Genomic DNA, 72089 nt, shown 5'->3' on the forward strand with positions numbered 1-72089 from the left:
GAAAATGAAAAATCAGTCTAGCAGTAATTAAGTTTTGACCAACATTTTATAACATATGCTACAAAAAGCTCAAAATGGATATTCAATCAGAGCATAAAGGTCACATAGATTGAACCAAATCATATATATAGCTACACAGTTATAGCTAGGAGGAAAATTCTTAATCAAACAAGGGACAAAAGTGATTCCAAAAATTAAAGTAGTTTATTTTGATCATATTTAATTTAAAGGTTTTTGAGACAAGACAATTAGGATAAGAAAGGAAGTCAATTGCATAATGAGATTTGGGAGTGAAATATTCCCAATTACAATCAGATATCTAAAATATCATAGCCCACTACAATCCTTAGATTAGCAGAGGATTGAAGGAAGTCCTGGAAGAGGCTGCTCTCCAGACTTAGCATACTCAAGGACTACCAAGCCCCCAGAACTCCTTGAACTATGAGTGGAATGTTTGGGTCTAGCATCACTTCACACAGTAGTTTAGGAATATGGGTGAATGGCATAGTTTTCATGGAGAAGGATGGGTTTGTACTTAGGAAAAATTGACTGGTTACTCATCTCTGATGTCACAATCAGGGAGGTGCTAAGATAGGCAGAAAACTCTTTTCCAGATTCCTTTTCCATCTCTCCCATTCCTTGATATGGTATGGATCCATGGAACATTCAAGATATGTATATTCTAGAAAAGAGACAGGTCAGGAAGTGGGAGCTGTTTAGAGCAGTGACTGCCTATCTACCACATCTATGTCTTATGGCTCTCAAATGAATATAAAAATGATCACAACATCTTTTATTACCCTGAAAAGGGACAGTGGCAAATAATAATAAAAACTGACACTTATATGACCAAATGCTACAATTATACTAATAAATGACAAAATAATAACTAGCATATATGTAGCATTTCTATAGTAAAATGCTATAATAACTGACATTATAAGTGCTATAATAACTGACATTCATTTTTATAGCATTTATAGTGGAGCAAAGTGTTATAATAATAATAACTGAAATAAGTGCTATTATAATAACTGACATTGCCAAGAGCTCTAAAACAAAAATGACAAATGTCATTTATATAAAGTGCTTTGTAAGCATTATTTTATTTGATCCTCAGAACAGTTCTATGAGGTATTAACCCCATTTTACAGATGGGAAAAATAAAGCCACAGGATATTGAGAGGTTTGTCCAAAACTATACAAATAGTTAAGCGATGAGGGCAAATCCAAGCATCCTTTCCAATATACTATACTGTATCACACAATATCTCCTATTAAGATATATTGGAACTCAGTTGCAAAGGATTTTGAATATCAATATAGCAGTTATTTCTGCAATATGCTTCACTATTAAGGCAAGCCATGATACACTCACTATAGCAGATTGAGGACTCTGAACCACTGTATACTTCATATATATCTCTGGATAGAAAATACCTTCAGGGTCTAGCTGTATAAAGGAAATGTTTTCTCTTTCTATTTATTCAGTTGTACACATATGTCTATATGTCAGGATTTAATTTTTCATAATAGATCTCATAATCCCTTCCCTATTTCCCCATCTTAAAGTTTCCATGCCTGCCAAAGGGGACTTATAGCACTAATCTGTTTTTTTTGTTTGTTTGTTTGTTTGTTTTTTGTTTTTTTTTTTAAGAGGAGCTGATTGAAGGCATAGCCAAACATCCATTTCCTAGAAGTTTTTCCACAGTCTTTTGGGAAAGGCAGAACAACTTGTTATCTGGTATCCTTCCAGGTGCCTGTGGTGAAGAATAAATTTCCCTCATGGTGAGACAACTTGGTCAGCAAGGACAGTCCTTGATTTCCTTCAGCTCTTCTCTGCAGAAAGAAGATTGGATAAGAACATCATTATACAACACTAGACACAATGAATATTCTATGGTGACACTGTTGAAGAATTCTTCCTTCCCTGTCCCATTACCAACTCTCTCCTAGCTTTTTATCCATTGCTGTCCCCTCCCAAATCTGCTTTTGGAGATTTTCTAAGGTATATTCTCCTGGCTATCTTCTCTGGCTATAGCATTCTGGAAAGTATATCAATATTGATCAGAGGAGATGAGTTTAAATCTTAACTATGCTATTAACTGGTTGTGTGACTTTAAGCAAGTACCTAAACATTTAAGAGGCATCAGTTTCCCCATCTATAAAATAAGAGAGTTAGTCAAGCTGACCATGAAAATCCCTTTCAGATATAAATTATTTCAATTCAAGCTCATCATCTCTCTCCATCCCAGAAACTTGCCTCTTTTCCTTATACACAATCCACGGGTGAAAAAAGATGGAGCCACCAATTGAGATATCAAATGGGTCAATCTTGGAGTGATTGCTCCAGGCACTGGCAAAGTGCTAAGTGTTAGGAATGCAAAGAAAAAAAGCCAAAATATGGGATGTGGAGATAGGACTAGGAAGTGCTCCCCAAGTCTTTTACAGGGCAACTCATCCACCTTTGGTGTCACCATTACCCAGCTCTCACCTCTGACTCCAAGAAGCTGTAGTATTCTCAGAGAGCTGTACACCTTTTTGATAGATGGGCTAAACCAGATTGAGGGTAACTAAGAGGATTTAAACCCATTGGTGAGTTAGGTATATGTCTACCTCAATCATGTGGAGTCTTTCACCAGAATAATGAATGGATGAGAACAATTTGTTCCAATATGAAAGGAGATGAGGTGGATGAAGGTGGATGAGGCAGGTTCTATGGAGAGCTTAGAACGTGGACAGACATCAAAGATGTCAAAGTTGTACACTAGATCCCAAGCCGTTTCCAGTTGTTCTGACTTTTCTTTGCCAGTGGACTCCAATGAAATGGGATGAAAGAGTGAGAGTGATGACTTATGAAACTTTTGTCCTCACTTAAATCCAATTTATACGTAAGTCAAGACCATCTATTATATCATTGGTCAGCTTTGAAAATGAAGAATGAATAATGGGTACATACAAGATAGACAATATAAATAGGAAGTATCCCAGAGAGAAAATCACTAGCAACTGAAAAGGAATCTTACAGAAGGTAGGATTTAAGCTGAATTTTGAAGGAATTCAGGGAAACCAAGAGAGAGAGATGAAGAGAAAGATGGCACATTCTATCTTATATCATTTGCCAGCACATGTTTTATCTGCTAACTCCCTTTAGGCTATAAACTCCTAACTTATTAATCATGACTATTACCTAGAATAAAACCCTACCTATAACTGCTGTTCAATAAGTGAAGAGAAAGAGGTAAAATGACAGTGGATTTAATTCTGGATCTGAAGTCACAAAAATTAGTGTTCAAATCCTATCTGAGAAACATTCTTATTTAGTGACCCTGGATAAAGCATACAACTTCTCTGAGCCTCAATTTCCCCAACTGTAAAATGGGGATTATAACAACCACCTCATAGTGTTGCCACAAAGACAAAAATGTTATTTTTGTTCAGTTATGTTTGGCTCTCATGATCCTATTTGTAGTTTTCTTGGCAAAGACACTGAAGTGGTTCACCATTTCCTTCTCCAGCTCATTTTACAGATGAAAAAACAAGAAGCAAACAAGGTTAAATATCTTTCACAGGATCATGCACCTTGTAAGTATATGACACCAAATTTGAATTCATGTTTTCCTGATTCCAAGTCTTACGCTATCTAAAGATGAAAAGGAAATAATAAATATTAAAAATTTAGTAAATATCACAACAGTATATGTTATTCATTACTTTTTGCTCCAGATTATGGTTCCATAGTTTTCAATGGGCATTCTTGTATGTGTGTTTGTATGCATACAAATAAACACATGTACACAAGCTCATGCTTTGCAAATAGACTCATATCTTTCTTTCTTTCCCCAATAGCGACAGTTTCCTGAGGCCCTGGGGGAAATCATTTTAAACATAACGATTTCTTTTTACATATGTCTATTGACTTTTCTCCAAGTTCTATTGGCATTTTCTGATTCTTAACCAACAAATAGCCCAGTGACACACTCTCAAAACAGGCAATGATAAGCATATTTATCACTGCTCGTGGCACCTGAGCAGGGACTCAGGGTGATGCTGTATTCCAGGATACATTTAGGCTGAGTTAGTCAGGCATTGGTCAGCTCACGAGAAGAGCATTTGGTCTATTTCTTCCTCTTCTTCTTCAACCTTACTATATATTTCTGCCTTATACACATTCTTCTTATTTCTAATATACAGAAATATCTTGTCTCCATGACTTATTGCTGGTTTTCCCTCATATCCACAAAGCACTCCTTTCTTTCTTCCATCTCATAGTTTCCTGTAAATTGAGCTCAAGAACTATGTTCTACATGAGAACTTTCCTGATACATAAAACTACAAGTGCCTTCCTCTCAAAATTACTTTGTATTTATTTTGTATCTATTTTGTATATTCTTATATACACATATTATCTTGTGTGTGTGTGTGAGTGTGTGTGTGTATTATAAACATGCAGGGAGATCAAATATATATATATATATATATGTATATATATATCCTTAATCACTTCCCTGAAACAAATCTTGCTGGACATCTCCTCCTGAAATGTCCCACTGATACCTCAAATTCTCTACATATAAAACTGAACTCCTCTCATTCTCCATAAAACTTTCTGTGTCTACAACTTCCCCATTTCTAATCATAGTATCTCTATTACTCTGAAAAGTCAAGGATATCTTTGAGTCTTATTTTTCTCTCTCCTCCTTTAGTTGTTGAGTCCTGTAGATTTTTCTTCCAATATATCTTTCATGAAATAGAGAGCATGTATAATAGATAGAAGTCTGGCCTTGAAGCAGGAAAACCTTGGTTAAACTCTTTTCTCTACTACATATGAGTTGTGTGAATCTAACTAAGTCACAGTCTCTCAGTGCCCCAGGCAACTAAGGTTATAGGTTAAAATAAATTGCTGCTCTGCATCAGAGAAAGACATCTTTACCTCAGGAGTTCTCCATGCTGTTGAAATCTCAGGTGTGGTTCCTCCTTTGAAAGAAAAAGGTAGAAAAAAGAAAGGAAGGAATGGGGAATAAAGGAAGGAAGGAAAGAGGAGAAAAAAGAAAGAAGGAAAGAGAGAAAGATAGAAAGAGAAAGAATGGAGAGAGAGAGAAGGAGAAAGAAGAAAAGGAAAGAAGGAAAGATGGAAGAAAGGGAGCAAGGAAAGAAAAATAAATTCTTTCTCACACCCCAATCATTTAATAATTATTTCCCAATCTATTTTAATGCCTTCCTAATTAATATGAATTAAATTTCTTGTTTCTATCATCTCTAATCTATCATTCATATAGTTGCTAAAATAATTCTTATACACATACACACTCTTTCCCAAAGAGTTTTTGTGGCTCCCTATTGAAACTAGCACAAAATAAAAAGGTTTTAGCATGACATTTAAAAAAAAAAGTATTCTACAATCTGTTTCTAGCCTATATTTACATTGTTTCTCTTGGTATTATTTAAATTCTGGATTTCAGTTCTCAAATCATCTTCTTCTTCCTCACATTTAAGCATTCAGCTATATATAACTGGAACAGAATTGCTTGGCTTCCAATCTCCATATCTTTTCTATTCCTTCTTCCATACCTGCCCTGATCCTCCTCCCCTTAAATGCTGCTCCAGCTATAAGAAAACCTTCCTTCTTCAAATCTTTAAGGTACTCACTTTGACTTCTATGAATTTAATTTCTAATTTTCTATTATAGTTATTTGTGTAGTTGTTTTATGGCTTTGTGCTTGACCTTATCAAGTAGTAAGAAATAGCTATTCATGCATATTCATGTGTACCAATCAATGTCATAGCATACTCCCTCTGTCTCTCAAAGAGCTGGTTACCTCTTCCCATAACTTTTTCCTTGGGTTAGAAGGTTTATGGTGACTTACTGTGAGTCACAAAGCTAACAGTGTCTAAGGCAGAATTCAAACCCAGGTTTTAGTGAATCCAAGTCCCATCCATGCACTATCCACTGCGCCATCTAGTTTCCTCTTTTAAGAAGTCACTGAACTTGCTGAAAAAGCCCTATCGTTTCCCACAGCTCAGTGAATTTAATGAAATATCATCCATAAACAAGAATATTTGAAAATTATCACTATTCTTGGGGAAATTTTCTTCCATTTGGAATTCATGTAATACACTGAACATGAAATTGGTAAAGATGCAGCTCACCTTTGGAATAAATAGATGGATGGATGGATGAGGAAGTTGTCAGAGGGGAGGAAAAGAAATGGATGCTAGTATGTATGAATGGAAAGGTAGCAGCAGCAGATGGTCCCAGTTCCCAAGTTCCCTTAGTGTAGAGAGACAGAACTCAAAAGAAGTATACTTGAAACAAGGTGTTAACTCAGGGAAATTGATGAGATAATGATTCTCTAGTTCACATATATACTTAGTACTTGCTAGAGTGATGTACTGGTTCTCTAGTTCACACATACTCAGTATACTGTAATGATGTAATTGTAATAGGCTATTTAAATTGGGAACAAAATCAGACTCAGAGACAGACTGGTTGAGATTGGCAAAGTGTCAGATTGCTAGAGGAGACTGGGCCAGACTATGACAGACATAGACTTTGAAGGAGACAATAAAACTTTGGACTTGATTCTTGTCCATTCTCATGGTGAGACCAAGGCCCTTCTGGAGGACTCCAGAAAGCTAGCCTGGACATTACACCTCAGTCTGACTAGATCTTGACTCTTCAGGAAGTCTAGAAAGGGAAATTGTGTGGAGGTGGGGCATTGTTCATTTCCACATTGGGAACTGAAATGGGTACACTTGCCAACATCAATTTTGGGGATATTTTCCTGATTCCTATGGGAATGTCTGAGGCTAATTACTTGTACAACGTCTATAAATTCCTAAATTGAGGAAGGATTGAAGTTACCCTGTAAAAGGATATTTAGGTCTTGGAGGAGCCATGAACATGAAGCATACATAATAATTCCTTTAATGTATTTTTATTTTATTCCATTAGATTATGTCTTTATGAATCAATTTTCATATTATCTTAAAAGACTTTAAAGCTATATTCCACCCAGCACAGATTTCTCCTAGATTGTAGTCAATGAATAAGCTTTTACTAAAAGCCTGCTATCTACTAAGCACTGCACTAAATGCTAGCAAAAAAAAAGAAGCAAAAGACAGATTGTGTTTTCAAGGAGCTCAGAGATTAATGGGACAGAAAAGATGCAAACACCTACATACAAATGAGCTCTAGAAAGGATAATTTGGAATTAATAGAATGGAGACACTAGCCTTAAAATGGATTAAGAAAGGTTTATTGTAGAGCAGTGATGTTAAATTCAAATAGGAACAAGTTTTATTTTTTTAATAATAAAAAATAAATATAAATAAATAAAAAATAAAAAGGATCCCTAAAGACTACATATTAACTTTGAAAACCACATATTTACATTCTCTATATTCTATTGTATTTTTATTTATTTTGCTAAATATTTCCCAAATACATTGTAATCTGATTCAGACTGCATTTGAAAGTACTGGGTTGCATGTGATTCACTGGATGCCCATTTGACACCATTAGGAAAGAAACTGGAAACTGTGATATGGGATGGTGAGACCAGGAAGTCTAGAAGATAGAGATGAAGAAGTAGTGCATTTCAAGCATAGAGAAAAGCCAGATAATGTTATGTAGAAGGAATAGTATTACTTGATCATGGAGTATGATTGGAAGAATAAGAAAGGAAGACCAGGAAGGTTGGAAGGGATCAGGCTGTTATGGGTTTTGAATTCCAAACTAATCAATTGTGCATTTTACTTTAGAGGTGATAAGGAGTCACTGGAGTTTGGAGAATTGGAGAGAGTACAGTTTGAAATGGTCAGATCTCCTTCAAGCATAAAGGACTGTTTTGAGAGGATGAACTGGATTGAGGAGTCACTTGAGACAAGAAAACTAATCAGCTGGGTAATGCAATAATTCAGGCATGAGTTGATTGAAGGGTCTATTTCATGATTGGTACAGTGTTAAAGGAGAAACAAGATAAATATTTAGTCAAATCTAGTTTTCCCAAACCCCATCACTTTATATGCCATCTCCACTTCCTCATATAGCACTTGGTTGGTCAATAAAATGCTAGCATATTGTGTACTGGTGATAGCAGAAACCTAGATGATAATTGATTATGGCCAAAAGACTGAAAATTTTCACTTATCATTACTCTTATAATAATATGACTTATTTGAATCTCATTCCAAGCTTTCTACTAGTCCCCCATCCTGCTGCTTTTGGCTGTTTTATTAGAGAATACTTAGTCTGTCATCTTTCTCCACCCTGTTTTACAAATGCCTTTGTGTTCTAAACCACATCACTTTTGGATGACGTGTTTCTCTGGCAAGAAAATGGATTGTTTACGAGCTGAAGCAGTTACAAGACTCTTGTTCTCTGCATTTTGTGACTATTTTCAATCAGTTCATTTTTTAGAAGGAATTTCGTGTTAGAATCAATGCCTTTGACTTTATTCGTTCTTCATTTCCCTCCTCCTTTGCTATTAAACCATTTGGTTATGTAGTCAGTGTTGGGATCATTATTATTACATACAGTGCCTTCTGATCTTCATATTTTTTTTCAGTGTGGTTTGATATTCATCCTTGCTCTAACCAGTTAATGATTTATTTTCCCAAAGACAGCAGATTCTACTATTATTTTCATAATCATATTGGGATTCATTTCTTTCTATGCTGAGAGGCAGCAGGAAGTAATAGATAAAGATTTGGCTGCTGAATAAGTAATTTGACCAACATTTATTATATGTTACATATTTTGCACCATTATATTTAGTGCAAAAACTACAAGTTTTTAAAAAGAAGAAACTACTTGCCCTCAAGGAGCTTACATTATTACAGAAATAGAAAACATATAAAAATATCAGAGGAAAGGTTGAAAGAAGGGGGGTCATGAGGACCATGAGGAGTCTAAAAAAAAAAAAAAAAAGGTGAAGAGAGTCAAAGAACGATCCTTACAGGGTATGGAAGTTCTGGGCAAAACTATCTAATTGAAGAAAGAGCCTGGGAGAGTGCATTGTACTTCTAGGATGAGAAAGCCAGGAGTCAATTTCAGGAGGAAAGAAATTTTACACCTATCAGCTTGGTTAATATGACAGAAAAGGAAAATGATACATGTTGAAGAACATGTGGGGGAAATAGGATACTAATGTATTGTTGTTGGAATTGTGAACTGATCCAACCATTCTGGAAAACAATCTGGAACTATGCCCACAGGATATTCAAACTGTAAATACCATTTGATGTAGCAATATCATTACTAGGTCTGTTTCCTAAAGAGATCATTAAAAAGGAAAAGTACTTAACACGTACAAAAATATTTATAATAACTTTTTTTGTGGTAACAAAAAATGGAAATTGAGGGCTTGTCTACCAATTGGGGAATATCTGAACAAGCTGTGCTATATGAATGCAATTAAATTGTACTATAAGAAATGATGAACATGTTGATTTCAGAAAAAAAAAAAAAAAAAACTTGGAAAGACTTATATGGACTGATGTTGAGTGAAATAAGCATAACCAAGAGAACATTGTACATAGTAAGAGCAATATTGTATAGTAAATCAACAATGATTGACTTAGTTCTTCTCAGCAAAACAATGATACAAGCCAATTTATTTTATTTTTAATAGTATTTTATTTTTCCAAATACATGTAAAGGTAGTTTTCAACATTCATCTTTGCAAAATTTTGTTACAAATTTTTCTCCCTCTCCTTTTTCCCCTCCCCAAAACAGTCTGATATAAATCAAACATGATACAAAATAATTTCAAAAGACTCATGATGGAAAATTCAACCCACATCCAGAGAAAGAAGTGATGGTGTCTGAATGCAGATAAAAGCATATTATTTTTACTTTTCTTGTTTTTTAATGTTTTTTTCTTTATTCTGTTTCTTCTTTCACAACATAACTAATGGGGAAATATGTTTTACATGATTGCACATATATAACCTAGATCAGGTTGCTTGTTATCTTGAGAAGGGGAGAGGGAGAAAAAAAATTGGAACTCAAAATCTTGTAAAAATAAATGTCAAAAGTGTCTTTATATGTAATTATAACAATTGAAATACTATTTGTGTACATACATACATATAGATATAGATATAGATTTTAAAGAGTAAAGATACTGCTAAGAAAGACCTTGCAATCTTGAGAGGATTCTGAAAGGAACTAATATGACATTGGTCTAGGCTCCTTTCTTAAAAAGAAAGAAGGAAGTCCTATCTTTTAATACATACTAGCTGAATTTTCCTAAATAAGTCACTGGATCTTTCTGTGTAGTTAAGAAATCCTGTAAGATACTGAATTATCGAACAATCACCACTTTGCATTGGTAGAAAGGGGTGCTTCACCAAACCTTTTCTATATCAATCAGTCAGCAATCAGTCTACCATGTACCAGCCCTGTGCTAAGTACTGGGGATACAAAAAATATAAAATAAATAAATCAACAGTCCCTGACCTCAAGGAGCTCACAATCTAAAGGGAGTATGTATAGGGTAAACATGAAACTACTATATAAATAAGATACATACAGGGTATACTGGAGATGATCTCAGAGGAAAGGATTAGAATTATAGGGACTAAGAAATTCTTCTTGCAGAAAGTGGGACATTAATTGAGATTTAAAGGAAGTCAGGGAAACCAGGATTCAGAAGTAGAATGAGATATGACAAGCATGGAGGACAGCCAGTGAAAATTCTCAGTCAGGAGGTAGAGTGTTTTGTTCAAAGAACAACAAGGAAGCCAGTGTCATGGGATCATAGAATATGTGTAGGGTAGTATATTATAAAGGTAGGAAGGACTAAGGGATAAACAGCTTTAAAAGCCCAAAAGAGGATTTTATTTTTGATCCTGAAGATAGTAGGGGAGCAAATAAAGTTTATTGAGAAAGACGGGTTTTAGTGATATCATTAGATTTGAAAATTAGGAAGATCATTGTGATGACTGAGTGGAGGATGGAGTAGAGTGGGAAGAGACTCACATCAAGGAGAACAATCAGCAGGTTATTTGAATAGTCCAAATGTGAACTGATGAGATCCTGTACTTTGGTAGTTGCAATATCAAAAGAAAGAAAAGAGTATATTTGAAAAATGTTACAAAGGTAGAATCAGTAGGAACAGATTGGATTTGAGAGGGAATGGGGAGAGAGTTGAATGAAATTACAGATCTAGGCCAAATAGAAAAAAACAACAAGCTATAAAATCTATTTCACTTGTTTGATGTTTGGTATTCAGCATATCTAATGCCTTCTACCTCATTTATATGTATATGTACATATTTGCTTATAATATACACATGTACATATATGCATAACATGCATATTTGTACATACCTATTCATATTTTTATATGTGAAGTCTCTGTGTAATATAAGATTTTTGTCCTTTTTATGTCTTAATACTAAATATTTTTCCAACCCTGCATTCACCTACACACTGAAATCCCCAAGGCAAGAAGGAAATGAGCAAATATTTACAAGTTTTAAGGTATACATGCATTCATTGTTCTATTATTTCAGCCCTATCTGACTTTTCCTAACCCCATTTGGGATTTTCTTGGCAAAGATATTTGATAAGTTTGGCATTTCCTTCTCTGGCTCATTTTACAGATAAGGAAACTGAGGCAGACAGGGTTAAAAGATTTGCCCAAGAATCACACAGCTAGTAAGCATCTGAGGCCAGATTTCAATTTAGGATAATGAGTCTTCCTAACTCCAGCTCTCAAATTCAATTCACTGTGTACCAGCTAATTGCTCTTTTGTATGCATATGTATTGTCAAATTCTTCAAGTACTTCTCCACTTTATTTTCTCCAGCAGATGTTGGCAATAACCTGCACTTATCTTTATGGTGGTCTTTTTTATTACTAATTAGGAGCACTACAAAGCAAGATGACAAATTATCCCATGAAATAATGTTTATTGCTGTTGGTTTTACAATGAAATCACCTCTATCAAATCTATTATTTGACTGTGCAAGGAAAACTTACAAGCCATGCTTTCATTTATAGGGAGAATATAAATTTGGATCTGATTTGATTCCTACCAGAATGATATCGCCTCAACCCAATAAGTATAAGGAGTATGGTTTCAGTCCCTGAGCATAAAAGGAAAATTTCTGCCCTCAAGGATTTTTAGTCATTAAACCAGAAGGGAACTTAGAGGGGAACTTAATCCAACCTCCTTATTTTTTAATTGAAGAAACTGTAATGCCAGAGAAAATGAGGCAGGATAGAGATTAGAAAGTTTTTAACATTTTATTTGAATGGGAGAGATTTACTGGGACCAAATGGATCCATGGTTTGGTCCCAGGGCTGAATGAGACTATTGTCTCCAAGAATCCAGCATCCAGCATCCAATTAGCATCCAGCCAGCATCCAGCAGCCAATTTGAGCTCTCAATAATATATTTATAAATAGTAGCTAAACAAAGGCAGGAGAGAGGAGTCCAAACTCTGGTGAGCAGGAATCTCCAGGCAGGAACCATCAATTCAGCTCTGACAAGTTGGGGGTTAGATCATAAATTCTTACTAACTGGGAGTTAAAAAAGTGTCTGGCTACAGACAGAATCTCTGGAGTCCCCTTTTCTGAGTTTACACATTGACAATATATAACCTTAGATCAAATAGCCCTGAGTTATATCAGTCTTCATGAACTGGAGGGGGGTTGCAACTAAGGGAATTGAGGCAGAACAATTAAGGAAACTGAGTCAGAACAATAAAAGACAACTGTGGCACAATAAAACCAGGGCCCTAAAAAGTTATTTGCCTAAGCTAATATAGTTAGCAAAGGACAGGAGTAAGTTTGACTTCAGATCTTTTGACTCAGAACAAGTACCCTCTCCCTAGCTCTACCATCCTTTGGCATTTTTGTCTGCTGTGTTCATTTTCGTTGAAGGTATCTGATAACATTGCTGAGAACATCATAATAAAAAGAATAAAAGCAGACATACAGCCCTGCTTCACTCTATTGATCACCATAGTTAAAGAATCACAGAGATACACAGCTAGAAGGGAGCGCCACAACCATCTAGTCTATACCAAAGGAATCTACTATTAGATAGCCAAATTAATGATGATCTAGACTGAAGATCTGCAAGGAGAACTCACTACCTTCTACTTTGGGACAGTCCAGTTGTTAAATTCTGTCTGATTTTTCCACTTCCACTCCAGTATCTCTGCTAAGAAAATCCCAAATGTGGTAGTTAATAAAGAGTTAGCCATGCCTGAAATGACTACGCAAGAAAAATTAAGTTTTAATTTGCATCTTCACAATTTCCACTCATTTTCTATCCTATTCCACCCATTCTCTCTATCATATCCATCCTTGGATTGTCTCCTCTCAGACTAAACATTTCTAGTTCCTTTAATCAAGTTTCACATGACATGGAAATAAGACTCTTTACCATCTATACTGGTGGACCTTCCTCTAGTTTGGATATTTTTCTTAAACTTAGATGCCCAGAACTGAACACAGTATATTTATCTTATCAGGACAAAGTAAAGATAGGCACAAATTTCCATAAACCTGAAAATCATACTTCTCTCAATATAGTCAAAGTTCAAATTACCCTTTTTTTAGGGGGAGTTGCCATATCATACTTTCAACTAATCCACTAACCATCTCTCCACCAAGATCTTTTTTATACAAACATTTTTAATGACCACATCTGCTCCTTCCTATATTCATGAATTTTATTTCTTGAGCCAAATATGATTTCACATTATCTCTCCCAGCTTTGGGTATCTAAAATTTTGATGAAAAATTAATGTAGTCTGCACCCTAGCCTGTGAATTTTATATACTTCACCAGACTTGTGATACAGAGAGAATTTCAAGGATTGGGTAGAGTCTCTAGGCTATGGAAAGGATAAGATTACAGACTATGTGTGAATTAGGGGAAGATTTTGTATTAGTGTTGTGATTTCTAATTCCTTCCTACTCTACATAGACTACCTACCAAGGTAGGTTCCTACTTTCTCAAACCTGACAGATTTTTCACCATGTTGCCACAGTTTACATATCTCTTACCATGCTTCACATGTCTCTTATCAGAAAAAAAAGGAAGACAAGGAAAGATCTTGGTGCTTAGGTGAACTAAAACAGAGCTATCAACAAGTTCCAACCTATTAGGACTGATGAGACTAATGTGTTTCAGTGTTTCCCTGAATAATGAATAAATAAGGTCTAAACCTCTCCTCAATCCCACCTCCAACCAAAAAAGAACAAAAGAACATGACTTAGTCTCATCCTGACTCTTCTAGATCCCCAAAAGGCAATGAAACTTTTCCTAGGATTTTATTGGACCTTATCTTCCTGGTCACTGAAGGGCTTAAAAAATTGTGCCTAAATAGAGTGGAGTCTTTCAAACTCAATGGATTTTGGAAAACTATTCAAAGAACCATATCCTGACTATCCTGCTGACAAGATACATTTCCACACAAGTCAAGGAGGACCAGGTCCAGAAATGCTAAATGCCACTGTATATCCTTGTTGTGTTAGGGCAAAGTAAACCTCTTTTTATTAATTCTTTAATGACTTTCAAGTGTCTCATTTCATCCCAACTTTAGTCATTATCAGTCATATACACCTCTTCATGACCCCATTTGGGGTTATCTTGGCAAAGATACTGAAATGGTTTTCTATTTCCTTCTCCAGCTCCTTTTACAGGTGAGAAAACTGAGTCAAATAAGCTTAAATGACTTGCCCAGAATCACACCAGTCATATACACCTCTTCATGACCCCATTTGGGGTTATCTTGGCAAAGACACTGAAATGGTTTTCTATTTCCTTCTCCAGTTCATTTTACAGGTGAGAAAACTGAGTCAAATAGGGTTAAGTGACTTTCCCAGAATCACACAGCTCATAAGGGTCTGAGGTCAGATTTAAACTCAAAAAAATGAGTTTTCCTGACTCCAGAACTTGTGCTTGTATCTACTGAACCACTTAGCTCTGAACACTGAACCTCAAATGAGGAAATGCTGATTTTAGACCAATTTCTAATTTCCTGTGTTGGATGACTGTATCTCTATAAGACACCTTTAATACTCTTTGCATTGCACCAGTCATCTACATCATCAGGATGGTTGATGTTAGTATGGCTACTGGAAGCAGCTGCCTACTGTTTACATCACGCCATCTCTGCCTTTATCCAAGTGATTGATAAAATGTTAAATAGCAAAGGACCAAGCATCAATCCCTAAAGTACTCCACTAGAGACCTCCTGTCAAACTGACATGGGACAATTAAGATGATTTATTGAGCCTGGCTATTCTGCCAGTTTCAATTCTACTTAACTGTATACCCATCTAACTTACATCTCTACATTTTCTACAAGAAAAGTGGAATATGCTTATTGAAATGCTTTACTAAAATATAGGTAAAACTATACTATCTACTATTTTGCACAATGCCTGGAATAATAGATGCTCATTTATTGACTAATAATTATTATTAATAATAAATTTGATTAATTGGTTGTTTTAAATATTATTGTCTATTATTGTATTATAAACCATAATATATAATACATATAATTATTATCACATATACATACATATATAAAATAATTAATCAACATTTTATATATTCATAATTTTTATGTATGTATTGATAAAAACATAGGAAGATAGATAGATACGTAGTTGGATAGCTTGCATCTGATCTAGCAATATAGTAACTTTGTCCAAAAAGGAAGGCAGGTTAGCTACTCAGATGTCACCTAGTGGGCAGAGAGCTGATTCTATACCTCTATAAACTCAGTCAGATTAGTTTTCAAACAACAGATGCAGTCTGTCACTAGAATTATAATCAATGCTTTTCCAGCTTAGTAGAAGCTTCTGCCAGAGATTCTATTTCATTGGCATTCATTTCAATTTAATTTAACAAGTTTTGATTAAGTGCTTAATATATTTTGAGCACTATGCTGGGTGCTATGGATAAAAAGATAAAACAAAAAACAACTAACCAACCCCTGTCCTCAAAGGGCTTTGGTTCTTTAGGGAGAAAAAATATCTACACAGATTAAAAATACAATATTTGTTGGAAAGTAAATACAAAATAATTTTGAGATATAGCATTAGAAAATGGGAATTAGAATGTCTCATGTAGGATGTGGCATTTGATTCTTTTTTATAAGAAATTAATTTTTTCTTTATTAAAGCTTTTTATTTTCAAAACATATGCATAGATAATTTTCAATATTCATCATGCAAAACCTTGCATTCCAAATATTTTTCTCCTTCCCAATCCCAATAACCAATACATACAAACATAAGAAAAACAAAAAAAACAAAATGCAAGCAAACAACAGCAAAAAGTGAAAAGACTATGTTGTGATCCACATTCAGTCCTCACAGTCCTCTCTTTGGGTGCAGATGGCTCTCTCCATCACAAAACTATTGGTACTGGATGAATCACCTTACTGTTGAAAAGAGCCACATTCATCAGAATTGATCACTGTATAATGTTGTTGTTGCTGTGTGCAATTTTCTCTTGGCTTTACTTACTTCACTTAGCATCAGTTCATACAAGTCTCCTGCTAATCATTTCTTATAGTACAATATAACATTCATATATCATAGCTTATTCAGTTATTCCCTAACTGATGGTCATCCAATCAAATTCCAGTTCCTTGCCACTAAAAAAAAGGGGCTGCTACAAACATTTTTGCACATGTGGGTCTTTTTTCTTTTTTATAATTTCCTTGGAATATAGACCCAGTTGCACTACTGGATCAAAAAGTATGCAATTTGATAGTCCTTTTGGCATGCTTCCATATTGTTCTCCAGGATAGTTGAATCAGTTCACTACTCTACCCACAATGCTTTAGTGCTTCAATTTTCACATATTTCCTACAACATTCATCTTTCTATCATCTTAGTCTATCTGAGAAGTGTGTAGTGGTACCTCAGAGTTGTCTTAATTTGCATTTCTTTGATCAATAGTGATTTAGAGCACTTTCAGATGACTAGAAATGGTTTTAATTTCTTCATCTGAAAATTGTCTGTTCATATCTTTGACAATTTATCAATTGGAGAATGGCTTGTATTCTTATAAATCTGAGTCAATTCTTTATATATTTTAGAAATGAAACTTTTATTAGAACCCTTGGATATAAATTCCCCCCCCCAACCAGTTTACTGATTTCCTTCTAATCTTATCTGCATTGGTTTTGTTTGCATAAAAAACTTTTTAACTTAATATAATCAAAATTATCCATTTTGCATTTCAAAATGTACTCTAATTTTTCTTTGGCCACAAATTCCTTTCTTCTCCACATATTTGAGAGGGAGACTATCCTTTATTTTTCAAATTTTTTTATATATCACTCTTTATATCTAAATCATGAACCCATTTTAACCTTATCTTGATTTAGGCTGTTGGTTGCAGGTGAATGCCTAGTTTCAGTGGCATTTGATTCTTTAAGAATCCAAGGTTAACTCTGCTATAATGGGAAATAAGAAGAGACATGTATGTAGAAGCAGACCCTCATAAAAATGTTTAATGGATTGAATTGTTGAATTACTATATCTACTCCCCCCAATACTTTTACCTCTGTGTTTCTACTCCTAGTTCTTTGGTTAGTGATTTGCTTTGGCTAGATGATCCATAATTGTCTTCCTACTATAATATATTAATTAGAGAAGTCTTATTTGTACGTCCTCTTTTTTGACCAATTTATTGATAGTTGATTGAACAGAACCCTAGGAAATACATATTCATAAAACCCATTCTCTGGTTACTCTTGACTTTTCCCTTGGAGTGTAGAAAACTGACTGCTACATTTATTCTCAGGCCAGTCCATCTTCCATTCAGCCATCAGAGTGATCTTCCTGAAGTCCAGGTATGACTGTATCACCTACATACATATTGTTCAGCTGTTTCAGTCATGCCTTAACTATTCATGACCCCATCTGGGGTTTTCTTGGCAAAGATACTGAAGTAATTGGCTATTTCCTTCCCCAATTTATTTTACAAATAAGAAAACTGAGGCCAACAGGGCCGAGTGACTTGCCCAGGGTTTCATAACTTGTAAGTATCTAAGGACAGATTGTTAACTCAAGAAAATGAGTCTTTCTGATTCCAGTGCCAAAGCTCTATCCACTGCGAATCTATCTGACTCTACCCCTCACCCCACCCCCCACACTCAATATTCTCCAATAGTTCTGTAGCACTTATAGAACCAAAATTTTAAAACACTTTTGAAGCTCTTCAAAATTTAGTCCCCATCTTTCCAATCTTCTTATACCTTATATCTGCCTTCAACCATATATTTTTATCCAATGATACTGACTTTTTATTTCTTGAGACAGTATTTTCTGAGTGGCTAATTTTATTGGCTGTACTTCAGAATACTCTCCTTTCTCATGCCTCTCAGCTTCCCCTGGCTTCCACTAAGACCCATCTAAAATCTTAGCTTTCTAATGAAAGCCTTTCACTGTTACTTGCAATTCTAGTAATTTCCCCTAATTGTTTCCAATTTATCCCCATAAATTTGATTTCTATGTAGTAGCTTACATGTTGTCACTCTCATTAGATTGTGAGCTTCCCAAGGACAGAGGCTATGTTCTGCCCTTCTTTGTAACCAATATGTTTAGGACAGTACATAGCACATAGCAGGCATTTAATAAATGTTTATTGAATGACACAAACCCAGATGCTCAAAAAACAACTTCCAAATGTCATAACTTTTAAAAGTAAAAATATCTATGTATGGGGGCAGCTAGGTGGCGCAGTGGATAGAGCACCAGCCCTGAATTCAGGAGGACCCGAGTTAAAATGTGATCTCAGACACTTAATATTTCCTAGCTGTGTGACCCTGGGCAAGTCACTTAACCCCAACCTCAAGGGGAAAAAAAAAAGATATCTATGTATGTAATACATAATCAATCATAACATTATGGAAGGTGGGAAGGGAATGTTTGGCAAGAAGTGTAATGATGAAAAAAGCACTGATCTAGGGCTAGATGATACAGAATTATAGACTGAGTGTTTGAAAGGATTTGGGGGTCACCTAGTCCAATATATTTATTTTACATACAAAGAAACTGAGGAAAAATGAAATATCTTGCCCAATGTCATTTAGGTACCATTAGAAATAGAATTGAACTTATATCTTTAGGTGCCAAATGTAGTACTCTTTTCATTGGCTCATTCTAACAGGTTCTAGGCATGCTTCTTTCACTGCAGGGAAATCAGGCAAGTCTCTTCTCCCTGGGCCTCACTTTACTCATCATGAAATAGAAAAGTTAATAGAAATGATATCTAGAGATGCAGTTTCAGCTCTCATTCTCAGATCTTTTAATTAGCACAATTCCTCCCTATTCAAATAGGGAAAAAGTGTCTTCTCTCTGTCTCTTTGTATTTCTCTGTTTCTCAGTCTCTTTTTCTCTCTATCTCTGTCTCTATTCTCTGTCTTTATCTGTCTCTCTCTGTCTTTCTGTCTCTTTGTTTTGCTATCTGTGTCTGTCTATTTCTCTATGTGTGTGTCATTGTTTCTGTATATGTCTGTCTATCTCTCTCCCTTTTTGTCTTGTCTGGCTCTCTGTCTCTTATCTCTTTCTGTCTTTCTCTCATTCTGTCTCTCTGTCTCTCTGTCTCTGTGTCTCTGTCTATCTTTTTGTCTCTGTCTCTGTCTCTGTTTCCCTTCTCCTCACTCTCCCCTCTCAGGTTTACAGAGAAAGAATGAGAAGTAAGAAAAAATGTTGCCATGCCCAAGGTCACCAGATGTGCTGTAGATATAAGGAACCGAGATTCCAGCACTCCCTTTCCTCCCTTTACCCCTAGATAGAACTACCTAAGTAGGCTTTCTTCTGCAGGAAATCAAAAACTGCACTTTCCAAGCTCCAAATGCTTTTACCTGCTAGAAAATCCATAACAATTAACAGCTCCTGCCCAGGAAAGACAAACCTGGAATCTGCTGAGATAGCCCCAATCACTGGTGTACTCTGGCTCCAGTGAAAAATTCCGAAGGAACATTGGCATATGATATGAAGCTCAGTCTTTTACTAAAGAGATTTAATGGCCCACAATTCAATTTGAACTGAAAGAATCCCCCCAATGACTCCTTATAAAGTCTTCCCAAGCCCTAAGTCGATATCTATGGGGCTGGCAAGGTTCAGTCATTGATTAGCTGTCTTAGCCAATGAGCATTACTAGCCAAAGAGATTGGAGGGGGAGTCTCGACTGCTGTTATGCAGGCGGCACCTAATAAAATCGGCACCTATTGACTAGGCTACTATACAATCCAGGAGCAGGAATAAAGGATAGCTAATTTGGGCTCAGAAAGCTAATTGGAGTTCCCTGCAATTCCACCTTCTATATATGAGTCCAGTATTCTCTTTCACGATGATTCACCATGTCGTAAATCTCTGACTTTCCCTACTTTAAAATGTTTCATGTTCAGGAGGATATAGAGAATGTACAGTGAGGGAAAAAAGGAGGTAGAATTTATTCAGAGAGAAGTAAATCCAACACAAGCTCTGAACTACTGAAGAGAAGAAGAAGCACATAAGTTTCTGTGTTCAGGCACTCTCATCCAAAAGAAAAGGGCAGTTACAGTAATATAATAACAATAACAACAAGGACAATGAGGATGGCCAACATTTATATAATACTTTAACATTGCAAAGCCTTATTGAGAAGGATATAGATAGATAGATAGATTCTTATTTGAATCTTACAACTGTATTTGTTTTCACTGGTTTTAGATACATCCAACTCTTCATAATCCCGGTTGGAGTTTTCTTAGCAAAAATACCAGAGTGGTTTACCACTTCCTTCCACAGCTCATTTATAGATAAGAAAACTGAAGCAAAAAGCATTAAGTGACTTGGCCAAGATCACACAATTAGTAAATGCATGAGGCTGGCTTTGAACTCAGATAGAGAAATCTTCCTGACCCAGTGTCCTATTCGCTGTACCATCTGGCTGCCCAACAATTCTATGAGGTAATATTATTATGGTCCTTACTTTATAAATGGGGAAACTGAAGCTGAAATAAGTTAAATGACTTTCCTGGGTCACACATTTATTATGTATTTGAACAACTCAAAAGTCACTTATATAGTACCTTTATCAGTACAGTTGGCTCATTACAACAACCCAAATGAAGTATAATTTTATCTTTGGACAAGAGTTGAATGACCTCTCATTTTGTCTCTCATGTCATAAGACCCAGGTCCAAATCCTGTCTCTGATGTTTTTCTGTGTGATAATTGAGTTAACTTAACCTCCTCATGAATCAATTTTCCCATCTGTAATGTGAAAAATAAGGGAAAAGTACCAGGTGGCTTCTGAAGTTCCTCCCTGTCTAGGAAACTGGAGAACCAGTAATGACTCTGAGGAGCTCACAATATTTGCATGAAAGAACTTGTGAGGCCATCATCATATCACATATTTAAAGCCAGAAAGAACTTTAAAAGTCAAATAGCCCAACCTCTTATCTTATAGATGAAGAAACTAAGGCCCAGAGAGATTAAAGGAGTTGACCAAGGATAATAAGTCATCCCAATAAGAATTTTTTAGGTACCTACTATATACTAGCCAAAATGGTAGGCATTAAAAGTACAAAGATAAAAATCACGACTGCTCTAGACTTTAAGAAAATTACATTTTCTTGCATAAAAAACAAAGCTTAGTAAACGATAGAGCTAGGATCAAAGCCATGTCTTCTGACTTGCAATCTAACATTCATTTCATTATATTACACTTCATTCTTAGGGCATAAAAGACACTTATCAAAGTTTTCAACTACATTCAGACAATCTGCATATAGTCAGAACTTGCTTTCTGAAAGGGACTTCAGAGGTTCTTAGCATCATAACCTTCTGATTGAACCTAGGTGGTTTCAGATCTCTTGAAGTGTCTCTAAAATACAAAGCACAAGCCCTCTCTGTATCTAGAGGTCTTGGTGGTATTGAACATATAACCTCCAGCCCAAAGCCTATAATTCTCTGAAATAGGGAAATATTTAATAAAATGAGTTAAAATAGTGGAACATAAATAATGTTAACATGTGATTTTCTAAGTCAATATGAGACCTGCTGAAATCTCAATGGTCCCAGTTTCTAGTTGAGTTTGACACCACTAATATACAAAAAGCTAAAGTTCCTAGTTCTGCTCTACTGTCCAAGGTTCTGACCCCTATTCTCTTGACTTGGTTCTCTGAATTTTGCTTCTCATAAAAAGATTAAAAAGGAAAGAACTCTTGAGAATTATATCTCTGTATATTTATATTTAGAGTATATTTAGAGAGGTATACTTAGAAAAAATTTTATTTTATTGTGATAATATGAAAAAGAAACTAGACATGGAAAGGGGATTGTACTGAAAGAGGAAAATGGAGGTAAAATGAGAGAAATTATATCTCATGAAGAAGCAAAGAAGATTATTATAATTGAGAGAGAAAAGGGAGAAGGATGAACATTGTATGAATTTTACTCTCATCAGATTTGGCTAAAAGAGAGAATATCAGTCATATTTAGTTTCATAGGGAAATTCTCTCACTTTATAGGGAACTGGGAGAGGAAAGTGGAAAGGAAAAGGGAATGATAATAGAAGGGAAAACAGAAGTAGTAGGGGAAAGGTATAAGAAAGGGGGAGGGGTTGTAAAGGGGGAATGCTGTTTGAGGGAGGTGATGGTCAGAAGCAAAGTACTGGAGAGAAGGGAAAGGGGGAAAGGAAAAAGAAAAACATAACTTGGGGTAAATAATATGGTGGGAAATATAGAATTAATCATTTTAACTGTGAATGGCAATGGAATTAACTCTCCTATAAAATAGAAGGTGATAGCAGACTGGATTAAAAATTAGAATTATAGAATATGATGTTTATAAGAAATACATACAGAGTAAAAGTAAAAGGCTAGAGCAGAATCTGTTATGCTTCAAGTGAACTAAAAAAAGCAGGGGTAGTGATCCTGGTCTCAGATCAAGCAAAATCAAAAATTAAAAGAGAAAAGGAAGGAAACTATATTTTGCTAAAGAGTACCATAGATAATGAAGCAATATCAATACTAAACATATATTTGGCAAATGGTATAGCATCCAAATTCCTAGAGGAGAAGTTAAGAGAGCTGCAAGAAGAAAGAGAGAGCAAAACTATACTTCTGGGGATCTGAACTTTGCTCTCTCAAACCTAGATAAATCAAACCACAAAATAAATAAAGAAGTTAAGGAGGTAAATAGAATTTTAGAAAAGTTAGGTATGATAGATCTTTGGAGGAAATTGAATGGAGACAGAAAGGACTATACTTTTTCTTGGTGATTCATGGAACCTATCCAAAAATTGACCATGTATTAGGGCATAAAACCCTCAAAATCAAATGTAGAAAGGCAGAAATAGTAAATGCATTTTTTCTAGATCATGATGCAATAAAAATTACATGCAATAAAAGGCCAGGGGAAATTAGAACAAAAAGTAATTAGAAACTAAATAATCTAATCCTAAAGAATGAATGGGTAAAACAACAAATCATAAACATAATCAATAATTTCATCCAATTTCCTTCACAGGCTAAATGTACACTATTTCAAAGTCTGATTCTTTTTGTTCAGCAAAACAACTGTTTGGTCATGCATACATATATGCTATTTAATTTATACTCTAACGTATTTAACATGTATTGGTCAACCTGCTATCTGGGGGGGAAGGGAGGGGAGAGATTGTAACAAAAGGTTTGGCAACTGTCAATGTTGTAAAATTACCCATGCAAATATCTGGTAAATAAAAACTATTAATAAAAAAATAAATTATTTGATTTATTCAGCTATAAAAAAATAATTTCATCCAAGAAAATTACAATACTGAGACAAAATATCAGCATTTGTGTGAAATAGCTAAAATGGATTAACCCCCCCTGCATTAAATACCAAATTTGAAATTCTGAAAATAAAAGGGGAGATTAATAAAATTGAAAGTAAGAAAACTGTTGAATTAATAAATAAAGCTAAGAGTTGATATTATGAAAAAACAACAAAACAGATAAACCTTTAGTTAATTTGATTAGAAAAAGGAAAGGAAAATCAAATTGTTAGTCTCAAAACTGAAAAGGAAGAACTTTTTTCCACCAAAGAAGAAAAAAATTAGAACAATAATTAGGAGTTATTTGCCCAACTTTATGTCAATAAATTTGATAATATAAGTGAAATGAATGAATAACTCTAAAATATAGATTGCTCAGATTAATAAAAGAGGAAATAAATTACTTAAATAGTCCAACTTTAGAAAAAGAAATTGAACACATTATTAATCAACTCTATAAGAAAAAAAGTCTTTAGGGTTAGATGGATTTACATGTGAATTCTGCCAAATATTTAAAGAACAATTAATTTCAATACTATGCAAACTATTTGGAAAAATAGGAAAAAAAGGAGTCCTAGCAAATTCCTTTTATGTCACAGATATGGTGCCCACACCTAAATCAGGTAGAATGAAAACAGAGAAAGAAAATTATAGAGCAATTTCCTTAAGGAATATTGATGCAAAAATCTTAACATAAAATATTAGCAAAGAGATTACAGAAATTCATCTCCAGGATAAGACAACATGATCAAGTAGGATTTATCCCAGGAATGTAGGCTGGTTCAATTAGGAAAACTTTCAGCATAACTGACTATGTCAATAACCAAACATACAAAAACCATATGATTATCTCAATAGATGCAGAAAAAGCATTTAATAAAATCCAACACTCATTCCTATTAAAAAAAAAACACTAGAGATAATAGGAATAAATGGATTTTTCCTTTAAATGATCAGTAGTATCTATTTAAAACCATCAGTAAGCATCATATGTAATGAGAATAAACTAAAACTATTCCCAACGAGATCAGGGGTGAAACAAGGTTGCCCACTATTACCATTAATATACAATATTGTATTAGAAATGTTAGTTTTGGCAATAAGAAAAGAAAAAGAGATTAAAGGAATTAGAGTAGGTAATGAGGAAACCAAATTATCACTCTTTGCAGATAATATGATGGTATACTTAGAGCACACTAGAGAATCAACTAAAAAACTACTAAGAAACAATTCACAGTTTTACCAAAGTTGTAGGATACAAAATCAATCCACATAAGTCATCAGCATTTTTATATATTACTAACAAAGTCCAGCAGCAAGAGATACAAAGAGAAATTCTATTTAAAATAACTGTCAATAATATAAAACAGTTGGGAATGTATTTGCCAAGTCAAAGACAGGAAATAAAACATTTTCCATACAATTAAAGTCAGATCTGAATTTGGCTTCTCTATAACTTGGCTCTGCTAGGCCTTCAGATTCATTGTCTCCTATCTTTTTTTTTTAAATAATAGCTTTTTATTTTCAAAATATATACAAAGATAGTTTTCAACATTCATTCTTGCAAAACTTTGTGTTTCAATTTTTTCTCCCTCCCTTCCCCACATCCCCTCCCCAGACAAGAAGTAATCCAATATATGTTAAACATGAGCAATTCTTCTAGACATATTTCCACAGTTATCATGCTGCACAAGGAAAATAAGATCAAAAGGGGAAAAAATGAAAAAGAAAACAAAAAGCAAGCAAACAACAACAAAAATGGTGACAAATATTATATTATGGTCTACATTCAATCCTCACAGTCTTGTTTTGGATAGAGATGGCTCCCTGCATCACAAGTCTATTGGAATTGGCCTGAATCACCTCATTGTTAAAAGAGTATTTGGCTCAGACCTTGATCATGTCAGGAAATGCTGGGATGTAAATCTCAGTGAAATTACTACATTTTTGTAAGTTTAATCAAGTCAACTTTACTACCCTGTGCCTCAATTTTCTCAATGATAAAATGGAAGAATATAATATTTATATTACTCACTTCAAAGAGTTGTAAAAATTTACTTTATAGATGAAATGCTAAATAAATGTGTTATTCTAGTTATCAAATGAGATGATGGATTTGAAAGTACTTTTGAAAAGTAATAATAAATTTAAATAATAAGTAAAATAATTCCTTTTTTAAAAAAATTGAAGCTTTTCATTTTTCAAAACATATTCATGGATAAATCTTTAACATTAGCCCTTGTAAAACCTTGTGTTCCAATTTTCCCTATTTTTCCCCACACCATCCCCTAGATGGCAAGTAGACCAATATGTTAAACATGGTAGAAATATGTTAAATACAATATATGCACACATTTATACAATTATACAATATGCACATAATTTAAACAATATACAATTATCTGCACAAGAAAAATGAAATCAAACCAGTAAAAAAAAAAAAAAAAAAAAAGAAGCAGAATAAAATGCAAGCAAGCAACAATGAAAAGAATGAAAATGCTATTTTGTGAACCACATTCAGTCCCCCAGTCCTCTTTCTGGGTGTAGATGGCTCTCTTCATTACCAGACAGTTGAAACTGGTTTAAATCATCTCATTATTAAAGAGAGCCACATCCATAAGAATTGATCATTGTATAATCTTCTTGTTGCCATATATAATGATCTCCTGGTTTTGCTCATTTCACTTAGCATCAGTTCATGTTGTCTCTCCAGGCCTATATTCTATAATATTCCAGGCAATAATATTCCATAACATTCACGTACCATAATTTATTCAGCCATTCTCCAATTGTTGGGCATCCATTCAGTTTCCAGTTTCTTGCCACTACAAATAAGGGCTGCCCTTTTTTGTAGTGGCAAGAAACTGGAAACTGAATGGATGCCCAACAATTAGAGAATGGTTTGGTAAATTATTGTATAAGAATGTTGTGGAATATTATTGTTCTGTAAGAAATGACCAGCAGGATGAATACAGAGAGGCTTGGAGAGACTTACATCAACTGATGCTGAGTGAAATGAGCAGAACCAGGAGATCATTATACACTTCAACAATAATACTATGTGAGGATGTATTCTGATGGAAGTGGATAATTTCAACATAGTGAAGAGCTAATCCAATTCCAATTGATCAATGATGGACAGAATCAGCTACACCCAGAGAAGGAACACTGGGAAATGAGTGTAAACTGGTCGGATTTTTTGTTTTTCTTCCCAGGTTATTTTTATCTTCCGAATCCAATTCTTCCTTTGCAACAACAACAACAACAACAACAACAACAACAACAACAACAACAACAAAATTCGGTTCTGCACATATATATTGTATCTAGGATATACTATAATATATTTAATATGTATGGGAATGCCTGCCATCTAGGGGAGGAGGTGGAGGGAAGGAGGGGAAAATTCGGAACAGAAGGGAGTACAAGGGATAATGTTGTAAAAAAAAAATTACCTATGCATATGTACTGTCAAAAATGTTATAATTATAAAATTAATTTTAAAAAAGGGCTGCCACAAACATTTTTGCACATGTGGGTCCTTTTCCCTCCTTTAAGATCTCTTTGGGATATAAGCCCAGTAGAAACACTGATGGATCAAAGGGTATGCACAGTTTGATAACTTTTGAGCATAGTTCCAAATTGCTCTCCGGAATGATTGTATGCATTCACACTTCCACCAACAATGTATTAGTGTCTCAGTCTTCCCACGTCCCCACCAACATTCATTATTATCTCTTCTTGTCATTTTAGCCAATTTGAGAGGTGTATAGTGATACATCAGAATTGTTTTAATTTGCATTTCTCTGATTAATAGAGATTTGGAGCAACTTTTCATATGACTAAAAATTGTTTTAATTTCTTCATCTGAAAATTTTCTGTTTATATCCTTTGACCATTTATCAATTTAAGAATGGCTTGAATTCTTACAAATTTGAGTCAATTCTCTACATATTTTAGAAGTGAGGCTTTTATCAGAATCTTTGAATGCAAATATGTTTTCCCAGTTTATTTTCCTTCTAATCTTGTCTGCATTAGTTTTGTTTGTACAAAACCTTTTTAACTTAACATATTAAAAATGATCTATTTGTGATCAGTAATGATCTCTAGTTCTTCTTTGGTCACAAATTCCTTCCTTCTCCACAGAATCTTAGAGGTAAACTATCCTATGTTCTTTTAATTTACCTATAATATCATTCTTTATGTCTAGAAAATGAACCCATTTCGATCTTATCTTGGCATACAGTGTTACGTGTGGGTCATTGCCTAGTTTCTGCCATACTAGTTTCCAATTTTCCCAGCAGTTTTTGTCAAATAGTGAATTCTTATCCCAAAAACTGGTATCTTTGGGTTTGTCAAACACTAGATTACTATAGTCATCGACTATTTTGTCCTGTGAACTTAACCTATTCCACTGATCAACTACTCTATTGGTTAGCCAGTACCAAATGGTTTTGGTGACCACTGCTTTTTAATATAGTTTTACATCTGGTACAGCTAGGCCACCTTCATTTGTTTTTGGTTTTGTTTTTCATTAATTCTCTTGAAATTTTTGGCCTTTTGTTCATCCAGATAAATTTTGTTGTTATTTTTCTAGGTTAGTAAAGTAATTTCTTGGGAGTTTGATTGGCATAGCACTAAATAAATAGATTAGGTTAGGTAGTATTGTCATCTTTATTATATTTGCTTGATTTATCCAAGAGCACTTGATATGTTTCCAATTGTTTAGATCTGACTTTATTTCTATGTAAAGTGTTTTATAGTTTTGCTCATATAGTTCCTGACTTTCCCTTGGCAGATAGATTCCCAAATATTTTATACTATTGATATTTTAAATGGAATTTCTCTTTGTATATCTTGCTGTTATATTTTGTTAATGATTTATAAACATGATGATGATTTATGTGGATTTATTTTGAATCCTTCAACTTTGCCAAAATTGTGGATTATTTCTGATATTTTTTTGCTTGATTCTCTAGGATTCTCTTAGTATACCATCATATCATCTGCAAAGAGTGATGATTTGGTTTCCTCATTGCCTATTTGAATTCCTTTAATCTCTTTTTTCTTCTCTTATTGCTAAAGCTAGCATTTCTAACACAATATTGAATAGTAATGGTGATAGTGGGAAACCTCTTTATACTCTGATTTTATTGGGAATGGTTCCAATTTATCCCCATTATATATGATGCTTGCTGGTGGTTTTAAATAGATGCTACTGAATATTTTAAGAAAGTGTCCATTTATTCCTATACTCTCTAGTGTTTTGTTTTGTTTTTTCTGAGACAATTGGGGCTAAGTGACTTGCCTAGGGTCACACAACTAAGAAGTGTTGTGTCTAAGACCAGATTTGAATTCAGATCCTCCTGACTTCAGGCCTGGTGCTCTCTAACTACTGTATCACCTAGCTTCCACCTCTCTAGTGTTTTTTGATAGGAATGTGTGTTGCATTTTATCAAATGGCTTTTCTGCATCTATTGAGATAATCATCTGGTTTTTGGTAATTTGCTTATTGATATAGTCAATTATGCTAGCAGTTTTTCTAATATCGAATCAGTCTTGCATTCATGGTATGAATCCTATTTGCTTATGTATTATCCTGGGTATGACTTTCTGTAATCTCTTTGCTAATATTTTATTTAAAATTTTTGCATCAATATTCATTAGGGAGATTGGTCTATAATTTTCTTTCTCTCTTTTCATCTTTCCTGGTTTAGGTGTTGGCACCATATCTGTGTCATAAAAGGAATGTGCTTAGGACTCCTTCTTCTCCTATTTTCCCAAATAGTTTGCATAGTATTGAAATTTCTTAAATGCTTGGTGGAATTCACATGGAAATCCATCTGATGCTGAAGATTTTTTCTTAGGGAGTTGATTAATAGTGTGTTCTATTTCTTTTTTATAAAATGGGACTATTTAAGTAATTTATTTTCTCTTCTGTTAATCTAGTCAATCTATATTTTTTTAGGTATTCCTCCATTTCACTTAAGTTATCAAATTTATTGGGGTAAAGTAACTCCTAATTATTGCTCTAATTTCCTCTTCATTGGTGGAAAGTTCTCTCTTTTGATTTTTGACACTAAAAATCTGTTTTTTTTCTTTCCTTTTTCTAATCAAATTAACTAAAATTTATCAATTTTGTTGGTTTTTTCATAAAACCAGCTTTTAGTTTTATTTATTAATTCATTTTTTTACTTTCAATTTCATTAATCTCTCCTTTTATTTTTAGAATTTCAAGTTTGGTATTTGATTGGGGGTTTTTAATTTGTTCTTTTTCTAGCTTTTTTAGTTGCAAGCCCAATTCATTGATTTTCTCTTTCTCTATTTTATGCAAATAAGCATCTAGAGATATATAATTTCCCCTTATTACCACTTTGGCTGCATCCCACAAATTTTGGTACGTTGTCTCATTATTGTCATTCTTTTGGATGAATTATTAATTGTTTCTATGATTTTCTGTTTCACCTTTTCATTCTTTAGGATGAGATTATTTAGTTTCCAATTATTTTTTGGTCTATTTTCTCCTGGCCTTTTATTGAGAGGGATTTTTATTGCATCATAATCTGAAAAAAAAAGCAATTACTATTTCTGCTTTTCTGCACTGGATTTTGAAGTCTTTATATCCAGTGTTAATCAATTTTAGTTTAGGTTCCATGAATTGTTGAGAAGAAATTGTATTCCTTTCTGTCTCCATTCAATCTTCTCCAAAGATCTCTCATGCTAACTTTTCAAGTATTCTAGTTACCTCTTTATCTTCTTTCTTATTTCTTTTGTGGTTCAATTTATCTAGTTCTGAGAGAGCAAAGTTGAGATCTCCCACTATTATAGTTTTGTTGTCTATTTCTTCTTGCAGCTCTCTTCACTTCTCCTTTAGTAATTTCCATGCTATGGCACGGCACTTGGTGCATATATATTTAGTATTGATATTGCTTCATTATCTATGGTACCCTTTAGCAAAATATACTTTTCTTCTTTACATCTTTTAATTAAATCAATTTTTGCTTTTGCTTGATCTGAGATCAGGATGGCTACCCCTGCTTTTTTTTTTTCTTTACCTGATGCATAATATATTCTGCTCCAGCCTTTTACCTTTACCCTGTATGTATAACTCTGCTTTAAATGTGTTTCTTGTAAACAATATATTATAGTATTCTGGATATTAATCCAGTCTGCTATCTGCTCCCATTTTATGGGATAGTTTACCCCATTCACATTCATAGTTAAAATGACTAATTCTGTATTTCCTGCCATATTATTTATTCCAAATTATGCTTTTTTCTTTCCTTTGCCCCTTCCCTCCTCCCCAGTATTTTGCTTTTGAGCTCCACTTTCCTCAAGGAGCTCTCCCCCTTTATAGCCCCTTTCCCTTTCTTATATCTTTCCCCTACTTTTTTACTCTTTTCCCTTCTATTAGCCTCCCTTTTACTTTTACTTTTCCTTTTCCCTGCAACTTCCTTATATGCTGAGAGAAGTTTCTTGTGAAACCAAATATGTCTAATAATCTCTCTTTGAGCCAAATCCGATGAGAGCAATATTCAGACGATGTTCATCCCCTCCATTCTTTCCCTCAATTATATTAGATTTTTTTTGCCTCTTTGTGAGATGTAATTTCCCTCATTTTACCTCCACTTTCCCTTCTTTCCAGTAGAATCCTCTCTCTACCTCTAGTTTTTTATATATATTTTAACGTAAAATCAAATTATACATGCACTCTCTGTGTATACTCATAACAGAGATATAGTTCTCAAGAGTTCTTTTGTTTTTACCTTTTTATGTTTCTCTTGAAGTCTATATTTTGAAGGTCAAATTTTTTTCTTAGCTCCAGTTTTTCTTAGAAATAAATTAAATTCACTTGTATAATTGAATGTCCATCTTCTTTCCTGAACAAAAATGCTCAGTTTAGCTGGGTAGTTTATCCTTGGCTGCACTCCAATTTCCTTTGCCTTTCAGAATATCAGATGCCAGGCCCTTTGATCCTTTAAATTGGAAGTGCTAAATTCTGGGATAGCTTTATTGTGGCTTCTCGTATTTGAATTGTTTCTTTCTGGCTGCTTGTAATATTTTTACCTTTGTTTGATAATTCTGAAATTTAGCCACAATATTTCTTGAAGTTTTAATTTTAGGGTTTCTTTCAGGATGTGAATAGTGAACTCTTTCAATGACTATTTTACTTTCTGATTCTAAAAGATCTTAGTAGTTCTCTTTAATGAATTAATGTTATATAATATCTAGGTTCTTTTTTTTTTTTTTTTCATCACTGTTTTCAGGAAGTCCAATAATCCTTAGAATGTCTCTCCTAAATCTATTGTCCAGGTCAGTTGTTTTCCCAAGTAAGTATTTACATTTTCATCTATTTTTTTAATTTCTTTTTTTTGGTTTTGCTTGACTGATTCCTGATGTCTCATTGAGTCATTCACTTCCACTTGTTCATTTCTCATTTTTAGTGAATTAAGTTCTTCATATACCATTTTTAGTTCTTTTTGTATTTGTCCAATTGAATTTTTAAACGACTTGTTTGGTTCTGTGATTTATTTTTTCCATTTCACAAATTCTGTTTTTCAGGGAGTTGTTTTCCTTTTCCATTTCACAAATTGTGTTTTTCAGGGAGTTATTTTTTTTTTCCATTTCCATTTTCCAATAGTGAAATCTAGTTTATAAAGCTGCTTTTTACATTTCATGAAATCTATTTTGTAAGGACTTTTCTTCAGATTATTTCTATGTTTCTTTTCCAAATCCTCTTGCAATGTTCTCATTTCTTTTCTGCATTTTTCTTCTATTTCTCTTCTAAGATTCTTTTAAATTTCTTCCACGAGAGCCTTGTGAGATGGGAATCAATTTATATCACCCTTTGAAGTTTCATCTATAGATGATCTACTTTTAGTGACCTGAGAGTTTGAAATCTGTTCTTCTCTTTCACCATAAAAACTATCTATGGTCAGAGTTCTTTCTGCTTTTTTGCTCAATTTTTTTGCTTTTAGGGCAAGGGACATTGTCCAAGCTTAGTCTACAGGTGGTGGCAGCAGCTGCTCTGAGTTAGGCTAACTGACTTCTGATGCTGGGTGGGCATGGCCAGGTCCTGTGAAGTTCTGCTGTTTCAGGGTTCATTATTTATCTTTTGTGTTTGTGTTGGATGTTTCATAACTTCTCTGCTGATCTACTGGCTTGCAACCAGGGCAGAGTAGTCAACATTGCTATAGATTCTGCCCTATAGATTCTCCAGCATGCAGAGCCCACACCATCCTGGGGACTGTGTGTTGCCTGCATTAGTGTCTATGGTTGACCTGCTTGTGCTTGGTTCATCTCCTTCTGAGCCTGAATGAAACAGAACTTTTCTGGAGATCTTCAAATTATTTTCTGCTGGTAATTTGTTACACTTTTATATTTGTGGGTTCTTCCAGTCCAGAACTAATTCAGAGGCTGGATTTGCTAATTAGTCTGAGAAATGTGGGAAGAGCTCAAAAAAACATGTGGGTCTTCTCTACCATCTTGGCTCCGCCCCCGCATGTAAGCATTTTAACCTTTCTTTTTTATGCTTCTCTTGAGTTCGGTTTTTGTAGATCAAATTTTCTGTGCAACTCTTTTTTTCATCAAAAGTAAATGGAAACCTTCTATTTCATTGAATGCCCATCTTTTCCAAGAAAGATAATGCTTAATTTTGCTGGATATTTAATTCTTGGCTGCAGCCCATGTTCTTTTTTCCTCTGGAACAACATATTCCAGGCCTTTCAATCCTTCAAAGTGGAAGCTGATATGTCCTAAGTAAACCTAACTGTGGCTTCTTGCTACTTGAATTGTTTCTTTCTGGCTGTTTTCATTATTTTCTCCTTGATCTGATAATTATGAAATTTAGCTATACTATTCCTTGGAGTTTTCATTTAGGGTTTCTTTCAGAAGTGATCAGAAGATTTTTTCAATAGCTATTTTATTCTCTGATTCTAGGACAGCAGGGCAGTTTTCTTTTATAATTTCTTGAAATATGTTGTCAAATATATATATATTTTTAAAATTGTGATTTTAATGGAGTCCACCAATTTTTAGATTGCCTCTCCTGGATCTATTTTCCAGGTAGTTGATTTTTCAATGAGGTTTTTTACATTTTCTCCTATTTTTTCATTTTTTGGTTTTGTTTGACTGATTCTTGATGTCTTGTTGAGTTGTTCAGTCATTCATTTTCATTTGCTCAATTCTTATTTTTAGTGAATTATTTTTTCATTTAGTTTTTAATCGCCTTTTGCATTTGGCCAATTGATTTTTTTTTTTCCTGAGGCAATTGAGGTTAAGGTTTTTGCCCAGGGTCACACAGCTAGGAAGAGTTAAGTGTCTTAGGCCAAATTTGAACTCAGGTCCTTCTGACTTGCTGGTATTCTATCCACTGTGCCATCTAGCTGCCTCAAGCCAACTGAATTTTTAAATGAGTTGTTTTGTTCATTGGATTTTTTTTCATTTCATAAATTCTGTTTTTCAAGGAGTTAATTTTTTTCTATTTTGCCAAAACTATTCTTTTTATTGCTTCATTTTTCTTTTTCTTTTTCTTCTTCTTTTTTTAATTAATTTTACAATTAAAACATTTTTTGACAGTACATATGCATGGGTAATTTTTTACAACATTATTGCTTGCACTCCCTTCTGTTCCGAATTTTCTCCTCCTTCCCTCCACCTCCTCCCCTAGATGGCAGGCATTCCCTTACATGTTAAATATGTTATAGTATATCCTAGATACAATATATGTGTCCAGAACCGAATTTTTTGTTGTTGTTGTTGCACAGGAAGAATTGGACTCAGAAGGTAAAAATAACCTGGGAAGAAAAACAAAAATGCAAAGAGTTTGCACTCATTTCCCAGTGTTACTTCTCTGGGTATAGCTGATTCTGTCCATCATTGATCAATTGGATCTGAATTAGATCTTCTCTTTGTTAAAGATATTTACTTCCATCAGAATACATCCTCATACAGTATTGTTGTTGAAGTGTATAATGATCTCCTGGTTCTGCTCATTTCACACAATATCAGTTCATGTAAGTCTCTCCAAGCCTCTCTATACTCATCCTGCTGGTCATTTCCTACAGAACAATAATATTCCACAACATTCACATACCATGATTTACCAAACCATTCTCCAATTGATGGGCATCCATTCATTTTCCAGTTTTTAGCCACTACAAAAAGGGCTGCCACATTTTGGCACATACAGATCCCTTTCCCTTCTTTAGTATTTCTTTGGGATATAATCCTAGTAGTAGCACTGCTGGATCAAAGGGTATGCACAGTTTGATAACTTTTGAGGCATAATTCCAGATTGCTCTCCAGAATGGTTGGATTCTTTCACAACTCCACCAACAATGCATCAGTGTCCCAATTTTCCCACATCCCCTCCAACATTCATCATAATTTTTTCCTGTCATCTTAGCCAATTTGACAGGTGTGTAGTGATATCTCAAAGTTGTCTTAATTTGTATTTCTCTGATCAGTAGTGATTTGGAACACTCTTTTATATGAGTGGAAATAGTTTCAATTTCATCATCTGAAAATTGTCTGCAAAACTATTCTTTAAGGATTGATTTTCTTCAGATGATTTCTGTTTTCTTTTCTAGAGGTCTTATTTTCTTTCCCCATTTTTCTTTTAATTTTATTTTAAGATCCTTTTTAAAATTCTTCCAAGAGAGCCTTTTGAGATGAAGACCAATTTATATCACTCTTTGAAGCTTTACCAGAGATGTTTTGCCTTTAGTTTTCTTTGAGTTTGAAGTCCATTCCTCTCTGTCTCCATAAAGCTATCTATGGTCAGAGCTCTTTTTGCTTTTTTGCTCATTTTTAAATGAAGTCTGCTCTCAGGGCAAAGGGAAATTTGTCCTAAGCTTCCTCTACAGGCAACAGTGCCTACAAGCTAGGTGTGCTTGTAGTGTGGTGCTGATGGCTTCTTTCCCATCCTGGGTGGGCGTGGCCAAATCCTGTTATGCTGGGGTTCAGGAGTTCACTATTTACTTTTTCTAGTTGTGTTGGATGTCTTACAGCCAGTCTGCACCGGTGGGGAAATCTACTGGGAGGCTCTTAACCAAAATGGAGCAGCATTGACTCTGTCCTCATTTAGAAGCCAGTAGATCAGCAGACTAGCTGTGAGTGATGCCACTCTGCCCTGGGTCCCTGTACTGTGTCTTTGCTCAATTGCCTTTCTCTCATGCCTCTCCACAGCACTCAATTGAAACAGATCTTTTCTGAAGGTCTTCCAAAATATTTTCTGCACACTCTAACTATTTGTGGACTGTATTCCAAATCCTATTCAAAAGTTTGATCTGGTATTGATCTGAGGGAAGTATTACAGATAATTACATAAGCATATAGTAACATAGTAACATAACACATGCTAGAAGTATATAACATAATCATAAATTGAAAATTTATAAATGTCCATAAGTCCATTGTCCATTAGTCTCATCTTGTGTGAGGAAGTCCAATGATTCCTGCTGGTTTTAAAGTTCTTTAACAGTCTTTTTATTAGCCATGCTCTTTCGGTGTAAGATGTTTCTTAGATCTTCTCCTTTATTTTGAGGTCTTTCTCTTTTTCTGTCTCTCTCTGATGGACAAGGCGAATATGACTCGTTGGCACCCATTCTGATTCCTTCTCCTGCTGAAGAAATACAAGCAAACCCTCTCTCCCAGGCAGTTAACCTATCTAATTACCTTCTATTTACCACTTTTTAAATCTCTTCTCATCATCTGGCAATTATATTGGAATTGTTTGCACTGGATACAGCCCTGTTGGTTTAAAAGGCCTGTATTCTCCCCAAGTGTAATCCATTTTTGCAATCTGATTGCCTTTTGGCTGATTGATCATGTCTTAAAATTCTCTGGATGTAACCTCGGCTGCCATCATGCCCCACTTGGGGGGCTGAAGCTGGGCCCCACCTGTCATTTCCCTGGGTCAATCTACATTCGGAGGCCCAGTGGAGGCCCTTGTGACATTTTGGACATGGAGTTTTAGGTCTTCTCTCACCGTGTCTTCTCACTGTATCTCCGTATCTACACTGAGCTCTTAGATGCCCAATTTTTCCACATTGAAAACATCGCCGAGTTTCTCTAGAAGGCCCTTGCCAGGAGGGACCCTGTCTTTCCACATTCATCATTGTCCGGGTGTAAAAAGCATTTGTTCCCACTGTAGCACAGCGTCTTATGATCTCCTCTAAAGGAGCATCTTTGTTTAATCCCCATATAATTCTTTTGCAAATCTCATTGGCATTTTCCTTAGCCAGATGTCTGGTCATTATTTCTGTAGCTGAATTTTCTCCAATAGTTCTTTTGACAGCAGTTTGCAAACGTCCCACAAAATCTGCAAAAGGTTCATTGGGACCTTGCTGTATTTTAGTGAAAGCCTCTCCACGATCTTTCTGTCCAGGAAGGACACCCCAAGCTTTTATTGCAGCCTTAGCAATTTGCTCATATATTGTCATGGTATAATTAATCTGTTCCGAATTCTCTCCATACTGACCTTCACCAGCTAAGTGCTCAAAAGTGAATTGTGTGTTAACTCCTATTTCCAAATTGCATCTGACTTGAATTTTACATAATTCATGAAATTCCGCAAGCCATAATAAATTTTCTCCAGGTTCCAGACATGTCCTTGCTATGGATTTCCAATCATTCGGGGTTAGGACTTCATAAGACAAACCATCTAGTAACATTTTGACATAAGCTGATGTAGCCCCATAAAGGGTACAACCTTTTTTCAAATCCTTAATTTTATTCAAATCTAAAGGTGCATATCTTCTCCTTTTTTTACCTACAGAGTCAGTATTTTCAATCACAGGATATGCATGTATAAAATCACTTATATCCTGTCCTTCTCTCTTAGCTTTAACCAATGCTTTTTCTAATCTTGTCATAGGCTTAGGCTTCTTCACAGGCAATTCTGTTTGTGTTTCTGCCTCTTCCCCTCTTTCTCCTCCATCTCTGAAGGTGGGGTTGATGTGGGCCTGTCAATAATCTGTTCTCTAGGCAGGGTTGAAGCTTCTTCAAGAGAATCATACCAAATTCCTCATTTAAATCCTCTTGCTCTAGGGAAAGATCTTGATCTTTCCTTTTTTCCTCACACTTCCTCCTCTGTTCATTTTTAGAACTTTTTCCTTTTTAATGATCGCTTTGGGATACAGGCCCAGCAGAGACACTTCTGGAACAAAAGATAGGCAGTTTGATAATCGTTTGTACATATTTCCATATTGTTCTCCAGAAAGATTGGATCATTTCACAACTCCACCAACAATGTATTAGTGTCTCACTTTTTCCACATTCCCTCCAACATTCATCATTATCTTTTCCTGTCATCTTAGCCAATCTGAGAGATATATAGTTGTATCTCGGAATTGTCTTAATTTGCATTTTTCTAATCAATAGTAATTTAGAGCATTTTTGATAAATGGTTTAAATTTCTTTGTCTAAAAATTGTTCATATCCTTTCACCATTTATCAATTAGAAAATGGCTTGTTGAATATACTTTTAAAATAAAGATTTGGTGTCTTTCTTCTATGTTCCTGATACAGTGTGGTTAAATCAATACTTTGACTCAAAGAAAAAAAAAGCTGTTCAAGGGATTGAATATTCATTAGTATACCCTCTGATTTGACAAAGTCAAGTTTTGAATCTGACCCATTCAAAGTTGTTAAAAACCCTTAGAAGTTCCAACTCTCATTTTATGTCTCACTGTTAAAGCCCACATACCCTAGAAATTGTGGGCCATCTGGTGGTCAAACTATTTGTGAATAGAACTGAACTTCTGGGAAAAGTTTCTTTTAGGGGTCTATGTCTTGGAGTTCGGCAAAGATAAGGACTTTGAATGTACAGCGTGGTAGATGAAAGATAAACCCATTTTTTCTTTTACCTTTCCATATAAGTAGGCATACATAAACTGAATAAATAAATGATAGGTAAATTAATAGTATAAATTTGTCTATGTTTCTTGAAAATCAAAACCTAACACACTGTTCCTCAACCATAAGCGATTCCCCAAAATATACACTCTTAAAAGGGAACAAAAAATAATCAAATCATGAATGTTTTTCCATGTTATAGTGAATGTGGGATAGTCACCCTGAGAAGTAAGCAATAATTATATGGTTGCATCTGAGGGACATCAGGAAGAGTTCCCTGTTCTCTCAATTTTTGGCTTTATCAGGTTCATCATAACAAAGTTCATTTCTGTGAGCCTCAGTTTCTTAATCTGTGAAATGTGAATAATGATATTTATACTATACTACAGAGAATTGTCAAGGAAAAAAGCTCTTTGTTTACTACTAAAGTAAGCTATATGGTTTCTTACAGTTTGGGGATCTTCACAAGTTACCTATCCATTTGCAATGCCTTTTGGAAGGACAATGTCTTAGTTAGTTGTCAAATCAAGGACATGATTTACCAACTTCTTTTTTTTTTTAATGGAGAGCAACAAAAAGTTATCAAACTGTGCATACCCTTTGACTGAGCAGTGTTAGTATTGGGCTTATATCACAAATAGATCTTAAAGAAGGGAAAGGGACCTGTGTGTGCAAAAAATGTTTGTGGCAGCCCTCTTTGTAGTGGCCAGAAGCTGGAAACTTAGTGGATGCCCATCAATTGGAGAATGGGTGAATAAATTGTGGTATATGAATGTTATGGAATATTATTGTTCTGTAAGAAATGACCAACAGGATGATTTCAGAAAGGCCTGAAGAGACTTATGTGAACTGATGCTGAGTGAAATGAGCATGACCAGAAGATCATTGTATACTTCAACAACAGTACTATATGATGATTAATTTTGATGGATGTGACCATTTTTAACAATGAGATGAACCAGAACCAGCTACACCCAGGGAAAGAACTCTGGGAGATGACTATGAACCACTACATAGAATTCCCAATCCCTCTATTTTTGTCCACCTGCATTTTTGATTTCCTTCACAAGCTAATTGTACACTATTTCAAAGTCCATTTTTTTTGGACAACAAAAAAACTGTTTGGACATGTATACATATATTGTTTTTAATTTATACTTTAACATATTTAACATGTATTTGTCAACCTGCCATCTGGGAGGGGGGGGAGAAGGAGGGGAAAATTTGGAACAAAATGTTTGGCAATTGTCAATGCTGTAAAATCACCCATGCATATGTCTGGTAGATAAAAACTATAATTAAAATAAATAAATAAATAAAAATAGTAAAATAAAAAAAATAAAAATTGAAAAAAAAAATAAAATGGAGAGCAAGACCTTTCAGGAATGGGAAACAAAAGAAGCAAAAATCCAGAGAAGTAATATATCATGATACAATTTGATAGATTTGAAATTGGCTAATCTGGGCTCTAGTCTTGGTTGTACCACTTAATACCTGTGTGAGCTAGGAAGAGATGCTTAAACTCTTTGTAACTCTTTTCTTATAAAATTAAAATATTGAGCTAGATGATATCCAAATTCTTTTTAATCTTATCCCTATGACCCAAATAGAAAGCTAAATTAAGGCATTATAAATATATAATCCTAATATATGTGTCAGCTCTTCCCTTTAATTCTTCTTGTATTGCCTTCTGAAAAGAAATTGAATTAGAAGTATCCATAAACTTGTGCTTTTTAAACAAATAACTTTTAACAAATGTTTTGCTAAAATTTATTTGTTTAAAAACTTATATTGAAATAGATTTTCATTATAATCCTATGCATTTTATTTTATGTATTTAGAAATCTTATTCTGAGAAAGGAGAGAATAACCTTACATATATATATATATATATATATATATATATATATAGTGCCTACTATGTGCCAAGTACTATTGTGTGTGTGTGGGTGTGGGTGTAAAATCTCATTTCATTCTATAATCACAACAATCACAACTGAGGCAGATTGAGATTAAATGTCTTCTTAATCAGGATACATGGTTAGTGTCTGAGGGTGAATGTGAACTCCGATCTTTCTGATTTCAGCCATAGTGCTATATCCACTACATCACTAACTGAATCAGGAGGGACCCATATTTTACCAAACCAGCAAGAAGTCTATGACACAAAGAAAGTTAAGAACCTTTTAAGTAAAGATATGTCAGATGAACAACTGGCTAAGACTCAATAAGCAGATCATAATGAAAGTCAGCTATTTTAGAATAACTTTTTATATGTGTGGGAGCTGTTTCTAATTCTATTCTTCATGTTTCTTAGGAATGTATTGTGGGATAGGTAAAGTCTAACGTGTATGATAAAGTCTCAGAGCTTTCCTTAGATAAAATTATGTGGGAGTAGGGAATGGAAATGGGAGCAGAGATGGAGTAGGGACATTATACTTTTGTGATTTTATATTCTCAGCATACATGCCTTGTTCTTAGGCATGCCCCCTGCAGGACAAATGTGAGTCTTCTTCCCCTTGATACTTTTCACATGCAGGGCCGAGTGGGCTCCAACTTGCTGATCAAAGACCCACAAGTGGGTTTTCTCTTTTGCCTCCAGAGAAGTGCCTTTTGAATCACACAGAACTTAACATCAATGGGAGAAGATCTAGGTAGAAGAATTTGTTCTCCCACCATGGTGGAAAAGAATAGAGGCTTCTCTTCCACACCTGCACCAACTGATTTGCACCAAACTGCTCTAATTAGCACATTTCGAGCTATGATTAGAGTGCTAGGGGAAGCACGCCAAATGCCATTAATTATGGATGTGATCTTAAATTATTCACTTGAAATGTTTTTTTTTTCCTTGATCTGCCCCTTTTATCTCTCACCAACTTTTTGTCACATCCAAGAATAGATCCAATTAAGCCTCCAAAAAGCCTAAGTTTGTTATGTTAAAGAAAAGGTAAACTGGAAATTAATCACTCCCCCCACCCTTCTGTCTTTAGTTGTGGATCAGCCAGAGACAGAAAAGGAATGGATGTGAGAATTCTTATTTTCTAGTCCTTTTTCTTCCTGAAGGATCCTGGGCCACCCAACTCCAAAAACTTGTTTTATTTGATGCAGAGGATTGGGGAGATAGGTCCACAGGACCCTCAGTTTAAGATTGAGAACAGGAGAATAAATCAAATACAATGTTAGCATGGCATCTTAGGGCACACAGAAAAGCCAGAGAAGTGGCAAAAGTAAGGAGAAATGTCCTGTGTGTCATTCTGGCCCTCAGAAGTATTATTTAGCTGGGACATTTCTGGGGAGAACCATGTAAAATTGGCAACAGTTCCATTGTCTTCAGTTAGAATTGGTTTAGCAACTGAGAAGAAAGATAATTCAAGTTAAGTCCTGGGTGCCCAAGGAAGGACACAGCTGCAGTTGAGTGGGTGCTCTGGGAGTCTTCCCTTAAGTGGCAACTCTATTCTTTGCTGATGTGCTGATTCAATGGGAAGACAGCTGGGAAAGACTACTGTGATGTATATCTGTATCTCTCTCTCCCCAAACCCTCTCAATTTCCCAAACCATTACTCTTCACCAAATTTCTCATGAACTGTGATTGTGCTTAGTATCCACAGAATGGTAGCACCAGATGGATGAACATGTAACAACTGCAGTCATTTGGATACAGATGGTGGTATCATAAAATCAAATTTGGAGCTATAAGGAACCTCAAAGATCATCTAGTACAAATTCTTTGCTTTACAGATGAGGAAACTGAGACCGAGAGGGCATCTTTGCTAAAGTTCATTACCGTAAAATCAGTATGTTTCCCTTTTCATGCTACTCTACTTGACAATTATAGCATGAGAATCTTCCTTTCAATACCTCTGAAGTGGGTTGGGAAACTGCCTATGTATAATAATGGTTAATCAGAGGAATTCCTTAATCAATTTAAACATCTCTTTTCTTCCCCAATAATATGGCAAAAAGTCTTTTGAAGAAGATAACTTACAACTTCTGATTAGTTTTCAGGGACTGGGGCTGCCTCCAAGATGACTGGCCAACTGAAACTCAAGACGAACACATATGAAGTGATTCTTCCCACCAGCCTAGAAGAGAGAAAAATGGTATGTTCTCAGCTCCTTTTGTACTCTTAACCATCTTTTCTCTTTTCAGCTGACAGATAAAAGCGCCACAAAGCAAACTTGTTTGGAGGGGAAGGGCCTTCCCATACAGTCTCCTCCTCTCAGGAACTAGTAATGAGGGCTTTGGAGAGAAACAAATAGGACTTGCATGAATTTGCTTATATGGCCTAAGAGAATGTATACTGAGAGAAGACCTTCAAAGTCCAAGTGTTGTTAGCAGCTAGGGCACCAATAAATGTTTTATAGAAGCAAATGGAAAGAGCAAACATGTCTATACCCATTTGCCCCAAGAGTAGTTTAGAATACACATTTACCTTTATTCCCTTTAAGTATTACTTAACTGTTTTACATGTTTTAAATCAAATATATTAATTATCTACTATGTGCTTGGTACTATCCTAGGTGATAGGGATACAGATTAAAAAATAAAATATTCCCTGTTCTCAAGGGACTTACCCTCTGATATACACTATTATATACACATAAGCATATACAAAGAAAGTAAAAGAATAAATTTTCTCACTTCTACCAGTAGACTGTAAGACCCCAATAGATTGTAAACTCCTTGAGAACAAAGACTATATTATTTTTGTCTTTTTATTCCCAGGGCCTAGCATAACTGACACAATAAATGGTGTTCAATAAATTGAGTTCAATAAATCAATAAAAGCTTGTTCAATTCCTTGAATTGAATATAAATGGGTTATTTGCTGTCTACAGTCTTTTGTATTCCCAGTTATGTAGGAAGGTCAGAAAGATAAAGTAGCGAGATGATAGCCTTCAAATATATAAGAGGCTGTTATGTAGAAGAAAAAGGAATCATCCTTTATATTGCTTCAAAAGGGAACCAGAAACTTCAGGAAGGCAGATTTTAATATATCATTAGACATTTCTCATGATTAAGTTTGACAAACAAAGGAAGGGACCACCTAGCCATCCACCTACTAGTGAATTCATCTACCAACTTTAAAGAAACTGAATTACTATTGTCAAGCATTCTTAGGATTCCTTAAAAGTTGTGCTCAGTTTCTAAGGTCCCTTTTATAGCTATGATGCTGTGATTCTAAAATATATGAGAGTATATTTATAGCCAAAGGAGGAAACAGCCCATTAGGGCTACTTGTTCTCAGGACACATTATGATATAGTGAAAAAGACACTAGATATAGAGTCTTGAATCCTGATTTCAAATCCAGGTTCTATTAGATTTTGATGGGAAACAAGTTAATCTATCAGTTTCTATTTTTATACGTATAAACTTTAAATCTTAAAACATTATATAAAAATAAATCCTTGTTATTAAAGATAGTTGTAGAATTGTACTCAAATTTAGCAAGCCTTCAACATGAACTTGTTTATCCAAGTAAACTGATGGCACATACTATAGGGTAATTGCTCTTTAGCCATTTTGGCTATAGCCTAAATGAATTTGGGATACAACATTAACTCAAACCTCCTTCTTTGGTTCTGAATTTAGTGATGCTATTTTCTTTCTTTCTTTTTTTAAAGCTTCTAATTTTCAAAACATATGCATGGACAATTTTTTAACATTGACTCTTGCATAGCCTTGCATTTCAGATTTTCCCCTCTTTCTCCTCCCCTAGATGGCAAGCAATCCAAAACATGTTATGCATGTTAAAATACATGTTAAGTCCAATGTGTATAAATGTACATATACAAATGTATATATACCATGTATATATACAAGAAAAATTGTATCAAAAAGGAAAGAAAATGAGTAAGAACACAAAATGTAGGTGAACAACAACAGAAAGAATGAGTGAGAATGTTATGTTGTGATCCACATTCAGTACCACATCTCTGGGTAGAGATGACTCTCTTCATCAAAAGATCATTGGAACTGGCATGAATCATCTCATTGTATCTCATTGTATAATATTGATGTTGCTGTCTACAATGATCTCCTGGTTCTGCTCATTTCACTTCACAATGCTATTTTCTAAGTAGAAAAAAAATGGAAGATGTGATAAAGGGCTTCTAAGTTTTTTTTGTTTTGTTTTGTTTTGTTTTTGTTACTGGATGGGAAACAAAGATTAACTGTCTTTGGTGACCATAAAATACAGCAAGAAAAATATTAGACATATTGTGCTCCATGACTGAGGAGAGTCCAAAGTTTGAAAAAGACTTGATTCCTTACTTCAAAGAGCTTATGATAAAGTAGTCACAATAACAATTGGGGACTGGTGGGAGGGGGCAGAATGAAAGTATAAAATGGTTTCAAATTAGATATAAAGAATCATAAAGAGGGCATCTATGTGCCCTAAGAAAACTTTGGAAACTCTCCTCTCCACATATTTCTGTCCACTATAAAAGTTGAGCCTTGCCTCTAATACAAAATAAATAGCTAGAGACCATTAATATAGGTGTATATATTAAAAAGCAATAATCAAGCAGCTAGAAGGTGCAATGGAAAGAGCACAGGCCCTGAATTCAGCAGGACCTGAGTTCAAATACCATCTCAGACACTTTAACAACTCCCTAGCTGTGTGACTCTGGACAAGTCATTTAACCCGAATTGCCTCAAAACCAAAAATCAATAATCAAAAGTAGTTGGATCGCTCTCCTAGGTAGTTTTAATCTTAGTTTATGTTTTGATGAAGAACTACCTGATGGAGAAGGGGATAAGGCCCTAGAACAGATGACCCAGAAAGGCCAATAAAATCAGAGATTTTTACAGGGATCTTTCTTTTTTTGAGAATGAGTTTACTTATCTAGTCAGGTTGCAAATAAAGATACCTGGTATCTTAGCATGTCTAGTCATGGGCCCATTCCTAAAACTAATCAGTACAGAAGCTTTAACTTGCCCCACTTTTTTTTTTTTTTTTTTTTTTTTTTTTGGTTTTGGTGACCGCTGCTTTATTTATTTATTTATTTATCTATTTATTTATTTATTTATTTATTTATTTATTTTATTTAGAATTTTTTTTGACAGTATATATGCATGAGTAATTTTTTTTATAATATTATCCCTTGTATTCATTTTTCCAAATTATCCCCTCCCTCCCTCCACTCCCTCCCCCCGATGACAGGCAATCCCATACATTTTACATGTGTTACAATATAACCTAGATATAATATATGTGTGTAAATACCATTTTCTTGTTGCACATTACGTATTAGATTCCAAAGGTATAAGTAACCTGGGTAGATAGACAGTAGTGCTAACAATTTACATTCACTTCCCGGTGTTCCTTCTTTGGGTGTAGTTATTTCTGTCCATCATTGATCAACTGGAAGTGAGTTGGATCTTCTTTATGTTGAAGATTTCCACTTCCATCAGAATACATCTTCATACAACATTGAAGTGTACAGCGATCTTCTGGTTCTATTCATTTCACTCAGCATCAGTTGATGTAAGTCTCTCCAAGCCTTTCTGAATTCATCCTGCTGGTCATTTCTTACAGAACAATAATATTCCATAACATTCATATACCACAATTTACCCAACCATTCTCCAATTGATGGACATCCATTCATCTTCCAGTTTCTAGCTACAACAAAAAGAGCTGCCACAAACATTTTGGCACATACAGGTCCCTTTCTGCTCTTTAGTATTTCTTTGGGATATAAGCCCAATAGCAGCAATGCTGGGTCAAAGGGTATGCACAGTTTGATAACTTTTGGGGCATAGTTTCAAATTGCTCTCCAGAATGGCTGGATTCTTTCACAACTCCACCAACAATGTATCAGTGTCCCAGTTTTCCCACATCCCCTCCAACATTCATCATTATTTGTTCCTGTCATCTTAGCCAATCTGACAGGTGTGTAGTGGTATCTCAGAGTTGTCTTAATTTGCATTTCTCTGATCAATAGTGATTTGGAACACTCTTTCATATGAGTGGATATAGTTTCAATTTCATTATCTGAGAATTGTCTGTTCATATTCTTTGACCATTTATCAATTGGAGAATGGTTTGATTTCTTATAAATTAGGGTCAGTTCTCTATATATTTTGGAAATGAGACCTTTGTCAGAACCTTTAACTTTAAAAATATTTTCCCAATTTGTTACTTCCCTTCTAATCTTGTTTACATTAGTATTGTTTGTACAGAAACTTTTTAGTTTGATGTAATCAAAATCTTCTATTTTGTGATCAATAATGATCTCTAGTTCTCCTCTGGTCATAAATTCCTTCCTCCTCCACAGGTCTGAGAAGTAGACTATTTTCTGTTTCTCTAATCTATTTATGATCTCATTCTTTATGCCTAAGTCATGGACCCATTTTGATCTTATCTTGGTATATGGTGTTAAGTGTGGATCCATATCTAATTTTTGCCATACTAATTTCCAGTTTTCCCAACAGTTTTTTCCAAATAATGAATTTTTATCCCTAATGTTGGTATCCTTGGGTTTGTCAAAGATTAGATTGCTATAGATGTACCCTTTTTTGTCCTTTGTATCTAATCTGTTCCACTGATCTATCGGTCTATTTCTTAGCCAATACCAAATGGTTTTGGTGATTGCTGCTATATAATATAGCTTTAGATCAGGTACACTTAGACCACCTTCCTCTGACTTTTTTTTTTCATTAGTTCCCTTGCAATTCTTGACCTTTTATTCTTCCATATGAATTTTGTTGTTATTTTTTCTAGGTCATTAAAATAGTTTCTTGGGAGTCTGATTGGTATAGCACTAAATAAATAAATAGATTAGTTTGGGGAGTATTGTCATCTTTATTATATTCGCTCGGCCTATCCAAGAGCACTGAATGTCTTTCCAATTATTTAAATCTGACTTCATTTTTGTGGCAAGTGTTTTGTAATTTTTCTCATATAATTCCTGACTATTCTTTGGTAGATGGATTCCCAAATACTTTATACTCTCTACATTTGTTTGGAATGGAATTTCTCTTTGTATCTCTTGCTGTTGCATTTTGTTGGTGATATATAAAAATGCTGAGGATTTATGTGGATTTATTTTGTATCCTGCCACTTTTCTAAAATTCTGAATTATTTCTAATAGCTTTTTAGCAGAGTCTTTGGGGTTCTCTAAGTATACCATCATGCCATCTGTAAAGAGTGATAGTTTGATTTCCTCATTTCCTACTCTAATTCCTCTCTTTCTCGGCTCTTATTGCCGAGGCTAGCATTTCTAGTACTATATTGAAAAGTAATGGTGATAGTGGGCAACCTTGTTTCACTCCTGATCTTACTGGGAAAGGTTGCAGTTTATTTCTATTTCATATTATGCTGACTGACGGTCATAAATATATGCTCCTGATTATTCTAAGGAATAGTCCATTTATTCCTATACTCTCAAGAGTTTTTAGTAGGAATGGATGTTTGCCCCACTTTTCTAACCTATTCCACTTTATCCCTCATAAGGCAAATTGGTGGTACTCCACTTTTAAAGATTTCTCCATATTAATACTTGACTAAGTGCAGACACCCAAATGACTTCTAGATGTCAAATCTCCTAAACTCAAGTAATTTACCAATTTTAGCATCCTCGGCAGCAGGGATTATAGGTATATGCTATCATACTGATTTCCTAGGCATCTTATAAAATAGGAGGTTATAAAACCTGTATCCCATCCTAAATATATATATGATCTTTAGGGCATATTCTTCTTTGAAAATAAAATCATGAATCAAGTGACCTCTTAAATTTTACAACCTTTAGGTAAAATAAAATGAAAGAATTTGAATGCTATGAATTTTATCAGTGGCATCTCTAATCAGTTGTTATTATCTTCTTATGAATCAACATGGGGCAGTAGAAAGTTAAATGCAAGTAAATTCAGGGCATTGGAAACCTTATTCAGCTTCAACACCACATCTGTCTTTGCATAGACTGTTTCTCTTGTCTGGAATTCTTTTCCTTCTAACTTTATCTCTTTCACATTCTACTTCCCTTCACAGCTTAGTTTAATTGCCACCTCCTTCAAGAAGGCTTTCTGTTTACTTTAGTTGTTAGTACTCCCTCCCCCCACACATACACATAAACACACAAACACCTGCATACATACATATACACATATCATGGTGTAAATATGTATCCTGTATTTATCTATCAACAAGATAGATAAAATAATTAAAAGAAGATATAAAAATGAAAATCAGATCACCCAAAAAAGATATTTTCAAAAGACAAACAATTGAGTAGACAACCTAGAGGACAGAGAATGTTTCTAAAACTTTACAGTTTGAAATATTTCATGGTAAATTTGAATTTTTTAAATATAGAGATTATCAACCAAACTGGAACTAGCTTCTAACCTGTGGGTGGCTAGAGCCAAATAGTGCAGAGAAGAAATGGGAGAGTCAGGGATCAAATAGAAGTTTAATTTCTTTTTTTTTTTAAAGCTTTTTATTTTCATAACATGTACAGAGATAATTTTCATCATTCCCCTTTTCAAAACCTTGTGTTCCAAATTCTTTTCCCCTCTTTTCCTCCCACACTCTCCCCTAGATGGCAAGTAATCCAAAAATATATTAAACATATGCAATTCTTCTATGCATATTTCCACAATTATCAGTGCTATAACAAAAAAAAAAAAAATCAGATCAAAAAGGGAAAAAAAAAGAGAAAGGAAACAAAATGCAAGCAAACAACAACAAAAAAGTAAAAATATTATGTTGTGATTCATACACAGTATCCACAGCCCTTACTCTGGGTGCAGCTAGCTCTCTTCATCAGAAGACCATTAGAACTGGCCTGAATCACCTCGATGTTGAAAAGAGACATGTCTATCAGAATTGATCATAGTATAATCTTGTTGTTACTGTGTACAATGTTCTCCTGGTTCTACTCATTTCACTTAGCATCAATTCATATAAGTTTCTTCAGGCTTCTCTAAAATTATCCTGCTGATGATTTCTTATACAATAATAATATTCTAAAACATTCATATGCAATAATTTATTCAATCATTCTCCAATTGACGGGCATCCACTCTGTTTCTAGTTCCTTGTCATTATAAAAAAGGCTGCTGCATATATTTTTGCACATGTGGGTCCTTTCCCGTCTTTGGAGATATAGGCCCAACAGAGATACTATTGGATCAAAGAATATGTACTGTTTTATAGCCCTTTGGATATAATCCCATACTGCTCTCCAGAATGGTTGAATCAGTTTATAACTATCAGCAATCTATTAGTGTCTCAGTTTTTCCCACATGCCCTCCAATATTCATCATTATCTTTTTCTGTCATCTTAGCAAATCTAAGAGGTATGCAGTGGTCCCTCAGAGTTGTCTTAATTTGCATTTCTCTGATCAATAGTGATTTAGAACATTTTTTTTCATATGACTAAAATGGTTTTAATTTCTTCATCTGAAAATTGTCTGTTCATATCCTTTGACCATTTACCAATTGGAGAATGACTTGAATTTTTATAAGTTTTAGTAAGTTCTCTACACATTTTAGAAATGGGGCCTTTATCAGAACCCTTGGATGTAAACTTTTTTTCCCAATTACTGCTTCTCTTCTAATATTGTCTACCAATGGTTTTGTTTGTACAAAAACTTTTCAACTTAATATAATCAAAAACAGCTACTTTGCATGCCATAATGTACTTTAGTTCTTTTTTGGCCACAAATTCCTTTCTTTCCCATAGATCTAAGAGGTAGACTATCCTTTGTTCTTCTAATTTTCATATAGTATCATCTTTATGTCTAAATCATGAACCCATTTTGACCTTATCTTGATATAGGATGTTAGGTATGGGTCAATGTCTAGTTTCTGCCATACTAATTTCCAGTGTCCTCAGAAATTTTTGTCAAATACTGAATTCTTATCCCAGAATCTAAAGTCTTTGGGTTTAGCCAACACTAAATTACTATAGTCACTGATTATTGTGTCTTGTGAACCTAACTTATTCCACTGACCAACTGCTCTATTCCTTAGCCAGTACCATATGGTTTTCATGACCACTGCTTTATAACATAGTTTTAGGTCTGGTACAACTAGGTCATCTTCATTTGTATTTTTTTTTTCATTAATTCCCTTGAAGTTCTTGACTTTTTGTTCTTCCAGATGAAATATGTTATTATTTTTTCTAGCTCTGTAAAATAATTTCTTGGGAATTTGATTGATATGGTACTGAATAAGTAGACTAATTTTGGTATAATTAATTTCTGAATGAGGAAAACAGCTTGCAAGCAAGGATACATGTACCAGAGCCCCACCCCATATGGGAGTGACTCTGAGCTAGCCTTTCTTTGTGAGGAAAACTTCAATCAAAGGTGAGCCTAGAGATTTGAGCAGGAACAAAGAACAGAAAAATCACCAAAAGAGAGGGGTCAAACTCCAGAGAAATAAATGTCCAGTGGCACCTAGACCACTCCCACTGTTATCAGAAATTTCAATAATCTGGTTTTATATGCAATTCCACTTCATACAGCAATTAATATCAACTGGACAGAATCAGCCTCTAATGTGGAAGTGGCCAGAGTGAACAGAGCAGAATAGAGATGGAAAGCAGAACACAAACAAAACTTAATTAATTTAAACTTGAGGAAAGTGCTTACAAGCAAAGCTCACCTTCCTAAGAGGGCAAGCTTAACATGTGAGGCAAGGCAATGCTTTATATATGTTTAAAAAAAAATACAAGAAGGCTGGACCATGACATAATCATTGTCATGTCTTGATTAGCATTTCCAATGGCAGGCTCATGTGTGGACAATGCAGACATTCCTGGGTTCTTAGGGAGCAATTTCCAAGTTGATTGTCTCACATCAGGTACAGAACCAATGCAAATAGGAGTGTAATCCCTAGTTTGGTTAACTTAGTAATTGCTAGGAATAAAGACTATGAGCATGTTAAGAGTATGATGGATGACAGTTCTCAGCTCTTTCAGAAATAGGGGGAACTAAAATCATAAATCCCTTAGTGATCACCTAGTATTAGAACAAAGTATATTGCTCTGGGTAAGATCATTGAGAGTACAAAGGCTTGTTGTCAGGCTAGACTCAAAGTACAGCCTGTTTACTGGGACTTAGCTCTGGGAAATAAGGTGGCTCCAAAATATTTTGATAAGATGAAAGAAAATTTGACAGAACTGAATAAAAAGAAAACAATAATAGAAGGACTCATGTTGGTATACAGCCAAGGCAATTAATTCTAAAGATAGAATTGCAAAAATGATCTAAGAATATTGTTTCTGGAGAAAAATTCTAAATATAAATCTTCAGAAAATAACATGTTAATTTCCCAGAAATTTTGAAAATTGAAGGCAAATTAGAGTTCAAAAGAATTTACAAGGCACTGAAAGAAAGAAACCATATGTTTAAGTCACAAAGTAATATAGTAAGTAAAACTTCTATATTTAAATATTAAACAAGAAACATTGTAGGTAACCAAAAAAGTCTTCACTTATTAAGAAAAACATGTTCAAATAATTTTTAAAAATATCTCATTTATGGAAAATCAAATGAGTATTATTGAAAGTTTTATTTTGAACAAAGGAAATGACTTCATGGCCCAAAATGTGATTTTCTACATATCTGAACCTAATTAACAATATAAAAATATGACATCTAAGCCAAAAAAGGCAACTAAGTTTCATAAGCAATCAGAGATTAGTCGAGTATTCAGCATACAAATATTTCAAATGAGAGAATACAGAAATATAAATGATTAAATTATTAAAGTTAACAAGAAAATACTAAGCAATAGAATAAACGCTTTCATGCTTTTAAAACTTTATGTAGCTACTTTTTCAAATTTGTTAAGGATCAATGAGAGAATGAAGGGAATATATAGAAATAAAATAATTTAAGAGGAAATTCACTTTAAGGGGCAAAAAAAACCAGAAGAGTTCAGAATCAAAACAATTGAATGCATGTTGTTTGGATTTTTTTTTTAAAAATCAACATTGATTCAAGGCAATTCAAATAGACTTATGATGGAAAGTGCCATCTGCATCCAGAGAGAGTACTATGGAGACTGAATGTGGATCAAAGCATAGTATCTTGATCTTTGTTGTTGTTTGCTTGTTTTTTTTTTTTTCTTTCTCATGTCTTGTTTTTCCCTTTTGATCTGATTTTTCTTGTGCAGCAAGAGGAATAGAGAAATATGTTTAAGAAGAATTGCACATGTTTAACCTGTATCAAATTGCATGATGTCTTGAGGGGAAAAAGAGAGAAAACTTTGGAACACAAGGTTTTGTAAAGGTGAATGCTGAAAGCTATCTTTTCATGTATTTGGAAAAATAAAATACTATTTTAAAAAATTTAAAAATCAAATTGAATTTAAAAGATAAAAGAAGATAAGCTAAAAAAAAGAATGTCAGACTATCTGTTATCAAATGACATTTCAATCTCCCACCGCTGTGCCTTTGTACAAGCTGCTCCCCATGCCTGACAAATGTTTCATTGCTTCCATCTTTCAGTTTCCCTAGCTTCCTTCAAGGTTTGCTTCCAGTTCCACTTATCACGTGACAACTTTCCTTATCTATCCAGCAGTGTTATCTTCCTCCTAAAATTACTCTATCTTTACCTTGCATGTACTTTTTATCTGCTGACCTGTTTCTGTGTTTTTATCCAAAAGAATGAAAAGTTTCTGAGGGTAGGGACTCATTATTGCCTTTATATCCTCAGCACTTAATTCAATATCTTACATCTAGAATATTCTTTGAAGGGTTTGTTGAAATTTGCTGTAGAAAATAATTAAAATCAGAGCTATACCAGCAAGAGAAGAATCTGAGAAGTAGAAGTAGAAGAAAAAATACCTGCCAATACAGGCTGCAGAAATCTCATCACATGAAATCTATCCCCGTAGAAGTCAAGGAGACAGAAAGCAATAGGGATTAAAATGATGAGAGTGAGAATGAAGATGGCACAGATGAAGCAAATAAGAACAAGTACTTGGCGAGAAATTATTTAAAAAATAGAAGAAGGAAATCACCAGATAGAAAAGGCTGATGACAAAGCCCCTTAGTTCTAATATCCTCTAAAAAATAATAGTGTGTGTTTATACAGGAGCAGTTTAATCAGCCACTTTAATCCTCAATCTGGCTCTTCCATGAAAGTGTTAAATAGATTTGGACATATCACTTAGAACTCATGAGACCTCAAAGGGTATGTAATTCAAAATCCTAATTTCGTAGAGGAGGAAACTGAAGGTCAGGCCAACTAGTTAGCACAATGCAGTACTACATTTGGGATTAGAAAGGTTTATCTTTCTGTGCTCAAATCTAGTCTCAGACATGTATTAGCTGTATGACCCTGGGAAAAGCACTTAATCCTGTTTGCCTCAGTGTGTTAAATTGACTAGAAGGATCTCAAATTAAGCACCCACTATGTGCCAGGTACTATATGCTAAGCACTTTACATATAATTATCTTATTTAATCCCCCACAACAACCCAATGAAGTAGGTATTATTATCCCCATTTTTTGCAGTTAAGTAAACTGAGACAGACAGAGATTAAAGCCACATAACTTGGGCCAGATGCCAAAATCAAACTGAAACTTAGGAGTCACCTGAATTTCTTGAAGAGTAAGATGACATGGTCAGATATATATATTATAGGAAAATAACTGTAGAATGGATTAGAGTGAGGAGAAACTTGAGGTAGGGAAACAAAATAAGATATTTTTGGGTAATCTAAGCAAGAAGTGTTAGGGGATTAAACTAGGGTGATCTGTAAAAATGAGCTGAGAAGGAAATGGGAAACTACTCCAATATCTTTGCCAAGAAAACTCCAAATAGAGTCATGAAGAGTCAGACATGACTGAACTATAATATCAAATTCAGAGTAAGTGACTTGACCAAGGTCTATATTATTGAGGTTCCTTCCAGTTTATTTTGTCTGTATTTTGTTTGTTCATAATGGTTGGCACAATGTCTCTTTCATCAAACCATGAGTTATTGAAGGCAAAGATCATTTTTGCCCTTTTTTGTATCCCTAGTTCTTACCCTTGTATATATTTAGATACTTAATAAATGATCATTGATGATTTCCAGATGATGACTTTCAGACTAATGAATTTATAATGTAATAATAGAGTACAAATAGTCCTAGATTTTGAGCCAGAAAATTGGGACTCATATCTCAATTCTGCTACATATTATTTGTATAATAGGCATTTCATTCCATCTGTAAAATGAGAGGATTGGGGCAGACATTCCCTAATGCCATGCTCTTACAATCCATTTCTCAGAGAAGAAAAAAAAAATAATAAAGTATTTAAGATTACGCAGGTATTAAGGAACAGTCTGAATTCAAACCCATGACTTCTGACTACTAGTGGAATGCATTTGCAAATGAATTCTGTTAAACTATGTCTCTCAGAATCTTTTCAGCTTTAAAATTCTATGATTATAGGAGGATCTAGCTCCTCTCATCAGCATCTTTTTCATCCTTTTATTCCTACAAAGTTCTTTTGGAAGAAATGGTAAATGCTAAGAATCTTAGAGATAGGCAGGATACCAAGTTGAAAATGCTCTTCATTGGAAAGATCCAACACCAGCTAATGAAAGAAAACTACCATGGAGAGCTCTCTCCTCTAGGGAGTGGAAGAGCCAGGAGAAAGTGCCATACCATACCATACCATACCATACCATACCATACCATACCATACCTGAGATTTACAGAGAATGGAACTAGGTTAATAGGGTCCATTTTAAAAATTAATTCATGTTCACTGGTATCTCATTTTCTTAGAGGTGACTCCCCAAAGTGTGCAGCTCTCTGTACCTCCCCTCCATAATAACCCTTCCTTTGAATTGATCTGCTATATAAAATAAAATTGTCCAACTAAAAATAACAAGGAGATAAAATTTGGCAGAGTTCATCCTAATATTCTAGCCCTAAGATGATTTAAAAAATTAAATTGGGTCCTAGCCCTCCACAGTCTTCTGAAAGTGGCAGAGCTCGGATTAGAACCCAGGTGGTCTGACACCACATCCAAAGCTCTTTCCATTACAACACACTGCCTACTGCCAAGCAAGAGGAGGCGATGGTCACAGAGCCTCTTCTCCACAGTGTCCCTTCCTGGCCACTGCATCCTCTCTGGTTCTTGTCTACAGTCCCTGCAGAGCTGATCTGAGCCAGGAGCTCTCTTTGAAGTCTGTTCTCAGATCCTCTCTGTAGTGAGAGGAGACAGGGAGGAGGGAGCCAGGATCAGAGTTGGCACAGAGATGAAGGTGTTTTTTTTTTTCTCTAGACAGCAGGTATCATTGAATAGGAGATATAGCTCCTCCCATCTTTTCTCCCTCTATCTTTTTCCTTCAGACCTATTCATTTGTTTTCCTCTATCTCAACTTCCCCATCTGGCACATAGACAATTCTAAGGATCAAAAATATTATTCAATTCAGCAAATATTTATCATATATCTGCTATGTAGTAGGCCCATAAGTGATGCAAAGAGAAATAAAACTGTCCCAGTAGTTATGGAGCTATTTCTATCTATTCTATTCCTCTCTACTTAGAAAGCTATGACCTTAAATTTAGGCCTTCATAACCTCTTGCCTGGACTATTTCAGTGGCTTCTTAATTGGTCTCTCCTCATTCCTATCCATCATCCACAAAGTTATAAAAGTAATATTCCTAAAGCACAGTTTTGATCCTATTATTCCCAAATCAATAAACTCCTATGGCTTGCCATTTCCTTTAAGATTAAATTGAAACTCCTCTATTTGGTATTTAAATATTTAAATGAATATAAACTTCCTTATTTAGTCTTTAAAGCCCTTGGGTCCTTCCCACCTTTCCTATTCCTATTAATCCAGTGATACTCGTTTGTTTTCTCTTCTTCAGACAAAACTCTGCATCTCCCTGCATTTTCACTGGTTGTCCCCCCTGACTGGAATTCTCTATCTCTTCATATCCTTTTTCTGGTTTCAGGTACTACCTTATGTCCTACCTTCTTCAGGAAGCTTGTCTTGGTGGAGCCATATTGGTAGAGTAAGGGTCGGAATCCAGTTGCAGTCCTCCCTGCAAAATTGAATTAATACCTCAAATCACATTTTGGAGAAGTAGAGATCACAAAAGAGGGAAACATTTTTTCAGTCTAAAACAATTTAGCTTTGCAAAAGAGGTCTTGTAACATTAAGGTAGGTGCAGGCTGGAATGCATCAGGAACATCAAAGGGAGGCTTTGGAGGTGGCAATTTTTTTTCTCTTTCTAATATTTTTATTTTTTCCCCAATTACATTTTACAATTTCCCATTTACATTTAAAAATTTAAACTTCATTCTTTTTTTTTTTTTTACAATTTTGAGTTTCAAATTCACTCTGAGCCTCCTCACCCCCATCACTGAAAAGGCAAGCAATTTGATAAGATAAAAAAAGAAGAAATTTAAAAGTTTAAAACAGCATTCTTCAATCTGTATTCCATCAATTCTTTCTCTGGAAGTACATAGCATTTTTTATTATCAATCTTCTAGAACTGTGTTGAATTATTATATTGCTGACAATTGCTAAGACATTCACAGTTGATACTTGTATGATAAATTGTTGGTTTTTTGTACAATATTTACCTGGTTCTGCTCAATTCACTTTGAATCATTTCATTTAAGTCTTTGGCAAATTAAACAATTCTGACATACCACCTCATCCATCAAACATGACAAAAGCCAGAGAGAATGAGGGACAATGGGTATATTAATGAACTGTTGGTACAATAATGAACTGGTACAACCATTCTGGAGAACCATATGGTACTATGTCTAAAGGACTATATTGTATAATCTTTGATACAGTATTACCACAATTAGGTATGTACCCTAAAGAGATTAAAGGAAAAAGACCTCTATGTGCAAAAATATTTCTAGCAGCTCTTTTTTTGGAGACAAAGAAGAAACTGAAAGAATGCCCATCAATTGAAGAATGGCTGAACAAGTTGTTTCATATGATTGTAATGAAAGATTCTGGCACTATAAGAAATGACAAAGTGATTTGTTCAGGAAAACACCTATATGAACTGATGAAGTGATGAAAAGAGAAGAACCAGAAGATGACTGTGCACAATACCAACAATGTGGTATGATTATCTGCCATGAAAGACTTGGCTACTATTCAGATCATTACAATGATCCAAGATAATTCCAAAGGACTCATGAAGAAAAAATCCTATCTACCTTCAACAAGAGAACTGACAAACTTAGAGGGCAAATTGAAGTACAATTTTCTTATTTTATTTTTCTTACTATTTTGGAAATATGAGTGATATGGAAATCTGTTTTGCAGGATTCACACATATAATTGATATTATATTCCTTGTCCTCTCAGTGAGTGGGGCAGTGGTGGGAGTGAGGGAATTTGGAATTCAAAATGTTAAAAGAATGTTTAAAAATAAACAATATTTGTTTTTAAATAGTGGTAGAACATATTAAATACACAATTACAAACTCCTTGAGGGAAAGAACTGTTTCATTTTTCTCTTTGTGTCTGTAGTATCTAGCATAGAGCAGGTGCTTATTAAGTGCTAGTTTGACTTACAATCTAGAGGAGAGATAAAAGATAGTTTCCAGTATTTACAAAAGGCAGGATGTATCAAGTGCCATAAGAAAGGTACAAGTTGTCTGTGGTCATACAGTCAATCAGAAAATAGTAGTGCAGGAACTCAAATCCAAGTGGTTTAATTAAAAAACAGGGCATCTTTCTATTACACTTTTCTAACAGGTAGAGATGTGTAGGAGCAAAGAGCACAGCATGAGCATATAGGAAACGTAATATAGTTTGATTAGATGGTAAGCAGTCCAGTCAACCTTATTCCCCAGCTTTCCATACTAACAGAAGGAAAGAAGTAAAATATAATTTCTATCAGCAAATGGTCCAAAATTATTTCAATTTGCTTTGCAATGCATCCTATATTCTTTATCTGTCATTCTTTTATTTATTAAAATGAATTCATTTTTCCTGAGCAACCCCCTAGATTTGTGGTTTATAGATGGCTTTGCATTAAAAAAAATTTAACCATATGTCATACATAGTCAGTGTATCTGACTCAGAATAGGGCAGAAGTTCCACACCCAGTCTGTGTCACTCAGTTTGAGAGTTTTAATGAAAAACAGATGAGGAAAGAAAAAACTAGAGAGTGGAAGAGGAATGGATGGGCAGAAGAAAGAAGGGGAGAGAAAAGGAGGGAAATGGGAAAGAAAGGGGAGACAGAATAAAAGAAAGAAGAAGATAGAAAAGATTTGTGATTTATGGAGGAGGCTCACAAGAGTGTTTCCTGGGGAGGGGAGAAAGCAGCCTTGCTTCAACTAGTCCACATGGGAGAAGAAATAGTGGGGATATTAAAAAACTTTTTGTAGGGCTAGATTTCAATGAAACTGCCAGATGACAAAGTAAGGCTCTTAATGTTATCTTGCTCAAGGTCATATAGTGAGAGATGCTAAAAGATTGACTTTGTAATGGAATTTCACGTATCCTGGTGGGCTGATTTGGGAAGGCAGGAGCCTTTTTGACATATCTCATATAGCAACAGTCAAATTTATATTCTATTCAGTCTCATACAAGGGATAGCCTTATAGAACAACTCTGTACTTGAGACCAGGTTTGTAAAGACCTACACAATCAATTCTAGAAAGGTATAAGACCCTACTAGTGACCTGTTCTACAGAAAAGACAACAGAGGCTCTGAGTAATGAAACGGTTGGGTCACATAGCAAGTTCATAAGTCAAGCAGATAAAGAGTCCTGAGACTGGCTTGGGCTGTCCACCAAGAATATCATCACACACAGAGCTCTAACTCAGAATGGGCCAGAAGGAACAATGTCCTTTTTGAGAAGGGCTATTTCAACATTTTAACAGGGGGAAAAAAAAAAAAAAAAAAAAAAAAAAAAAAAGATTTTTAAAAAATTGTTTAGATGCCATAATTGGGCTATAAGTTAGAAAGGTGTTAATAGAATTCTAAACATCTACTTAAAAATCAAACTCTTATTTAAACACAGTATATAGGCTTTTCTTTCTCTCTCTATTTTGATCGAGAGAAGATAAAAATCTGCCATGTGTGACCACCTGACTGTGGACCCATTAAACATTGGGAGTAATGACTAAGCGGCTTGTATGTTATCTCTTCTCCATATCTCGATTCTTCTTCCTTTAAAAAAAAGTATCCTCAGGGAACGGTTGGGAAGAACAGACATAGAGCAAATTGGTAAAGGGGAGAGGGAAGGCTTTGAGGAAGAGGCCAAGCTATGGAAGGAAAGCAGCAAGAAGGCTTGAGGTTCAATGGAAGGAAGACAAGAGAAAACCTTCACTTCCACCTTGCCTCTCTCTCAGTCCAAAACAATTCTCTTTTTACTGGAGTCTACCCTCTTTTGCCTTGTCACCATTTCTTCCCTTCTTTTCTTACCTTTTTTTCCCTTTCCTACCTCTGACTTTCCCTCCCTTGCCTTCTCTCTATTCCTTCCTCCCCTTCCCCTGATTTTTTCTTCTACCCTTTTTTCTTCTATTCTTCCTTTCTTTTCCCTGGTTCCCTCCTTTCCCTAGTCTTTTTCTTTCAGCTGGCTTCCCTTTCTTCTTCCACACTCTTTTCTTCTCTTTGCCCATCTGTTTTTTGTCAAGTCTCTCAGCTGAGTGATACAGACTTGAATGTGAGACTCCTGACCCATTCTGAGTCAGATACACTGGCCATGCATGATATATTACTTAATTAAGGAAACTGCAAAGCCGCCTATAACCATTACAAATTAATGCAGTACAAATTCTGAGGTCTGAGAGGTCATTGAGCAAAGAAGTAGTCAGTAATAGCAGGAGAAAGTGCTGAGTCAGGCTTTTTTTTTTCTTTCTTTCCTTTTTTTTAAAGAATGAGGATGGGACAGGAGACTATTTAAGCATGGTGGAGGAGATGAGGGGACGAAGGGAGAGAGTGTGGTGCAGCAAGAAAACACTGGCTCTCAAATGGGAAGAGTTCAAGTCCCACTTTTCATGCTTGCTCCTAGGCAAGTTGCTACCCCATCCTTTAAGGTGGAACCAGAGTCAAGAAAATGACGGTAATGAGAAAAGGATAAGAAAGAAGAGGAAAGCAAGGAGGGAAGGGACAGATTGAGAAGGATATATTTTTCACTCCCTAAGGAAACTTAAGACTTGTCCAGGGATTTTATTTTTTTATTCTGTTTTCCAAACTTCTTTCTTTTGTCCCTGAACTTCCCCTTCCTTCTCCTCTACTTGAAGTTCAGAACTTCAGGGTCCATCCCTGTCCCTGAATCTGCTTAGCAAGTGTGTTTAAGCAGAACACCACAGTAGGAGTGAAAGACCTGAATGGAAATGCTGACTTTTGATTTTGCTGTCTGGCTATGTGAACTTAGGAAAGTTACTTTTTAACTTTTCTGTGCTTCATTTTCTTTATCTGTAAAACAAAGGAGTTTAACAAAATGATTTCTAAGGTTCTCTAAATGCTAACATCCTCCCTGAACTCAGAAATTTATGGCATTTTATGTATCTATATATACATAAGCATGAATGATTATATACACATGTATATAGCATATGTTTACAAACATGGATATTATGTGCATGCATGAGGTACATATTCACCAGATATGCACGCAACATGAATGCACATTGTCATATGATGTAGATGTGAATATGTATACAACATTCATGCATGTGTACATGTTCTATTATTTCATTTTCTACTTTTTATTGTTTTCTTTTTTCTGGTTATAAATATAAATTAATTTTAATATACATTTCTTTATGAATCATGTTGAGAGAGAAAAATCAGAACAAAAGGGATAAAACACGAGATAAAAAATGAAGAAAAAGAAAAAAAGTGAACATAGCATGTGTTGATTTAACATTCAGTCTTTATAGTTCTCTCTCTGGAAGCAGATGGTATATTATTTCATTAATAGAAAATTCATCTACTAATTTCATTGGTAGAGAATTTCAGGTAGAAGAAATTCTCTCCATCAATCCACATCATCATTTTCTCTTCAACTTAATCCTAGAGTGTTGCTAGAGCATTAAGAAGTTAAATGATTAGCCCAGGATCACACAGGTATGGTATGTGTCAGAGACTGGATTTGAACCCAAAACTTTCTTGTTTGATAATTGATATTCTATCTATTCCACTCTCCCTCTCCTCTCTCCGTATAAAAACTGTAGAGCAGTACCTAGCATGTAGAGTAGATATTCCAGTAACTGATATAAGATCATAGGTGGAATCAGGGGCAAGAAAATGAAGAGAGTAATGAGAAAAGGATGAGAGAATCAGAAAGGACCTTAGAAGTTGTCAAGTAAAGCCTTCATACAATGGGTGGTTAACAAGTATTTATTGAATTAAACTGGAGAAGAAAAAGGAATATCCTATGCCAAAGCTAGCAGAAAGAATGCTATAGTTATAGAGAGCTTGACAAGGCTATTTATATTGCATAGAAATAATAAATCAATACATCCATGGGTCAGTGAGTGGGATCAGGGTGTTATTCTCAGAAGATAGAATGATTATCATTAGTCACATACCCAGCCCTGATTGATTGGCAAGATTGAATCTCTGTGCAGAATCAGTGTATATTGTTGAAAAACCTCAAGTCTATCAGAAATGAAGATTTGGTGGTCACTACAAGTTTCATGGATGGCTTCCTCCAATGAATTAATCAACAAGCATTTATGAAATGTTTACTATGTGCCAAGCACCTTGCTAAGCACTGATGATGCAAGTTAACACACACAAACACAAACTAGTAGTCTGTGGTTTCAAAGGAACTTGCATACTAATGGGGGGCATTATGTAAGTATAGTAAGCATATATATATATATATACATATATATATATATATGTATATATATATACATATATATATATGCACATACACACACACACATACTTATCTGCTAATCTTTTAAGTTTCCCTTATCAATTATGTATTCAATTTACCCTAATTGACCTAGTTGCTCACTAATAATGAGGGATTTTTCATTGATCACACAGTCACTTTCCTAATAATCAGATGGGGAGCTTTCCCAAGGCAAAAATGTTTTTTCTATCAGAGTAGGACCTTCTTGATGGCAGAAACTATTTATCAGACTAGGAGTTCCCTGAGGGCAAAGACTGTGTCCCAAAAACATAAAAAGAGAGAGAGAGAGAGAGAGAGAGAGAGAGAGAGAGAGAGAGAGAGAGAGAGATCGAAAAGACCCATAACCACAAAAATATTTATAGCAGCTCTTTTAGTGATGGCAAATAATTGGGAACTGAGGGGATGCCCTTCAGTTGGGGAATGGATAAACAAATTATAGCATATAAATGTGATGGAATATTAATGCACTTTAGGAAATGATAAAGGGTAGCAACTAGATGGCATAGTGTACAGAGCACTGGTCCTGAGTCAAGAGGACTTGAGTTCAAATCTGGTCTCAGACACTTAACAGTTACTAGCTATGTGACTGGGCAAGTCACTTTAATCCAAATTGCCCGACCAAAAAAGGAAAGGAAAAAAAGAAAGAAAGAAAAAGAAATGATGAAATTGAAAGTTTCAGAAAAACCTGGCAAGACATCTATGAACTGAAGCAAAGTGAAGTAAGCAAAACCAGAACAACATTGTCAGCTATATCATATGAACAATCATCTAGGAAAGACAATAACTGATCAACATAATAATCCACTACAATTCCAAGAGACTCACAATTTTTAAAAAATGCTATACACTTCAAGATAGAGAACTAATAAATACAGAGTGCAAACTGAAGCAGATTTTTTTCTCTTTTTTTCTTTTCTGTTTTTTTTTTTTCAGAGCATGACTAATGTGGACATTTGTTTTGTATGACTTCATATTTATAATGTATATATGTATAATGTATTTCTTGCCTTCTCAATGGATGTGGGAGATGAGGGAGGAAAGTAGGTAATCTGGGACTGACAAAATAAAATTGAATTAAAAAAATAAGACTGGTATCTTCCTGAGGTTAGAGATTGTGTCTTTCACAAGAGAAAGAGATCTTTCTTATCATAGGAACTATGATAACTCCCATCAAATTGAGGGTTCCTTAAAGGAATGAATGTACGGCACCCTTTCCATTAGAGTGGGAAGCTCCTTGAAAGCAGGAATTATATCTGCCCATAATTCTTGGAGATTTCTGAATATAGATATTAAACCTCCTCATTCATCTAAGTCCTATAAATGCCCAGGACTGGGATCAGGACAAAATGGCTATTGACAGTTTAAGCATTAATATCATGCTGCAATAACCATTAGGCCCAGGAGGATAATGGAACCATCCTTGGATCTGTCACTCTGATAACACCCCATCCTAACAGCCACAAAATGTTAACAACTGCTGAACTCTGGGACCTTTCCCAATTCTATTATTGAAAACCTGATCCCTGGGCACTTGCCACATATATTTTCTTTTTGAAACAAAATCTTAATCGATTTGAAGAGGTCACTTCATTCACCTGGCTTTTTAATATACTAATAAGGGATATTTGAAAGATATAAAGACTCTGACTCAGAAAACCAGTCTTCATCTCTTCACCTAGAAAAGACAATGGATTGGGGGATTCAGAAACTTCAAGTCTCTACTTTGCTACTGGACATTGGGGAAATCATTAAATCCTTCTGATCTTTATTTTCTTCAATGACATAAGGAAAATAATAACAACCTTAGATCACTTATTATGGGGAAGTGAGTGCTTTCCAAATGTTGAAGAGTAAGAGAAATGTGAGTTAAAATTATTATAATGAGCACCTGAATCTGGAGGTGTCCTTTCTTCTTTTCTTTCCAGGGTTACTTAAAACACACACTAAGTTTTATAAATCCTTAGCCTATTCATAGTCCCTGCCCATCCCAGTTTTAATTGTAATGTATTAGAAAGCTTGAATTCTGGATTAGGAGTCAGGATTGAGTTTGTATCCATTAGTTCTCCACTTATAGCAAGTTGTCTTCAGAGACAATGTTCAGAGATACATTCTTCTTCCTTAGGGAAAATTAATACACTCCATTTAGGAACTGCATCTTGAGACTGAGCTGTCCTAAATGATGAGTGAATAAGTGAGTACAGACTCATCTAACATACTGTACCTAAGCATCTCACATCCTATCCACTGTGGATACATTGTCCTGTCACAGAATGTGGTCTTTCCCTCCCCCTCCACACACTTGCCTATTATAGGTAGGTTTTAATAAGTTTGAATAATTAATTCCTTTAAATATTGGCATTTTTCAAATTTCATGCATAATTTCATTGGGCTAGAACCAGCTATTATAATTTATATAATTATAACTTTAAATAGTATTAATTTTAACATATAGGACTACTTCAGAGGATTTATTGATGCACCCAAATCAGGACCAAGAATCAGAAACAAGATGTAAATGACCACCTCTTACTCTAGGTACAGTAATCAAATCAATTCTTCTCTTTCCTTTAGAAAGGATACAGCAATTAGCAGATATATGACTCCATTCATCACTTCTATGATGCCTTAAACCAAAGCATTCTTTCTGAATCACCACTTCCCTATAAGGGATAATTCTCCATAGGAAAATATAAATAGAGAAAAGATTGTGCTATTTTCATATTTGTATCCTCAGTGCCTAAGACAGTACTTGGGCACATAAGTTAATAAATACTTAATTCTTTCCTTCATTCAAATCCTCTCTTGGTTTTTTTTTTTTTTTCATCTTTAAAATATGAGGGTCGAACTGTATTTTTCTGAAATTGGGATGAAGATAGATTTAAGATGTTACTTTAGAACAAAGAGGCACTATGTTAAGATAGGATTGTTTTTCAGGTCCTTTCTAGTTCTGAATCTTATGATCTATCCTTAATGCCCAAGCTTGCACCTTACCTATTCCTTGCAGTTTTATGCCCATTGAGATCTCTCCATTTCTCCTGCCACTGAGCGCCCATTTTGGCAAAATAGATAAGAGTAGGACTGGCATTCGTGAAACCATAATGTCATCCTTCATGTCATACACCGAGGTCTTATTGTCGTATGGCTCATAGACTGTATTGCTTCATCATGTCCCAATGTCCATTCTTCTTCTGTATGAACAGATTAAGGGTAGAGGAAAGAATGTCTGAAATGGTATCTGGAGAACTGGTTTAAAAAATTAGGATTTACACTTACTATCTGCATGACCCTGAACAATTAATCTCTTATCAAATTTTTAATTTTAAAAAGTGCCTAGTGTAGTGTCTGGCACATAGCAGGTGTTATATAAATAGTAATTATTTTCCTTTCCCCTCCCATCGCATCCCCCTCTTAGTGGGTCAATTTTCACATCTCTAAAATGGGGATGGTAATATACTGCCTTTATAGCTCATATTCAGAAGGCCTTTGGGCTGGAGAATGAAAGGAAATGATCACAAAAGTAATGGCATGAAGTTGGGATGGAAGAGATGAGCTCCAGATCAAGAGAGATGCTTTGGCAATGTACTGATAGACAACAGGCTCCAGACCAAGCCCTGTTTAGTCATTGTTTGGGTCCTGATTAACTCAGGTTGAATGTAAATAGCATCATTTCTGCTTTGGCCAGAAACCTTAAAGATCTTCCACTTCTAGATTTACTTATTTATGTCTTATTAAAACAAAAAAATTACTTACTTATTCATTTGTTGTTTGTTTTGTGACTGGGTGAAAGAGGAGATTCTTTGCTTCAGTACCTATCCTTAATCATTGAATGGGTACAGCCTCAGTCAAACAGAAACCTGTTGAAGATCTTAGTTTAAAAAGGCCAAGTTATCTCACTGCATCCAGGACCATTTCCAGTCTTCCTGATCTATATCTGGTCACTGTATCCAGATGGCTCTGGAGGAGAAAGTGAGACAGGTGACTTGCACAGCCCTCCCTCACTTAAATCTAATTCACTTTCCTGTCATGGCATCAACTCCCTGATGTCAGGGTCCTCTTCGAGAACAAAGGACAAAACCCACAATAACTACACTTTAAAGTTTACAAAGCCCTTTACACACATCTCACTTTATCCTCATGACAATCCTGAGAGTGGATAATATCAATGTTATATTTTTTCTCTATATGAGGAAGCCAAGGCTCAGAAGAGTTGAGATTTATCTAGAATCACACAGTTAAGTGTTAAAGACATTGTTATACCCAAGATCTTTCTGACACCAAGTTCAGCTCTGGATGCCTAATGCCAAACTATCTTTGAGATTCCCTCCAGCTCTTATACTTATATTATATACCTTTTTATTTATTTACATTATTTATATTATCTTATTTCTTTGTTATATTACATACATTTTGGGATCCCTTCCAGCTCTGAGTGCCCTTCCAGAGATTATTTATTATACCAAGGAAACATCAGGCTTTACTATAATACTATTCTCCAATTCATACAATGAAAAACAACTAAAATAGAGAAAGGGCCAGGCAAAGATTGGGTCCTGGATTCAGTAGCTGAGATTACACTGGGTTGGTATTCTGTTTGAATTAACTCAGATTACACATCTTCACCTATTCTGGTCTATAAAGCATGGATCCTGGAAATGTCCTTCTCTCAGTTGACTCAGTAACCCTCAAGAACCTGGGTTCCTGCTCTCACACTTCTATTATTTTCCTCTCCAGGAAAAAAATAAGAATGAAGATTTGACCTAACCTCATGACATGCTTTTAAGAATCAAATGAGGGAAGATATATTAATTTGCTTTTAAATTTGCAAAGCTCTATCCAAATGAAAATTATTTTGTAATGATGATGAGGGTGATATTTATTCTAATAATAAATAGAAGATGAGTTTACATCTGAATACTTTTAATTATTTACAAAAAGCAGTCATTTTTTCCAATTTCACAATAGTCCATAGAACATTAAACAAAAGAATAATAGCTGAATAGTGGCTTGTCTCATAAATATTTGTATCTGAACTTTTTCAAACAAGATGAGAAGAATAAGGTTATTATTAAGAAAAATAGCTACTTTAGGAGGTAAGTGCTATTTCTTCTGGGAAAGTATTTTATGGATGAACAAACTGAAACAAAGATTAAATATCTTGCCTGAGGCTGGATCTGAACTCAAGTCCTTTTAGATGACACAGTTAGATAAGAGTCCTGGGCCATCTTTCTGAGTTAAAATCTGGCTTCAGATGCTTTGTGGTCCTAGCTAAATCACTTGACCCTGCTGCTTTAGTTTCCTCATCTGCAAAATGATCTGGTGAAAGAAATGGCAAATCAGTCCAGTATCTTTATCAAGAAAACTCCAAATAAGGTCATGAAGTGTAGGACACAACTGAACAACAACAAAAAAAGAAAAAAACAGCTTTATACCTTGAGATATAGCATTCTATCTACCGCTCCATCTAGTAGTAGTAATAGTACTAATGAAAGACAATGTTGCAGTAGATAAAGAGATAGATTCAAAGCTTGGAAGACCTAGAGCTGATACCTGAAATGACATAAGCTGGCTGAAAACCTTTCACTGAACATGAGCACTCTTATTGACTGTTATCTAAGATTGTAAGTTGCAGAGAAAGTCCTGACCTGAATTGATGGAAGAGAGATTTTCCTCCCTTGAGAATTTTTATATTGATGAGAATTAGGTAAGTGGTAACCCCTTTTGGTTAGGCGCAAGGATACATAGTTGAATGCAGTCTAGTGATGGCGCAGAGTCCCCTATAAAGGAATTTACAGGCCCGAAAACCTAGATTGATTTAAAAAAAGGTTTATTGTGGGGTTTAGAAGTAAGGGTAAAGGTAGAAAGATTCCAGGGCCAGAGATGGTCACCAGGTGGAGGAACCCTTGGCATGGCCAGCATAAGGATGCCATGTTTGGGCTCCTGCAAAAAGTGGGCTCCTGGGTTCCCCTTTTTATAATGGGGGCTTTTGGTGATCTTGAAGGTGGGTGGAGTCCCATGTTGGCTCCTGGCTGGTTTCAGCCAGGGTTAGCATTTGAATAGAATTCAATGGGTTTTTAGATAAGGAGGAAGGGGGTTGGGGAAACCTGAGTAGATCATTAGAGTGGGGGCTGGGAAGCCCAAGGTAGCTCAGATCCAGTGGAGATTGGGAATCAGAAAGGAATCTTAAAGGGACCTCAACCCACATCAATGTCAATGAAATTATAGGTCCAGTTCCTAACAACATTAACTACATCACCACCACAATAACAATAAAAATACAATTCAGAACCAAGTCATTACAGCCAAATAATACAGAAGGGTTATTCTTTGAAAGTCCAAATTTAGAACTCAGTGGAAGTTATGCAAAGAAAATTTATGGAGACTAAAATATATCACAATGTAAAACTTGAATATCTTCCAAATTCCTGGAAAGGCATGACCTACAGGCTAGAATTTTACATCAAAAGTTCCCTTATCTATCATGGACTGACAGATGACAAATCCCCATCCTATAAATAGTCTTCTAAATATCCTCAAGAATTCCATCAATAAAGCCATACTGGAATTGGAATACTATTATCACAGATCAAAATGTTGCCCATCCCTGGTCTGGACAGAACATTGATTCATAAAATCTTAAAACAATCTTTTAAAACACATGCTGTTATCCCAAGCTACGTAGAACAAAAGACTTTCAAAATCTAGAGGCCTGGCCAAGGAAAATTAAAAAAAAAAAAAAACAAAAACTGGGGAGAAAAGCATGAAATGGATGTAAATAATAGCTGGCTTTTCTATAAGTGCTTTAAGATCTAAAAAGCATTAGAAATGAAGTATCTTATTTGATCATTACAATAACTCTGCTAGGTAGATAATAAAATAGATAATAAAATCAAAGCTTTAAATGATGTGTCTAAGACCACACAATTAAGTAAAAGTCTCAGGCAGAGTTTGAACACAAGCTTTTCTAACATTAAATCCATTCTGACAATTCTACCTCCTAGTTGTCTAATTATATCAACATATATGTATATGATGAGGTCTAGATAAGGGGAACCTAAATAAAATTAGGATTAATTGAGGTCTAGTAGCAGGTTTGGGGTACAGGGAGTCAAATGGAGCTCCCCTGCAATCCCTTAGGATTTGGCGCAAGGATACAAAGTTATATGCGTTCTAGTGGTGGCGCAGAGTCCCCTGTAAAGGAATTTACAGGCCCGAAAACCTAGATTGAAAAAAAGAGGTTTATTGTAGGGTTTGGAAGTAAAGTAAAAGTCTGGTTAGTAAAAGGTATTAGATAGAGAAAGAAATACACCAGGAAGTCTGGTGGTCAGAGAGGCTGTGATGCAAAGCATGTTGCTAGCATGTTTCGACCCTCTGCAAAGAGATGATTCCAGCTTGGCTCTTTTATTTGGTTAAAGGGGCCTATGGGTGAAGTCCCAATTTGATTGCTTGCTGAACCCACCAGATGGGGGTGGGGAAACCTGAGCAGATCATTAGTTAGCTCAGATCTGGATATCTCCCTTTGGAATACAAAAGGGTGCTTTTGACCAGGACTTGTGAATCAAAGGTCAGTCATGGGGGTTGAGAATCAGAAAGGAATCTAAAAAGGGCTACCGACCACATCATATATATATATATATATATATATATATATATATATATATATGTATATGTATGTATATATATATATGTATGTATATATATATATGTATATATATGTATGTATATATATGTAGATATATGTAGATATATGTAGATATATGTATATATATGTAGATATATGTGTATATATGTGTATATATACGTATATATGTATATATATACGTATATATATACACATACATATATATGTATATATACGTATATATACATACATATATATGTATATATATACATATATATGTATGTATATATATGTATGTATGTATATATATATGTATATATATGTGTGTGTATACATGCTTTTAAAAAGGATAAAGTAATTGGAGAAAACCAATAACTGAAATTCAGGAAAGGATTCTGGTAGAAAGTGACATTGGATATGAGTTATTGTTTAGAAATGCATTGTTTTTGCTTTTATACTTCATCCCCATGTGTTCTTTAGCCCCTAGTCTATGTTTTACTATGTTTACTTAACTTTACTTGAGAATTAGAGGTTATTATTTTAGAATTGACAGGAACATTAAAGAATATGTTGTTCAGTTTCCTCATATTTTATACATAAAGAAATTGAGATTCACTTTAAGTGACTGACCCAAAGTCACATGATTAGTCAATCACAAAGCTGGTGCCAAAATATCTCCTCTGGTGCCAAATGTAACTCTCTTTCCAATCATAATATATTAAGGACAAGTAAAGATTTTTATCTCATTAAACTTTCTCTTTTTTCAGATAAGGAAGTTCAGCATCACAAGGAAAATATGGATTCCTCAGTCATACAATGTACCTGGGACACACCTGAGACCAAATCTAGATTTCCTGACAGTTAGTTCTGATCTCTCCATTTCATTACCATTCTGAATAGTAATGCCTTAGAACATCACTCAACTTCCTGAGATAATCCTCCTTCCTTTGAGAAGTGTAAAGGACTCTGGTTCTCCAATTGCCAACTTCCTACATGACATATAAAGGTTATCCACTTACCCCTGACAAAAGTCTGAACTCTCTTAAGTCTTGTTATATATATTTCCATTGATGATGATACTGGTGGCAAGTTATGCTTATAAAATACTTTAACTATGTTTGCTGCTTTGCTTCCAATGGCCCTTTGAGATAGGTGGTACAAATATTATTTTAAAAAATTGGTGTCACTTTTTTATATCATTCTGACTTTCCATTGACTTTCTCATTATAGAGCACCCTCCCTCTAATAATAATTAGACTTCGACAAAACAAATCAGTACATTGGTAATGTCTTTAAATGTATTCCTCTTTCTGGACCTAGAATCTAGAGAGTCCATCACCTCTCTGCCAAGAGGCAAAAGACATGCTTTACCATCAGTTCTGTGAAATCATTATTAAACATGTTATTGCTCAGTCTTTCAATGTTATCTTTTATTGTAGATACTATGTAAATTGTTCTTTTTCTGCCTACTTTGCTCTGTCACAAATCTCTTCAGGTGTCCCTAAATGCTTCATATCTTCTATTTCTTACAATATAATTACTATGCCCATTTTATGGATGAGGAAACTGAGATTCCAAAATTTGAATAAATAACTTGCCTGTGGCCAGATAGCTATACATGTTATAATTGAACTCTAAGCCCAATTCTCTTCTGAGTTCATACCTAGTGTATACACCAAGTATGGCGACCTCCCATGAATTGAAGATGTCAATAATTACATTTCTGCTCTTGCCTTACTGTGTAATTAATAACTGCAATTAATCTTGAACACTTAGTCAAATAACACCAAGCCTAATTGGCTGCTACAGCATTCCCCTTTTTTTGTGATTGAAACAATCCTGTTCGTAGCAATTATGTTCCCTGCTGTAGTTAACTCAGCAGGGTCTGTCAAATGCTCAGCAATTTGTCAATCATCTAGGGAAGCATCATGCTAAGGGTGGGAACCTGAATCTGTAAAATGATGGAGATTGG

This window comes from Sminthopsis crassicaudata, chromosome 4 (genome assembly GCF_048593235.1).
Source record: "Sminthopsis crassicaudata isolate SCR6 chromosome 4, ASM4859323v1, whole genome shotgun sequence".
Lineage (NCBI taxonomy): Eukaryota > Metazoa > Chordata > Mammalia > Dasyuromorphia > Dasyuridae > Sminthopsis > Sminthopsis crassicaudata.